Genomic DNA, 54,086 nt, shown 5'->3' with positions numbered 1-54,086 from the left:
TTACAGGGTTTTTGGGTGGGTTTAGTTTCGCTGTTGGAGATGGTGGCGTTATGCGATTTGATTATGGTAGCCATGTTTGGCATGCAGCTATAACTGACTTTGACATTGTTTCTGTTGAATATTTTGTGTAACTTGGAGTCTGCTGGGAAATGTTTTGTGATTAGGTTGAGGAATCGTTTGCCTACATTGGTGGCTACGTTTTTACTGTATGGTGGGTTAAACCAGATGGTGTTTCTATTTCTGTTTTTCTTGTTTTTCTGCGTCGGGGTGCTGGTGTACGTGATGTTCTCTTTGTGGCCGCTGGTTTTTAGTGCATTTTGGTACAGTGGGGCTGCCTGGTTGAAGATGTGTTCGTCGGATGATATGTCGGAAATTCTACGGCCGATGGCTGACGATATGTTCTTGATGATGCTGGGTGGGTGGTTAGACTGCGTGTGTATGTACATGGGGTTGTCGTTGGGTTTCCTGTAAGGGTAATATTTACCGTTGTTGAGGTTGAGCGTTATGTCTAGAAAGTTGACGGTTTTCAGATTGGTGAGTATGGTTATTTTTAACCCCATGGCTTTGAAGGTTTTAGTTATGTCTTTTCTGATACTTTCTGATTTACTTCCGGTGATGTTCTTGAAGGCGGCGAGTCCGTCGTCCCTATATAGACCTATGTTTTCTTTACCGTATTTTTTGGCTAATTTGTGTAGCATGAATATTCCGACCAGTTCGCATATTTCGGCCCCGTCGTTGCTTCCCATTGTGACGTCAAATGATCCATTGCTATTCTTTTTTACCCATGGTTTGGTTTTATCGAAGAGGAGAGATTTCCGCGCGTGCATGATAATTTGTTTGTCTTCGTCTGATATGGTGGTGTATTGGCCGGCAAATTTGAGGGATTCTAATAACACCCCGACGCAGAAAAACAAGAAAAACAGAAATAGAAACACCATCTGGTTTAACCCACCATACAGTAAAAACGTAGCCACCAATGTAGGCAAACGATTCCTCAACCTAATCACAAAACATTTCCCAGCAGACTCCAAGTTACACAAAATATTCAACAGAAACAATGTCAAAGTCAGTTATAGCTGCATGCCAAACATGGCTACCATAATCAAATCGCATAACGCCACCATCTCCAACAGCGAAACTAAACCCACCCAAAAACCCTGTAATTGCAGACAGAAAGACACCTGCCCTCTGAACGGCGAATGCCAAACGGAAAACATCGTATACCAAGCCACCGTCCACGGAAAACAAACAAAAGTATATATCGGTCTAACAGAGAACAACTTCAAACAGAGATACGCCAACCACAAACACTCATTCAAACATGAAAAACACGAAAACAGCACAGAACTATCAAAACACATTTGGAAACTGAAAAGAAACAATGAGCCTTTTTCCGTATCCTGGTCCATCAGCAAGAAAGCCCAAGCATACACCAATAAAACAAAACGATGCAACCTGTGTTTAACCGAAAAACTAACTATTATTAAAGCAGACAAAAGCTCCACACTAAACAAAAGAACTGAGTTGATATCCAAATGCCGACACGAGAATAAGTTTTATTTGTCCAACTTCAATAGAGCATCTATCACCTAAACTAAATCCGTTAACTAACGGAACATCAAAGCCCAACATGTAACAACCCGCCAACACTTACTTGTCCGCACCCAATAACCCACACAATAACAACCAACACCTCCACACATACAACACCTACCCACCGACACAGACAATAGTGATGGTATTTCTATTGTCTACACTCTATATATACAGCACACCCAGAGAGTAGGCCTCAGAGTGTCTGATGATCGCAATATGCGTGAAACTCCGAGTTACACCCAAGAAAGAGTTCCAGTACTACCAAAACTATTACGCTCTGCCACTGCGGTATAGAGCACTGTCTTAGCAGATTGATACTCACCGAGTTATATATATATATATATATATATATATATATATATATATATATATATATATATATATATATATATATATATATAATCTTTATTGTCCATTTGTTAAAAACATATGGAAATTTTCCTTTTGGCATCACAGGTCCTAAAAACACTAGCATCACAAAGACAGATATACTAAGGCATACGTCAATCAAATATCACAACATGTAAAAGCTCTATAAAATACGATTCCAATCACACACAATTAAAACTCTGAATTTAAAATGGCAACAGCTCGTGGTATAAAAGATTTCTTAAAACAGTTTCTACGTGCAAGAGGCACTTCAAGTGTGCGACCTGACGGAAGCAATTTAAACTTTGAGTGAAGTGGATGTGTTTGGTCTGCAAGAATTTGAATCGACTTTCGTCTAAGTGATTTAATATAAAGATCAGGAAGCTGTAACAGATTAGAACCAATGATCTTTACTGACAACTTTACAATACTCGCCAATCTTGTTGTGTCTTTAACAGAAAGATTACCATACCAAGACACAATATTAAATGTTAGAACACTCTCAATTAATGAACGGTACACTGATTCTAAAATATCCTTACTGACATCAAAATCTTTGAGTTTACGAAGTAGATACAAACGTTGCTGTGCTTTCTTAAAAATGTCATCAACATTTTCTGTGAATTTAAGATTCAAATCTAAAAGGGTACCAAGATACTTAAAAATAGACACCTGTCCTACTTGTTGTCCATTTATCACAGCAGGAGGGCCAAAAGTCGCGTCTTGTCGCCGTCCTCTTCCTAAATACATTTCTTTCGTTTTACGAACATTGAGTTCAAGGAAATTATCTGCAAACCATGAGGTTAGATAATCAATGTAATTAAAATACTCCGCGAGGGAGGACTATTCTTTTAGACGGGCGACAAGCGCTATGTCATACGCAAATTTTATAAGGGTTAGAATGACATTGTTACACGTCACCTCATTTGTATAGGCTGAGAAGAGGGTGGGAGACAAGACGCAACCTTGGGGAACACCGGTATTCAGTACCAGTTCCTCAGACAGATGACCTTGAATATTCACACGCTGTGGCCGATCCCTTAGAAATACATTAATCCAACGTATAAGAGTTGTGTTAGTCTGCAAATCAAGTAAACATTGTAATAAAATGTGCGGTTGAATTGTATTGAATGCAGATGAGAAGTCCATGAATAAAATTCGGACAGTGGCACCGCGGGAATCTAGATGTTGTGAGATCAAATTGAACAATGGCATCTTCCACACCCCGTTTAGCTTTGTACGTAAACTGTAACGGGTCCATTCGATCAGCCATGGACGCGGTCAATTTATTGCACAATATCCTTTCCATACATTTACAGAGAATAGATGTCAAGGCTACTGGTCTAAAATCATTACAAAGCTTAGCACTAGCTATTTTGGGGATGGGTATAATGGTCGATGTTTTCCAAATACGAGGAGTAAATTTGTTATCCGGAAATAGTTGGAAAAGCCTAGTAAACAAGTTTCCTAGTTGCAAAGCGCATTCTTTGAGAACTCTACCTTTTAGACAATCTGGCCCGGGAGCCTTACGGGGATTAACCCGTGAGAGAACCTTAGTTACTTCATGACTCTGAATGGTAATCGGTATATTATCTAATTTATCACAAAGTTCATCAAATTCCTTTCTAAAATCTAGGGTGTCAAAACGTGAATAAAATACATTTAGGTCATTCGCAAAAGCAGTGGGATCATTACACTGTATACTTTGTTTTTGTTGTTTTCTACCCATCATCCTATTCAAGCCATTCCATGCTTCCTAAGCATTACCCCCTCTAAACTTCTCTTCAACTTTACTTTTATATTTACGTTTTGCTATCTTAGCCTTACTCCTAAACTCCCTTTGTAACGGTTTAACCTGTTGCGTATCTTTCTCTACAAATGCAATTTTTTTCTGATTTAGACAATGCTTTAAATCTTTGCTTAGCCAGGGTTTGTTGTTAGGAAAAATGCGTATTGTTTTTGTCGGGATAATAGAGTCCACACAGAATTGAATATAAGATGTGATGGTATCAGTCAAATTTTCGATATTCGTGCGACAGCTTTCAAAAAATACATCCCAGTCAGTTGTTTCAAAACAGGCCTGTAGCTGATCGACGCTGTTTGGTGTCCAGGTACTGTACTGATGTGTTCGCGGACCTTCTCGTTTAAGTTTTTGACGGTATGTTGGCAGTAAATGTACAACGTTGTGATCTGATCTACCAAGGGGAGGTCGACACTTAGCTGAAAATGCATTTGAGATGGTACCATAGGCTAGCATTTGTCTAACACCTTATTCAATCGCGTTGGTGAAGACACATATTGGTGTAAATGTGGCAGCTGTTTTGCGATGTCGCAGATGTTAAAATCGCTGAGTAAGAACATGGGTTGGTCCACACACCTGTTGAGCTCTCTACTGTAGCTTTCGGCTATGCGTTCAGCGGCTATTGTGTAGTCAGGGCCTGGTATGTACACGAGTATTATTGTAATCTGTCCATATTCACGTGGAACGTAGAATGGTCTGAATGACACTGTCAAAATTTCAAAGTGCTTTGAGCTGATTTTTTCTCTGACTGTAAAGTTTGTTGCCCAGTTCTTATTAACAAACATACACAAACCACCATCAACTCGTTTTTGAGTGATGTTTTTATCATGTTATATATCCATCCAAATAAACTTCGGGTGTATCTTCTGATAGCCATGTCTCGGTGAAACAAAATAAACTACTTTGCCGAAAATCGCAGTCATATTTTGTGAGAACAGCGAGTTCTTCCATCTTGTTCTGCAGAGAACGTACGTTTGACAAAGTGATAGCTGGAAGGGGAAACCTGTTACCCCTTTTCCTCAACTTGTTTCTTATACCACCCCTGGACCCTCTCTTCTTCTTGTGCTTAGATGTCATTCGTTCAAATTCTTGCCAATTAAGATTATTAGTCAGTGTCGATGCATCGGTATTTCTCAAACTCAGCAGGTACTCACGTGAGTAGGTATACTAGATGGCGAGTGTTCCATTCTGAGCAGCACTTGTTGTCACAAAAACTGTTTTTTGCGGAGTCCCAGACAATGCAAAGGATTAACAAACACCAAAAGTCTAGCAGACATATTCACATGCATGCTTACAAAGTCTTACAAGTCACTCTCCAGACATTACAATGAAAATTTACACAATATACGGAGCCTGTGTGCCAAGGGTCGTCAGACAGTGTCGCGCCCCTACACACACACACACACACACACACACACACACACACACACACACATATATATATATATATATATATATATATATATATATATATATATATATATATATATATATATATATGTTGAGGGTAGAAGAAAATCAAGTCGGGTTTTTCGTCTCTACAAGCCTGTTTCGTGAGTAAATCACTCGTCAGGAGATGTTGATGTACATATGAGCGTACATGTTGATGTATATATATATATATATATATATATATATATATATATATATATATATATATATATATATATATATATATATATATATATATATATATATATATATATATATATATATATATTGCAAATAAAAACAGATGCCGGATCTTCGGATCCGAATGTGGTTGTGAATATTAAAAAAAATCAGTCTTTACCTGACCTGTATCTGTTGTATATTGTTGCTAAGGCTGTTCATCACACTCAGAACAAGTCGATGACGAATTTATATCTGGCATACTACCAATCAAATATGCCGGTCTAAGTTTTTCATGCTTTTAACGATTATGATCATCTACCCTTAGGATATAGAGTCTATTCGAATGAACAAATTTCAGACGGTAGTTCACAGGGGGGCTTCAAGGTGAAATGAATTCTACTATTCTATACGGTGCGCGAAAATTCTTGTGAAATTTCTGGATTGCTTGATAATAGCTGGATTATGCAAATGTACTCTTTCTCTGTCTTCAAATATGTTCCGCGAAGCTTTTTCTACCGTATCTCTCTTTCATTTTGACCTGTACATGCTCGATATTTTGTTTTATTATCATGTACATTTCAGGTAAAATGGTGATAATTCACCTCAGAATCTATTTCCGTGTAACTTTTGGTCAACATTTCTATAAAATCACATTCCATGTCCTTTAAGAGTATAAGTTGAATTTAAACAGGATAAGCTTAGTCTGCGAATAAATAAATAAATAAATAAATAAATAAATAAATAAATAAATAAATAAATAAATAAATAAATAAATAAAATAAAATAAAATTCCAACCTACCTACCCTATTTCTGACGTCATGTTATCCCTTAATGAAATATGCTTACAGTATTATCTACTAACTGTACGGGATGTAGTTATATCTCCTCCAATTACAGAGAGTAAACGCCCATGAATAGAAGAAACAGCGGCGTGGACAACAGGGATACTACAAATGTCGGCCAAAAGAAATTCAGATGAGAAAAACCAGCGAGAGTTGGCAGAGCCACCTGACGGAGGATGGGGATGGGTGGTAATGACTAGCGCGTTTGTCGTCACCTTGATAATGCGCGGGAGTGAAGCAGCGATGGCAGTTGTATACGTCAAATTCCTTGACGTATTTGGGGCCGGTGGTGCAGTAACATCTGGAATTGTTTCTGTATTCACGGCTGCTAATTTTGGTGGAGGTAACTACAATAGGAACCTCTCTGTCTACAACAGTTGCAATTGCCACAAAAAGTTGTTATTTTATCATTTCCTACATACTACCAATATGATAGAGAAATAAATACCTCAACAAAATCGTTTTGGGGTACACACCTTTATTAAAGTTGAACACACAAGGACAAAATAGGCAAACATTTCAAATGGAGAAATTATGTATAGTTACAACAGCAAGTACATGTTTCAGTGCTTTTGCCAACTTTATTCCGAGTTCAGTGTGTTTATAATGACCCTTTTTTTCAAACATGGCCATTATAGAGCATATCTGGTCTGTCTGCATGCGATAACTGTCGGCTACATTGTATTTGACTATAACAACTCTGGCAATTAGATGTTGCAGGTAGAAGGATTTCTATCGTAGATTGAAAAATCAGATAGTAGTAACACTAACAGAGAAAATGAAAACGGGGCAATTAGATTTACATATGGCCACATTATAATAATCAACAATGCTAAACAAAAAAAAACCCAGAAATCTCTTTGTTAAACACTGGAAATATGATTATAGATCAAAGGAGACGAGTAGTCTGATGCATGACCCACTGTGGTTTTAGGCATACTCCCATGTAATGTTACACTATGGTGGCACATCACAAGGAGCCGTCAACTCGAAGGTTTACATGACCTACGACCTCTGATATACAAACCGATAGACAATATCTATGGCAGAAAAAAAGACGTCGTCGGTGTTTGATCTCCATACACCACGACGGTGAAATTTAAATGAACAAGCCTTTACAAGATAGAAATGCAACCAATTGGGCAAACTACTCATCAACATGAACCTCGAAGCATAAATGCATTTCTCAAGATATTATCTAATTACAGGAAATCGTTAATTATGCAAATTATTGTTACAATATATTCCAGGTGCACTTGCTGCAATACTCACCAAGAAATTTGGTTTCCGAAAGGTTGCTATGTTTGGTGGTATGTTATCATTTTTGGCCTTCTTCGCGAGTTCGTTTGCCACTGGCATTGTATATCTGTACATAAGCCTTGGAATTGTTGCAGGTAGGGAATATTATATTTATCAAACAGCTTTTTGTGCCCAAATATAATACCATTCTCAAATGGGAAATTACAACGCCTAAAAATTTTCTACGATAGAAAGTTTTTGATCAAATATCACATAATTTCGGAATATATATTACATATTTAACCATCTTTACATTGTAAAGTGCAGAATGTGCAGTTTCTGTGTGGTTGTATCAGAGCCAGTGAACAGTACCCTGCAAGGCGCAGTATGTAAACTAAGCATTAGATTTATTTTTTGTAAACTGAAAGAAAATAAGTCTAGAGAACAACGATAGATAAATTTTGAGTACCATCCTCTTTGCTAGCAAACAATACAGATTATTTAAAAATTTATCCTTCTAGGAAGCTCCTTCGGTTTGGTTTTTATGCCAACGATGGTTTCATTGGGACGTTATTTCAAAAACCGCTACGTCCTTGCAAGCAGCATATCACTTGGAGGTCTTGGTGCAGGAGCGTTTATAATGCCGCCACTTTGTCAGTTTCTACTTGATCATTATGGTTGGAGAGGTACATTAATGATATTTGCATCCATCTCCGCTAATATGTCTGTGTCTGCAGCGCTGCTCAGACCAATACACTTACAGTCAAGTAGTCCTCGAGAAGGGTCAAAACTTCAAATCGTTAATGATGCTGACGGGGGTGTTGAAACTAATAATGGTATTGAAAACCCAGCATTCGGGGAAACAATGTGCATGGAAGAAAACCAAAAAGAAGGTGGGGAATGTGCTAAAAGAAGCAAACCACGCGGAATGAAAGAGAGTAAAAAGTCAATAAAATCCACACGGAAGAAAAAGGTTACTCTAGGATTGTGCAAAGAAACTCCTTTATTCATAGCCTTGCTCATATATTACGCACTCTACAATCTTGGCACAGCTGTTGTGTATACCCATCTAGTCGATACAGCCATCAGAAAAGGGACAAGTCATGTAGACGCAGCTCTCTTGATGTCAATTATGGGTATTGTAACTTGTATTAGCTCTATAGCTACCGGTCTTCTGTTAGATTGCTGTGGATTGCAAAGCGGAAGAGTCTACACACATTGTTTCGGAGTTGGAATGTTTGCAGCAGCAACGGTCGCCGTGCCAAAAACTAACTCGTATCCCCCATTGATGGCAATTGCGAGCGTCATGGGCGTGAGTCGTGGTATGTTTTCAGCAGTGGACTATCCATGTATTAAGCAGATTGTAGGAGTCGAAAGGTTTGCTGAGGGCGTCGGTGTTGCAATGATTCCTGTTGGTATCGGATTCCTGATTGGCCCACCTCTATCAGGTTCGTAACGCACGTATTAGTCTAAGAGTAGGGAGGCGAAGAACACTAACTTTGTGTACCCTCCGTGTGTGTGGGGTGGGGGTGCGTACGTCCATGCGTACGCACATGTACGTTGTGTGCATGCTGTGTATCCAATGAAACTGCTCAGTGAGTGTGTGTGTGTGTGTGTGTGTGTGTGTGTATGTATGTCAGCATATACATGTGTGTTTCATCACAGATAGTATTTTTTCCGTTCGATGATAAAATTGGAAGTGCATATATAGATTTCAGTACATCATTACTCGTCATCGATGGGATGCAAATCAACTGTTGTTTGTTTATTTATTTATTTATTTATTTATTTATTTATTTATTTATTTATTTATCTGTTTATTTATTTATCCATTTACTAACAATTTTAACATTTTTTAAAGAAACTGATTCGTGTTATTTTCTCAGGTTATTTCTTTGATCAGACTGGGTCATACAATCTGTCTTTTTATTTCGCTGCTGGGATATTGACTGTTGGAGCGTTGGCCATGGTAGTCTCAAAGTGGTGTGCAGATAACAGCAGGAAAGAAAGCCGCGACATAAATGTACCAGAAACTTAAACGTTAAATATGTTAATGCACGAACGGGCAATTATCTTGAGCAGTCAAATGTTAAAAATGTCATTTTCAAAACGTTCGGCCGTATTTGTTTTCACCATAGTACAATTAGACGAACAGGCTCTGTGTGTTTACAAGAAAGTGTTATTTCGAACGACAGGGTTTACTGTGGAAGACGTTTAGTTTGGAACAAATTATCGTCTGCTCGACAAGATTTTTACTAATATTGTACATTTTCTGGCTCGGCAAACATCTTTATGACATTTCTACATCTTGTTATATTGCTCAATAAAAATCTTGATAAACTTCCAACATCTTATCGTTCGTTTGACTCGCGACAAAACAATTATTTTTTGTAGGTCTAAGGTCTCAATCGCACATTAATGTCACACAAGCTCAATAAACGAACTTCGTTCATTTAGGCGACTCGGGCGGCGGTCTCGATCTTGCATCGATGCAAATGTTAAACTTCATTTTCACACTTCTAATCAAATTTCGCAAACTGTCACGCACTCACTGATAACATGTTCTGTATTCACTTCTTGAGATGTTAATATGGTGATAAAAACTAATTCCTAATGTGATATACAGTGTTGAGTTTCCGGTACCGTAGTACTTTAATGTGTTTCATCTTTTCAAAAACTTTACTTATTAGGTAAAACAGAGATTTGGTCGGTAATTTCTTGGGTCTTCCAGGTTACTTTTTTTTTGAAAAGTGGTAAAACTCTTGCAACTTCAAGACAATCGGAGAAACAATCAGTGAAAAAGATAAATTTATAATGTGGCACAAATGGTTTTGGCATGGCATAGCTTAACAATTTGGCGTCAATTTTATCCCAGCCTGTAGCTTCATGTATGTCCAAACTTGCAATCATGTTTTCAACTTACCCCATTGTAATAAGTTTTAAGAAGAAACCGTGCGCGCTGTACGACTTCACCCATTAAATCCCGAAAGTTTACGGATGCCTGTATATCCTTTGCAAGGTTTTCACCAATATCAACAAAGAAATATTAAAATCTTCAACAATATCTGACATCTCTGTGTGAACAAAAGAAATTCCATTACAATCACTTTTCAATGTGCTAGTTATCAACCATTCCTTGTTTCTATGTTTGCCTAGTAGTTCATTTACTACTCCCCATGTTTCCTTCATGTTGTTACTATGTACACTAAACAAGTCAGAATAATACTGTTCCGTAGCTTTCCTCGAAACCTTTGTCAAAAACTTTCTGTAACTTTTGAATTGTGGATGAATAATATCATTGCAATTACTCTGAACACAGACAACTAAGAAGATTTTTAGTTGTCTGTGTTCTGAACCACTCTTTTGAAAAGTATGTGCTTCTTCCTTATTGACTTCTTTATTCATGCATAGAACAGCTTTCTAAGCATTTTTTTTAAAAATTGGTCATTGCCAAATCGACCTCTAGCTCTTTATTAGCCCTCCATGGGCAAAATTCTAGACTAAGTTGTGTTTGTTTGTTTGCTTTGCAGTTTATTCTCTTGAATTCAAATTACCACACACATTATAAACATGATAAACGACAAGTTCTCTAAATTTAAATGTTAACCAAGGATATCATCAAAGCCAGAACATTGTTCTAAAATTACTTCATCACGACCGTGATGGCAGACTATGATTCGTACTATAACCAGGTCCTTGCACTACCATCTTCGAGAATTACCGTGTCCTCGGTGGAATCAAAGGCTTCATTGATGACGAACTTCACTTCTCGCTGTCGTAAGTTTGAATCTCCGGCGTTATGTGAATCCGATGATTTTGTATCCAAATTTTCATCGCCAGCCATGTTATAATTGGAATCGGTTACGACAAGAGATGTTAGCGTATTTTGGCTGGCGTCATTTTGCTTGTGTGTACCGCCACCAACGACAGTTATATCCTCTTCTTCCGTCTCAGGTATGCCGAAACGGGTCTTTTCCTCCCAGTCTTTCGGTCTGTAAAAGATAGAAACATGCACACCGATTAGTTTTCACCATACCGACAAGTTTTTCAATTATCTCCGCCTCAAAAATGTAACATTTTCAAGTTGGCCAACCTGATATCGCGACTACATAGTCCACGTCTTGGATACATCTTAGTCATATTACGGCGCTCAGTGAATTCATTATACACCAACTTTACCTTCGACACGTTGCTAACAAAGCAGGGTCAATATTCTTCGCAAGTTCTCGTTCTTCCTTTGAAAACAGTCGGTTGATCTCGCTGCATAATACGCCAACTATAAGAGTTATGCAACAACTCCAAGTACTGTACCACATGAAGGACAACTAGAAACATTGATGAAGAAGACACAATATTGCGATTATAATGTTTAGCATTCGCAAGACAATGAACCCCACCCTCCCCATTGTTCACTTAAATTTTCATCAAAAACGTATCCCTCGGTGCCTAATCTCGGACACAAAAGTTTATATAATGGTCTGAGGCCTAATACATACGTTGATGGAATAAACCGTTGCACCATTCTGTTTTCACGAAAAATTCGTTTGTTTATTTTATCAAAAACCAACGTGAAATTTTTTTTTTTAAATTTCATTCAAATATACTTACGAGCAGATGGATAAAATGAATAAATTAGGGCAACCTCACCGAGTATATTCTTAGAACTTCGTCAAGTCTGTCTGCATAGATGACGGCGCCAACTACTACCCAACATCCCATTCCAAAACCCGCCAGTATACCTATAAACACACCCCTTTTGACAGAAATAGAGAGAGGATGACGTAACTATGGACAGAGAGACCGTCAGAAAGACGTAGACATGAGAAGTACAGAAGGAAGAGATATGATGGACGAAAAAGTAGGGAAACTCTGTTTGAAAACAAAAAAGAACAGTTAGGGACAAAAACTCGTTGACTACTCAGAGAGAGAGAGAGAGAGAGAGAGAGAGAGAGAGAGAGAGAGAGAGAGAGAGAGAGAGAGAGAGAGAGAGAGAGAGAGAGAGAGAGAGAGAGAGAGAGAGAGAGAGAGAGTGAGTTTCATTCTTCTTTCGCCAAGTAGAGTGCTCAACCAGCTTGGAGAGCATTTCATGCATGCATAAAAATGAAAGAAGACGAGTATGTCAGTATTAAATTATTACACTACGGTCCATTTCACCAAAAGGATCACCAGGTGTATGTATGAGCAGGTGGACTCGCTGACTTTGTGTAATAACATACTCGTCTTCTTTCATTTATTCGTAAATATATATATATATATATATATATATATATATATATATATATATATATATATATATATATATATATATATATATATATATATATATATATATATATAGTTTTGGTAGTACTGGAACTCTTTCTTGGTTGTAACTCGGAGTTTCACGATGACAAGGTTGTCTGATGATCGCACTATGCGTGAAACTCCGAGTTACAACCAAGAAAGAGTTCCAGTACTACCAAAACTATTACGCTCTGCCACTGCGGTATAGAGCACTGTCTTCGCAGATTGATACTCACCGAGTTTTATATATATATATATATATATATATATATATATATATATATATATATATATATATATATATATATATATATATATATATATATATATATATATATATATATATATATATAATTCATAGTATGGTAACATATAATTCATAGTATGGTAACATAGTGTAGTCGAGAAGGGTTAAAGCTGACCAGTGCCGAGGCTCGAACCCATGACCCTCCGACCATTAGACGGATGCACTATCAACCATGCTACCCAGGCCGACATCCACTGACCAGACCACCCTTCTCTTTGTTTTGGTCCTGGATTCGAGTCCAAGCTCCAGCCAGCTTTTCACTTTCTCGACAACAAAGAGTAAGGAATAGTATATTTGTATATGGCTACGAAATGTATAGAATTCTCAAGTAATCACCACATTACCATTTTGTTGATCTTTTATATAACATCCCCATGAGATAAGCGCCTGTAACTGGACCCCCTGCTGTGCCGAAGACAGCGTTGCTAATGGCAACCAAAGATTCCATATTTGTAGAAATATATGACAGGAGGAGAGCGAGTCCACCGTAACCTACAGCTGAAAATAGAATATGGCTCTACTGACTTATTTACTGACATTTCACATGTACGGCATTGATCGATAAGTTATGTAATATATGTATGTATGTAATGCATGTATGTATGTATGTATGTATGTATGTATGTATGTATGTATGTATGTATGAGAACCCAGCCTAAAAGATTAACCATCTTAATCGAGATAAACTAGTAAACATTAAAACTGTTTTAGGGTGTATAGCCTTATATGTAGTCCACTGTCTGGCCATCTGTCTACAGTCAATCCACCCATCCATCAATCTATCTATCAGCTATCCATCTATCCACCCCTCACCCATCCATCCCCATCCATTCATCATCTATCCACCCCTCACCAACCCATCCAGCCATATATCTATCCATCCATCCGGATATCCATCCAACTATCCATCACCTATCCATCCATCCATCCATCCATCCAAACATTCATCAGTGATCCACCTATCCATCCATCAATCAGCTCTGCGCCCCTCACCCATCCACCCATCCATCCATCTATCCATTGTGTCTAAAGACGTGAAGAGGACGAAAATGACAAATAAAATTTTACTTAGAAGTTTTGAAGCCATTGTGTCAACTTTGTCGTTGCTATATACAGATCGCCCAGCTCTGCGTGCCTTCCACCGTCTCCATGGTTTCACGTAGTCTTCAAGCGTAACAGCGACCATGGAATTGAGACATGATGAAACAGTGCTGAAATGTACAATAGTATGCAAATACTAACAGTGACGTATAGTGTTTGAGGTGCCGACACGATCGTTAGATAGACCTAGAAAATGTAAGCAGTGTACTGGGTGGAGTAGTCCCTAATGCGGTGACCCGGGATTGAAATACGGGCCTTTAAAGACTTTGAAAGAAGATACACGTATTACCTATAGTTACATTACATTAGTACAGTAAGTTCTTGGAAATCTACTGTGATGTTCCATGTTTTCGAATTCCTAGAAATATACTATGTGATGTCATGAATTCTTGGATATACACAGTGTTATATTTCACCTGCTTGAATGTTCAACGAAATGTTTGAATTTTTAAAAAATGCGTTTGCATGCATTGTAATGTCTGAATTACAAGAAATATGCAATGAATTCTTGAAAATATGCTACACAAAAAACGTTTCACCTTCGTAAACATGAACAACGGAATTTTTGAATTCTTACAAATATTCATTGTAATGATTTGAATTCCTAGAAATATACATTATGTTTCAACTGTTTCAATTCCTAGAAAAATACATTATGTTTCACCGTTTCAATTCAGAGAAATATACATTGTTTCACCTGTTTGAATTCCTAACGTACAATATGTTGCACCTGTTATAATAAATGTTATGTTTTACCTTAGCGCTCCTGCGAAGATTGCCGCCATGAACAACCCTTGGAACCCTGGGATATGTCCAAATTGTTCACTGACGTAATAGACAAGAATCTAGGAAATAGAAAAATGATATGAAAACGATGATATATGATGTTATAACCATACAATGCAAAATAGAAGAACTCACCAACGGTCTTCCAAATTTAACATCGCTTATGTTCAGTAACGAAAGGTTAAAAATCGACGGCGGCTAAACAAGAATAGATAGATCATCAATGTGTTTCACATCATAACATCTTTGAAAAAAATAGTCATACAAAAAGACGAAAAGGAAACTAGGAAAAATATCTACACTATGCGTAGCACACGGATGAAAAAAAATCCAATTTTTCGATTGTTTAATTCGTTGATCCAAAATATCAACAATTCTCTCATGATCTCATACGCAGATATATTATTCAGTCATAATAATATCAGAACGTATTTACAAATTGTTATTAAGTTATTGTAGAGTTAATTATGTAACAATGAGTTGATATTACTGTTCAGTTCAAGGTGACTGATAACGTTTACTCAACTGGGTTAGTCGTGGGAGAACCTTGTATTCAACAATTTTAGTTTTACCTGGTCTGACTCTGTATAATACGGTGCATACCTCGGGGCATGGTCATCAGGAGGGTAAGTCGATCCTGTAAATAATCACAGGACATGTCATGTTTTATAAGTAACATGTAGTACGTGTTTGAATAGACTGCTATATGATTGTACGGCGTGATTAAACAGAAAATCTTAACCCTCAAAGTCACTGTCACGTTATGTCCTTTACAACCCATTTCACGGTACAATTCACCAAGTCTCTTTGAAACAACCTCTCAGAAACCAATAAGGAACTAGTGTACATCAGACAGTTCTTGTCTAAATGAAATAAACTAAAGTGTAACCAGTGTAGGTCTAAACATTGGCGTCCGCGTGCCTGCGCCTAGTTGCAGTATGTTTGTTTGTTTATTTTTTATTTATTTATTTTAGGTATTAATTTATTCAAGATGCCTACATGTTTACCCAATTACAGACACAAAATGGTTCAACTGGTTCATTGCATTTGGACACGATGTATCAAGAAATTACAATCCTGTTATCTTAATGTAGAATATTTTGGCTTCTGTGTTGTTGTATCAAAGAGAACCAGTGAACGGTAACATGAAACAGACTGTACATTGGTAAAAAAAAATCGCGGGTAACATTATCGTAGATACTAAGTTTGATAGCATTGGGACATACGCTAAGTCGATTCACAAATTGCTATTGGTTCTCAATTATTTTAAGTATTACCTGGAGGGAATGTACTGTTTATCGCTGGATCAAATGGCATCATTTTATCTGTAGAAGGTAAAATTATGGGATGTCAGTACGTACCGAAGTTCAAGTTTGTAGATGATAGTGTAGGTGACATGCACTCATTGAGATTTCATGACTGACCATGCAATCTTTACGAGCGGGAGTCTTTTGATGTGAAATGGCGTGAATTGGTTTTTTTTTTAAACGATATCGTTCAAAACAACCGATCGATGCTAGCTTCAAAATCGCATCGGTTTAGGCTAAGAGGGTGAATCTGTTCGTTTGTGCATACATGGATGGCTTCTAAGATGTACGGTTATTCGCAATATCGCAAAACTTCGAGACCTCTTTGCGGCAACGGTAAAACATATACCTACTATATCGGCGAGAAATTACTCTGTCTCGCGAGAATGGAAATATTTACTGTCGCATTCTTCAATCCTGAGCATATTTATTTTTGATGACAGTGCATTTTGGACAATGCCGTAAAGACGCCAGTGATTGTACAATATATTTTAGACCTAAAATGGTATGTAAAATGCATACTGTTGTAATAGGCATACAAGACGACACCAGTGCTGTAGACGACAGGTTGAAAGACACACTGGAAAGGAAGGTTGTACATCACACCTCTATAAAGAAAGGAAAGAAAAGAACGAAAACCAGATTATTTCTTTTAAGGATTTACAAAATTTATTGAAATCGCATTATTTATATAGGATAATGCACGTGGTGGATTATATTCAACAGTAACTTATTCATCTTTTCAATAAAATAATGTTGTTTCCCATGATGCACCATTCAAAATGGCAGCTTAGCAAGTTCCATCAACATAAATTCCAACTTATAAACCGCTAATTTAAACAAAACAAAAACACGACTAAAATGGAAACAGGTTGGACCTTTTCATCGCGCAATCAGATCATAGTAATTTCGTTGTTAGGAAAATTCATGACAAAGTCGAGTGCAACTAAACAAAATGATTTTGATTGAGGTCAGTAGCCTCGCTTTGACGCTACACACACTTACTTCTTCGCTTCAGTTAATGTTTTACACGACAAGAATCGCTGAATTCCGGTCTGACTGATCAATAAAGCCAGGAAGTTCATTCCACCTCCAATAAAACAGTTCAGAAAGGTAACCCTTTCCGTGATATCGAACGGAAAGCTGTGAAGAAGAGAGAAAAAAGGGGGCAGAAGTATCCCTGATATAAGCTTACTAGGGGCACGCCACTTCAGGAAATAAAGACATTTCCATAAACTATGGGTTCTGGAGAGTCATTTCATGATTTTACATAAGCTAACATCACTTGCTATTTCAGAGAAACATCAAGTTGATCTTGTGCCAGAGTCTATAGAGTATCTTTGCTGTGGGATATGATGGGAGTAAGAAGAAAATAATTATTTTAGTTGAGCAATAAATATCCATGACTCCTAAGTGCTTAGTCCCTTCAGTGTAAAACATCTCATGAAACGACTCTCCAGAACCCATAGTTTATGAAAACGCCTTTAATCAATTCCTGGGATGGCAAGAGTCTGGGGGAACAAGATTAAATATTTGCGGTTATAAATAAGCTCGACAGACTGTTTTTAACATCAGTATATCAATGAAATGATGGCGCCGGATTTCCCATGATGCGCCATTCAGGATGGCATGTATGCAAGTTCCTTGTATTAATGGAAAGAGTTCTGAGTACCGTACCATGCCCTCAGTAGTACATTAATTATACTAACTATCCGACGTTCAATCGCTCTTCCTCGTAGTTGTAGGTCCATACGTAAGATATACCACCACCTTCAACTGTTCCAATAATCAGCACCAATATTAAAGTTGCTAAGATGATTAAGAAGAGGAACACACCAGTCCAAATAACTGCTTTCATCCCTCCCTTGAAATGGATAGAAAATGGACACATTAACTTCTAAACTACCTGGCTTCATACATTACGCCTTTTTCCAACTGGGGGGGGGGGGTTATGGAGGATTCAAGAATCTAATTGGATACTCAGTGAAATACAGTCATTTCAGAACGAAAAGGGTTGCATACGTGGCGTTACATTCGGTCTGCTATGGAGCATTGATGTTATTTGCTGAATTAAGATTTTCTTAGTGACTGTATTTTGTTGTCTGATGACTTACCTGACAGTTCATATATTGTTCATGGTCCCATACGACAGTACAATATAGTTACTTTGGAACGGTAAATTGTGTGTGTGTGTGTGTGTGTGTTTATATTGTATATATAAATTCGTAAACGCGTGACACTCGGAGTTACGACTTTGACCTAATTCCTTGGATTAGGTCTATGATATATGTATATATATATTCAACTTACCAATGCTGTATATAATGTGCAAATGATCCCAGTAAGAAGAACACTCTTCCAGACGTCTACACCCATTACTGAGTGACCAAGGGACATGTAAGGAGGTAAAATAATCGACTCAGATTAACATTGTCGGAAATACTATCCATAGTAGGGGGTCAATTCAGCTTGAACAACATCTCTTGCAGCAACTTTTGTCACGTGACCAGTACATTTTGTGAATGGTTCGGCTGTAAAATTTGTTGTTCAAACATCAGAATTTCTCCTGGACAAAATACCCGTAATTTTTATTCATCGAAACTTCGGTTCTAATTAAGTAATCTGTAAAATCTGTTTTTACAGATGTTGTGTTTGAGGATTGTTTATATGATGACTGTGCGTGCAAGGAAAGTCGTTACTTCTCCTCCTCCTTTTGTTGTTGTTGTTGTTGGTGGTGGTGGTGGTGGTGGTGGTGGTGGTGGTGGTGGTGATTGTGGTGGTGGTGATTGTGGTGGTGGTGGTCATCTTAAACATGCAATCGTTCTAAATGTGTAAAAGTCACTCATGTTGATTGTAATACTGGTTTGTTGCTAACATCATTCATCAACTCTTTTGGAAAATTAAAAAACAAATTTAAAAACAAAACAAAAAAAACATCATTCTATTCTAAATGCAAGACAAATCATCCTAGGTGATAGACTGTCATTATTATTAAATTTTGTTATTCCTAGATCATGTTGCTACGGCAAACATCAGATTGATGGCATACAAAAAGTACTTGCCAAATGTTCAGAGTGTAGAGTTTCATATTACGGTTAGAAAAATAAAGTAAATATAAATGCACGTATTAAGAAATGTGAACTTTTTTGTATGTAAAAATTTCCATTCATAAAAGAGTTGTATTTTTGTAATAAGCCAAATAAAATGCTATTAAATACAAAAAAAAACATCATTCTACATTTCATGCATATTGATTGAACTCGCTCGTTCTCACTATTGATAGGAACAAGATACTAAACTCACCTGCTTCGAACGCTAGTGCTGGACCAATCATGACGATTGCGATATAGAAGGCTGTTAAGATGAAGAATAGAATGGAACAGACCATTCTATTCCAGAAATTATAGCGCCATTCCATATACTGTTAAGACAAATTGTAGCAAATACTAGATGTTGTAATATCAATTCGTAGAATTACGTCATAAACTAACTTTAATGGCATCATTGGTGTGTAAGATAAAGGCATTCCTAAAATGGCTTGACCATCACAACTGTGATGGTGTATGTATGTATGTATGTATGTATGTATGTATGTATGTATGTATGTATGTATGTGTGTGTATTATGTTTGTATGTATGTATGTATGTATGTATGTATGTATGCATGCATGTCTGTGTGTATGTATGTATGTATGTATATATGTATTTATGTGTGTGTGTGTGTGTGTGTGTGTGTACATGCTTGTGTGTGGGGGTGGGTGGATGGATGGATGGACGGGTACATATAGTTATATTTATTTTATTTATTTATTTTCTGCATCCCTTTTATATCAGGGGCTCACTAAAAACATTAGGAGCAGCATTTGCATAGAAGTCAAATACATACAAAATATCATGTTAAAATAGCAACTAATATATAATATAATCCCACGAAATCAATGTTAGTTTTACATCGTAATGCTCCTGGTTTGATTCCGCGGACTAATACAAATTCGAGCTGATATTAGTCCGTGGAATCATACTCAGGCGGCCATTTTTTACGATTTTTTCATGTCCAGAACCATTACTTGGACATGACTAGAACGATTTCTATCAGACTTGGTACAAGGACAACACATTATGGCATACATATGCATGTCAATTTATTTTGCCTTTGAACGTTTTGTTATGATTTTTCCATGTTTGGGACCATTACGCAGACAACCATGAACAATTTCATTAAATCTTTATTTAAAGACAATGTACTGTGATGTATATATGTATGTCAACTTGTGTCACAACATGACCCAACAGGACTGCTAGGCAGCCATTTTGTTATGATTTGTTCATGTCTGGAGCCATTTGGAGTCCAAATAGGGATCAATAGCTCCCAAACAATGGGGCTATGTCATCTACGATGGCTTGTTTATTACGCGATGAAGAATATAGTGCGATGAAACGACGCAGTATTCGTAAAATTCAATTTTTAAATTTTTTTAAAAATACTTAGTTATGTGATAAATTACCGGCAAGAATTTGTAGTCTGCGGAATCATATGAGGAGCATTATGATGTAAAACTAACATTGATTTCATGGGATTATATATAAATATATAATATTAAGATCAATACTAAAGTTAATATTACTATTTCTGTTCTCTATATATGCGTTTCTGGCGTATCAAAGCAAAGATAATTTTCATATTCACTCCAGCTGTAAACGTATATAATCGTCAAAGGTTTCAGTGTGTACAAGTACCGTGCCCTCTAGAGAGGTTTAGATACACGTTAGAACGCGTACGCCTACGGGAGCGTTATCAAGTATTGACGCGTACAAAATTGTGTTTAGTTATGGGTTCCATAATTACAAGTAATGTTATGCAGTGGAATGTGAACGCGCGCGTTGACATCTTCAGTCCAGCCAGACACATGCCTTTGATTTCTAAATTTGTCCGTACTTTAGCAATTTTTCCTGCAACTACCCAAACCAAAAACCAAACAATTAGTTTAAAGTTATGCTTCCGAACTTTGATATAAAAAATACGACATTTAATATAAGAAAATGACAAAAACTCAACACGTATTTACAGTTACGTGTAGACCGCCATTTTGACGTAGCGTCGTTTGATACAGAACGCCTGAGTTGCTTCGAATCACGTGACTATGACGCTACACGTATAGAACACACGTAAATACGCGCATCTAAACCTCTATAGTATCTCACCTGATATGCGCTAGTGAGAGGCAGCCCATAGAACACAGGTACAAAGAGGAACGCACAGACAGGATAAATCCAAAAGAAAGCAAAGAAGTAAGCACCGTAACCAAGACCGTATTCGTAAACTTCGGCCGGATATCCCAGCAGTGTAATGGGTGACATAAAAGATACCAAGAGAGACATGGCCACAGGTAGTGCTGTACTCGATCTAGCAGTCACCAGGAATCTGCAAAGAAAGCGATGTTAAGAAATCTATCATTCCAAACATAAACGCACTTTAGTTAGTTTTACATATGTTTGAAATGGTGGTTGGAAGGCGTTTCCCCTTTAAAAAAAATGTCTCGTCGATTATTGTAAGGTCAATATAGGAGCCATATTATATAAGCAAACGAAATTTGGAATTTCCAGGAATATATAGGAAGAAATTATCAAATGAAATGTGTCTATATTCTATCAGTTTTCTTATGGTTAACAAATGGTGGAATAGTCACTGAATAGACCATGTATGTATTAAATCGGGACTTACTGACTAGTTGTTGACTGGCCACCACCTTTGCAACCATACCAGACTCCTTGAACCGTGACAAACACTAACACCAACAAAAAGAGGACGTAGTCGAAGGCTTGCAGAGGTTGTGGCTCGGACACTGCTCCAGCCGCCATCTTGACCAACTCGCGTAAGTGAACCTCGGAAAGATCTTACTGAGTAGTTCTCTTCGATGATTTTCAACGCTTCTTTGCCAGTGAAATGTATCTATGAACTGTATGATGTTACAACTTAACTGGCGATAGTATGCATTGTAACACTGGAGAAGGAGGAACAGTACATTTGTGTAAGTTTGAGTCCATGGTAAAACATGTTATAGGGGACTCTAATGCAAACATATATTTACGACATACCTATTTTCTCAAAAGTATAATTTCGAGATAAATGAAGAACTCATAATGAAGAGTTCGAAAAGAACGTTTTGACTTTAATACAGCGGATACTTGTTGGGTGAGAAATTTCCATTGCTGTGTAAAATGCTGATGTTTGTTTCAATGATCAACGAAATCTACGGTCGAACATGATCGTAAGAGAAAGGTTGTATTCTACCCTTCCCTCCACTGTGTGTGGTTTGACCAATCAGCATTAGCCTTCTGCAGAACTCTAAATTGTCATAAAAGACACTGCATGCTGAAAGATCTGATATGTTTCTTTCGAGTAACAAGATTACGTCATCGATTCATATATATACATATCAACATAAAGTGATGACAAATAAAGATGTGCTGGTACTAAGGACTGAATCATGGTATAGTTTGGGACCAAACTAGTTTAGCCAAAAGGGGAAGGTCGATAATACGAATTGCATGTAAATATACATAACATAAGAATTAGCCTGAGCAAATAATGATGTTGACTGTATTCTAACACCACCCGTTTTGTACAAATATGTGTATGTCTCTGAACCAGCGATCGGTCGATCACACTGCCATATCCATATGAGGGAAACACTTGGTCTTTTATCATATTATGCAGATAATTTGATCAGAAAACACCGAATAAAAATAAATGATACAATAACTGATTTCAAAGGGCGAAATGCAGCATAACTGTCGTCCTTCACAGCGATTGATCTATTTTACTCTAGCTGTGATGTGACCAGTTTTTTATGATGGTTTTCTCCTTTAAAAGTCAACGTGAGACATTGAGACAACCGTGACATATTTACATGTCTATCCAGCAAGCCCCGTTGCCATGACATGGTAGCTATCATTATAAAAGTTCGATTTATCACTGCACATTGTACTTAAGTCACAGATCGCTATCAAATCGTATCAACAATTACTACTAACCCCATTGTAACTTTTGAGATAACGGCAAGGATTCGTCAGTGTCCATTTGAGGGGGAGGGGACCCAGAGAGTTCAGATCCAGAAGGGGTCAAAGTAAATAAAAGGGTCTGACCTACTCACAGATCTTGCAATCTTCAAGATTTTGTAAAATAGGATGAATTTGGAGAATATAATAACTAGGTAATCTTATATTTAGAGGAGAAATTACAAGTTTTGGTAAGCCATAATGTTACTAAGGGGGTTTAAGGCAACTTGTTGACTTGACCGATAAAGTAATGATTCTTAACTGAAAATCTAGTTATTTCGGTTTTAGTCAATTATAAACGTTATTCAAAACACAAGTTGTGACCCTGCTTCTACTCGCTATAAGCATAGGGGAAGTGTTGTGATGTCACGTTCTATGGTCAGTCACAGAGCAATGCTGCTATATTCAACTTTATGTTGTAATTACAAACTAAAAGTAGTAATTTATGCCACGTGTTCGCCACGGTTCTAGTTTTCTTGCACAAAATATTAAAATGAATGAGTGGTATTATGTATAATATTAGTTGTAGTATTGTTTAGTTTCCGTGTGTTGACATGCGCTGAATCATCCAGAGAGTCTGACCTGGTTTTTTTAAACTGTTTAGGTCAGTTTATCACCCTGTTCATTAGCATACATATACTTTACATTTCCTATCCTTTCCATGTATGTCTGCCTTTTTCCTTTTTTTTCTCGCCGTTTTACTTTGATTCTCCCAACCCACAAAGCCAGGTCACGAGCCGTCCCTCGGACGATTGCCAGCATATATCCCCTTAATGAGTTTGGTGCCGATATCGTTTCCTACCACTACGCACCTGAATGAAGCTACGGGCAGTCAGTGTAAACATGCATTCGTAGATAAACAAAATAAACAGTTGAGATACAAAGTAGAAAAAGAACAAGAGAATTTACATCAACAAAAAAGTAGAATCCATGACAAAGAAGTTTCAATTGATATTCAGAAAATATACGTATTCAGGATTCCAACATTGTACTTACCTCTGTAAAACTGATGTAGTAGTAACTTCAATCGTTCGTCGTCTGAGGCCAGGGACCGTCTATTTATCCTTACAAATGTCAACTCTAAAAGGACACGACGACCGTCCTGATGCTCTGTTGACTGAAGAGAGATCGATTGGTACCCACGTGACATGAGGAATTGTTGTAATCTTTGATCATTGTTTTATCTTTGACGTAGGCGTGTTCTGTTTATCCAAACTTTAGAAATGACAGAAGTTGGACTCATAACGGCAATTTTCTTATCAAATATATGAATGAAACTGTCACTCTGCAGAAAAGTTTCTCAGTGTTGGAACGTGTGATGCCGTCGAGATGTTGATTACATGTACACTTGTAGAACGTTTTGCTTGACGTGTATTCTGAAATAATCGAAGATTTTTTTTATAAATTGGTTTACTACTATAATTTGTAGCTGTTATCAAGAAAATGACATCACGTGACATGACATGACATGACATGACATGAAAAGACATAAGTAGTGCAGTTCGCCGTTGTCACAGCAATTGTCAGCCCCCCCCCCCAGTACATACCACCTTAGGTTTGGTGTTTTAGTTCATAAATTTCAACTTGAAATGTTGATACAGCCTTGTTAACATTGATAATAAGTTTATTTCTTGAAATGTCTGTTTTGATTATTACTCTGGGGACTATTTTTTACAAATCAGTCTTAAATTGCATGAAAAAAATATCGTCAATATATTTCGTATATATTTAGTAGTCAGGAATCTTTCTCGAATACTATATCATTGCTATCGGTTGTCTGAAGCCAGACTAATAACACTAATGCAGGTCTAAGTAATACATAATAATGACTGTCGACGTGCCGATGAAACACGACGGTGAAACCCGATGGCTGCCGACGTGCCAATGAAACACGATGGTGAAACCCGATGGCTGCCGACGTGCCGGTGAAGCTCGATGGTGAAACCCGACGATGACACTTGGAATATGTAGACAGCTTTGTGTAAATATTGCCATATATACTGGTATGAATATCGTGACGTCAGCGGTTTATCATTATTAATTCCATCTGTTTGTGGAAAGATCTATGATACCGTATCTCTGATGAGAAGCCAGTTGTATCCTGAGATGACCTTTTTGTTACAAAATATATCTTTTGGCAATTTGCTATCTCAACGATAACGATAACGGTACTGATCACCGATAGTCTAGATTGATATTCACTCAAATTGGCATTGGTCCCAATACGATAATCAGGATTTCATCACATTTCATCATGCGTTCGAGTTCTCAACTAGGGATTGATACATTCTAGCTACTTATCCTCGCTTAAATTCCCCAACACGTACCTGAGTGGCATCCACTGTTATCTTTTATCGAATAGTGCCGTAAACCTCCGAAGGGATCAAAACAAATAGTCCTACGATAAGTACATATAACCAATGTGTTCTTTTTATCAAGGTTCTTTCCATCATATTTTTTTCACACATATTTGCACTAATTCGGCATATTTTCAAAATGAAACATTGCCAATCTACACGATATTATTTGAGCATCGTCATCTGTACTTGACTCTGGATGGCTGTCACCTCAGACCACGAAATGTGTGGTCTTAAGTGTCACCAACCATGCTAAGCCTAAAGCCTATAGAAAATGGCATTTAATACCTGTATCTCATCAGTCTTAAAATCAAATAGAACCAATTGCGGAACTGATACTGCAATAGTCACTTTGAATTTGATATTAGTCTATTTTTAATAGGCTTTCATACGTTTACTTTGAAGTATTTCCAATTCATTCATCCGTGCGTACATATGTACATACGCGTGTATGTGTGTGTGTGTGTGTGCACGCACACACACACACACACACATACACACACACACACACACACACACACACACACACACACACACACATTCATGTTCAAGGTAAACCCTATCACAATGTCTTTATTCAGTTTAATTCTCATAATTGATACCAATGTTAAGTTATCAGGATTGAAAGTATGGTCAAAGGTACGACACTTTGTTATGTACCTTCATAATACCGTCTACGTTGTACAACCGCAGCTATCCATGGGGCCAGCATTAATAGTAATACACTGCAAGCCATCTCACTATAAACATAGTTTGTACCATGCAGGTTATAGGTTAATGGGATGATTGTCCCCATGGTTGCTATTGCTTCTTTTATCCTATAATATGAATACTATCTGACACCCCAGATGAATGGGCGATATGGAGCGCCACCTATCATCTTTCATATACCAATCAGCTATGTAATGCTCTGATTAAACATAAACTTTAAACTTTAGTACGGTGTACCGAATCTTTCATTTCATTTCGGTTTGTTTCTCTAAATACAACCACCCTCACTATATATCCAACCTCAGGCTTTGCACTTTGCACATATTTGAAATTAACAACGACATTATGATACAGGTCCACAACGTTTACTTTAGTCGAACAGCTGAATTGTTTGAGAAGGTCCCAAATATACAAATTCATATCCGTGCAGCTTCAACCAGAACGTTGAATAATACTTATGACTTCAAGGTTTTTGAAAGCAGAAAACAAAGTTTACTGACCTGTATACTGACCTGTATGCAAACCGATATATAGTAAAGACTAATCTCCTGTCTATGAATGTATAGTCTGTATACAACCCGATATATAATAAAAACTAATACTTCGCTGTCTATAAATATATAATCTGTATACAACCCGATATATAATAAAAACTATACTTCGCTGTCTATAGATTTATAATCTGTATACAACCCGATATATAATAAAAACTATACTTCTCCGTCTATAAATGTATAGTCTGAATACAACCCGATATAAAAACTATACTTCTCCGTCTATAAATGTATAGTCTGAATACAACCCGATATATAATAAAAACTATACTTCTCCGTCTATAAATGTATAGTCTGATATATAATAAAAACTATACTTCTCCGTCTATGAACGTATAATCTGTATACACCCTGATATATAATAAAAAATATACTTCTCCGTCTATATATAATATTTATATATTCCGATATATAATATACTTCTCCGTCTATATATAATATTTATATATTCCGATATATAATAAAAGCTATACTTCTCCGTCCATGAATGTATAATCTGTATACAGCCCGGTATATAATAAAAACTAATACTTCTCCGTCTATGTATAATCTGTATACACTCCGATATATAATAAAAACTATATTTCTCCGTCAATGTATAATCTGTATAAAATCCGATGTATTATAAAAACTATACTTGTGTCCATGAATGTATAATCTGTATACAACCCGATATATGATAAAAAACTATACTTTTCTGATAAAGTAAAACTATACTTCTGTCTATGAATATATAATCTATACACAACACGCTACTCTACTTCTCTGTCTATGTATTTATAACTCATGGAATTGAACTGAGAAGTAAACACGTACGTATTTACATCGTCCCGATTTCCTTTTTATTTCTTTACGTTACGATTAGTCTCTATTAGGTCTGGGATACACGTATCATCATCTGATAAAAACCAGTGACCCCATTGCTTTGCACGTTCTTCCTTTTTATCGTTTCCAGTGATGTAATTATTCAGAATTACTACAGGGTGAGTTTGGTTCTGAACAGCTGTATCCTTGTACCAAACCCCGCTAACGTAATGTTCGATTGGTAACCATTGCACGTGTACTGGGTGTTTGGTTCAATATTCTTTTCTCCAACGTATTCGACGTAATTAGCCAGTGCTTCTTCGAGTGTTTTCGTCAGTTCATTCCAAACAACCTTTGTCTCTGATGTTGCATTCAGGTAAAGAAAGCCCCCGTTTAATAGTTTCGAAGGTTTCATGTTGGAACACTTATCATGCATCACGATCAAGTCGGTATTACTGTAACGCTGAAAATAGTCGACGGGGTTGCCAAACCATACAGCATCAGCCTCGGTCTTAAAAACCGACATTCCACTTTTCAGGAGTTCATTGACAACTTTAGCTCGGAACAATCCATGTCTGTAGTATTGGGCTTGTCCATGCTTCATAGAATCAGCCGTACCGAACGATTCAAGAACTATGTTTAGTTGTGGATACCAACTTGTTAGTTGCTGATGAGTTTCAATATCATTTACTATGAACAGAGTCGATGAAAGTATTCCAAGACGCTCAACATTACATATCCAACTCTTTGTTATATTGAGAAATCCTAGATTAAGGAATTGAATGTTTACGAACCCATGTCGGTTGTAGATTGATTTAGCTTTCGTAGTTACATTGGTGTAGTTACCAGTATTAACAGTAACTTGTGACGTCACATTCGAGGTGTACATCTTTTTCACATCATCAGCTATCTGTGGTAGTTTACTTGTACGATTTTTCGAGGTCAACTCATGATGAACATCTATCTGTGTCATTTCACTTGCACGGCCAAAAGAAGTCAATTCGTGACTGAACATGACAAATCCACACCCACCCAATAATAAAATAGATATTCCTAATAGTTTATATTTGTAGCTTCTCATTGTGTCCAATTGCAAATGGCGCACGGTTTTTCACAATCTTTGTTATCGTCCAAAAAGGAACTCCTTGTACTACCAGTAACCAACCTAGAAATGAAAGAAATAAAAGACTACACATTTATGTGTGGCAGTCCAGAAGTTAACATATATTTTCTATTTAAGTCACCCTACAAACAACCAATAATCAACGAAAAAATAAATAAATAAGCATAAACGCAAACACAAACACACACACACACACACACACACACACACACATAAACAAACAAACAAACAAACAAACAAACAAACATAAACACACGCATAAGCACAAAAAAATCATAAACACAAACTAAAACTAAAAAAAACACGTTATTTACAAGGGACACCTATCATATCATACTATTGTTCAATATAATCCCACGAAATCAATGTTAGTTTTACGTCATGTATGATTACGCGGACTAATAAAATTCGAGCCGGTAGGCGAGAATTTGTAGTCAATGGAATCATACGAGGAGTATTATGACATAAAACTAACATTGATTTCGTGGAATTATATATTTATCACATAATTAAGTATTTCCACATATTTTCTCTACAATTTTGAATCGAATTTTACGAATACTGCATCGTTTCATCGCACTTTATTCTTCATCGCGTATTAAAAAATGGTGTCCGACGTCTACGCAAATACGTAATCGCGTGACCCTGTTGCGAGGTCAAGCTCACATACACACAGCGTGCTGTGGTTTCTCAACCATAATTATCGATTGTAACCTTGCGATATACATGTAATATCAAATTTAGTTTGTAGAAACCTTTGTCTGAATGCGATTTTTGTTTAGTCATTTTAATCATATTTGATCGGGATGTGTAAGGGAGTGTACGTTTTTAACTTCCGCCCCCCCCCCCCCGAGGAATTTCGGGGGGGGGGGGGGGGGGCATAAATTTTTCTCAGGAAAAAAAGGGGGGCGCTAAACAAAAATTTCACAATTTTTTAGGGGAGGGGGGGGGGGGTCATGGAAAAACCCCACGATTATTTAATGCAACATAAAGCGACCTGCGATTCTGCCACTTCTCAAAGTGACTTGTCCACGAGGATGTGCAATACTTGTTTCATCACAATGAATCAGTACATGAATTTTCTGAGCTATCAGTATCATAATTGTCTCCATCACTGCCTAGAACACGAATTACAGAAGAGTCACTTTCAGTCTCAGAGTCACTACTATATGTTTCACTCATACCCATGATATTAGCTTTAATTCCATTTGCAGTCAGTTTTCTAGATCTAAATTCTGGTGTTCATACTATATGAGTGGGTATTATGTCTAATTTTTCTCTTTTTAATTTTCTCTGTTTTGGTAATTTATGCTCATCGAGATATTTATCCAACTCTTTCACTTTTGCTGTTGTTTTGTTTCATAGATTTTATGAGCAATCAAAACAATGTACACACATACTACTCACAACTCAAGCACTTTTACATATTTACAGCAACTGCTGACCGACATAATTTGCTGCTAGCTATAGTACCCTGATTCACAATCCAGTATGTAAACATCTATTAAGATTTGTATGAGTCAATCACAGGAGTGAGCTTTTTGCCAATATCAAGATTAAAGTCAGTATTATAATAGTGTACATGTACTGAATTGATGCCATTCAGTCAGTTTTTTGCATTCAGTCTGTGATGATATTGTCATTTTTACAAATCAATTATTGTTTACATGTATACATAGTGTTGTGTTATACCTAATTTGTCAGTTGGAGTTTGTTGAAATTTCAGTTGTTGCTTTTTTTTTAAATATATGTACTGTTTCATTAACCTTTGCATTGACCTTTACTCATGAAACTATTGTGGTGTCAACACAGGAATTTAGGACTACTGAGGTGTCAGATGGGGAGCCACTATGTTAAATACATTGTATGTTGCCATTATTACCGCATATATTGTTATTTACAGCTGTATTATGTGATTCATCAGTATGGGGGGGGGGGCATGCAAAAAATACAAGAAATCTTCGGGGGGAGGGGGGAGGTAATTTATATATTTTTTAGTAGAAGGGCCACCCAAAAATACATTTGTTAAAACTGTTAAGTTAAAAATGTACACTCCCTAAGTTCGGAGCTCTGAGCTCGACGGAAAATCGGAAGTAAGCTTTTGCCGTCTGCTACATCGGTAATCTACATGATTTTTATATAGAATAAAAGTTATTAAATAAAAATAAAAGTACCTCTACGTATCAGACTCATGCCACCCAAGGATATATGTAACATAATGAGTGCATTTACATTTTGAAATCACCTAAATTACAATAATTTGATCGTAGCGTATGATGAGCAGGGACACTCAAACAGTTGAAAGAAAAAATAGCTCTGTTCGTAACAGGGGTGATATGACATGGTCTGTTAACCCTCCCCCATGATTCTCCTTTTGTCCCATTTTGTACAACATGACTCTCCCCATGACAATTGCATATACTGAACATTAATCAATATTCCCATTATATGTATACATACAAATTAAATGATTTTGACTGTATTAGAAAGCAATATTTGTACATATAAAGTGACAAATAGTAATATAGAGTTATGACAGTATGAGATTCATATTATGTTGCAGAAATAATTTATATTTATTGTTCTATTTAATGATATTTATTTGTTTATTGTTGATGCAGAGTTTAATTTTGCAACGAAGATGGAGAATGTCAATGTGCAGTACAGATTTGAAAGCTTATACATGTGTTTCTTCAATAAAAGAGTGATAAACTTGGCACCGGTTACTATAGCTGTTAATGATATGTAGGGATTTTAACAACAACATTCGCGAACAGGTTGAGTGATAATGTGAGCTGGTACGCTCAATAAATGCATCGTTTTATTAAACAATTTTCTTACAATATATGTATTTGTACTTTGGCATGTAAAGTAATCGTAAAAATAAATGTTGAGTAATCATCTCACTTTTACATCTCAAAACACCCAAAACAAATTGACAATCATTGAATCTTCAATTTGGTCAAAAACTACAAATTAAATGTGACCCTCCCCCCCCCCAAACATTATAATGCAAAATATGACCCTTCCCCAAGAACAGATTTGCAAAAATGTGACCCCCGACCCCTGATCCCTCCCCTGTAAATACTGAAGGCTCCCTAAGTTGTACACGTTGGCACATTTTCGAACTTTGCTATTTTAAAATACATATATAATAATGTGAACGTTTTCAATTCAGACTTTCAGTAATTGTTTTTCTTTTTATTTAACATTGCAGTAACTAAGGGAGAGATCAGTTTTTACGGCCGGGGGTGGGCCGGTGACTTCTTGTTCGGTTTGTACTTAAAAATAGTGACCCCCTCCCTGCGATTCATCCACAAAACAATCCAATCCCCCATCTGACAAATAAACAAACACGCTGACCCCTCCCCCCCCCCCTTCGACATTTGTTGACAAGAAACATTCCTCTTGTTCATGCAAAAGACACTCTAGATTCTTAAAGCACAATACAGCACACTGCATAGTTAATTTTCCTTGTTACATTTACAGTAATTTTAAGTGTATCTGGTAAATTGCTATCCCAAATCCATTGCTTCACTTGTATAAAGCTCGAACCCTATGAGAAGTATGATTATCTGTTCATGGACATGCAAAATATTCATTGTTTAGTAACCGAATGTTCTAGGATATCTCTTAGATTGGGTGAACTATTACCAGTATAGATTAATTCAGCTAATTATAAAGTACAGTTACTGTATTAGAAATGGAGTTAATATAATTGCAAAACTAGGGCTTTCAGTAAGTTTCAAAGTAGGGAGAGAACTGGAAAAAGTATGGGAGAAGTATTTTTTGAATGCCCCCCCCCCCTACAAGATTTAGCTTAATTACTGAAGATCATTAACTATGCAAATTTCTTGTTAAAACTAAATGCTACATCAACAACCTTCATAGAACAAGTGTGCATTGTTATGGTTGATGTACGTACCAAATTATATTAAATTTGAAGCTTCCATTCTTAATATATCACCTAGTAATCAAACATCGTCATTCATGCAAATTACTCATTAAAACAAACAATTATACCAGCAGGCTTTATTGGATATGTGTGCTTATTATGGTTGATGTATGCACCAAATTTTATGGAATTTGAAGTATGTATTCTTTATATATGGCTTAATTACTGCAAATCATTAATATGCTAATTAATTACTCATTAAAGTAAAAACTATGCCAACTGGCTTTATGAGACATGCATGCTTTGTAATGGTAGGTGTTGTTGCGAAAAGTGTGTATTCTTTAGATACAGTTTAATTACTGAAAGTCATTAATTATGCAAATTACTCATTACAACTATAAGCTACAACAACACACTTTATAGGACATATGCGGTTTGTTATGGTTAATGCCTACCAAATTAACCTATAGCCTATTTACTAAAAACAAACAATTATGCAAATGACTAATTAATTTACCATAATCTAATCACTTCTTTCCATTGCCATATGGAAGGTGTGTAGCAAGTTTCATTAGAATCGGTGCACACACACACACACACACACACACACACACACACACACACACACACACACACACACACACACACACACACACACACATATATACACGGTTAACAGCGTAAATGTGTTCCTTTATCGCGCTCACATTGTAAGCCTCGCTTACTAACATACCATAAACCCATTACAACATGCTCAAAATACAGCCTCGTCAAGGATAATCACTGGTACCGAGAAGTTTGAACACATTTCTCCAGTTCTTATATATCAGTCTAAATTGGTTACCAGTTACTTTAAGGATTCGTTGCAGAATTTTACTGTTGACGTATAAAGCTCTACATGACTTAACTCCGTTATGCATTTTTTTATCTTTTCAAGCCATGCATAGATAGGGTCGCACTCTGCGTTCTGCAAACAAGAATCTGCAGCAACAGCGAGTTACAGACAAATCACCAATGGAGGTCGCTCACTCTAATATGTCACTATGCAACTCTTTGCCGATTGACATTCACCAAGCCTCCAGCCTTCAAAACAAAACTGAAGACTTATTTGTTCACGGTGTGTTTTGGCCATTCAGCGCTAATGACCACAATATTGCTCTAAAGATCGGCTGTAGAAATTGATTGATTGATTGATTGATTGATTGATTGATTGATTGATTGATTGATTGATTGATTGATTGATTGATTGATTGATTGATTGATTGATTGATTGATTGATTGATTGATTGATTCATTGATTCATTGATTGATTGAAGCATTGATTGATCGATCGATCGATCGATGTGTATGTATGTATGTGTGTATGTATGTATGTATGTATGTATGTATGCATGTGTGTGTCTGTCTGTCTCTCGCTGTATGCGTGTGTGTGTGTTTTCTAGTGTAAATAAGCATCAAGGTGTGTACAAACGTAATGGCGAACTAAACCGCGATGTAATAAATTATGATAAGATTTAAATTATATTAAGTAATCGACGACATTCCTGAGTAGCATACACTAACTGTGGTACATAGAAGACCTCAGCCAACAATTATAAAATTATGTATGTATGCTTATTACTTTATTGATCTATTCAAACACAAATTAACATTGACCACAATTGCAGGATTTCGCACGTATACACAGGCAGCTGTCTATAATCACGTGACAGTAATATCAACAGTTGTGTTAACTACAGTCGGGAGTGTCTTTTTGAGGGAAGGTGGAGATGCCAGAAGTAAAAAAAGAAAGAAGACACTTCATACGTGAACCACACAATGCATGCTTTACACGCTATTTTTTATCAAACTTTTCAAGAAATTATTTCTACCGGACCGAATGATATTATAATTTTTTGCATTATTATTTGATTGGTCAGATGAAATAGGTACAAATGAAAATATTACCATTAATTGGTCAGTTGAATTTCGTATTTACATATTATAAATAACAAACCGGTTGAATGTCTATCTGGACGTCTTTTAAACTTTCAATTCAAAAGACTGCAATTGACATTGGAAATAGCATAATGTCATATTAAATCTACAAATTCAAACTCATCGTCACACAGGGTATCAGACATCGAACAAAGAAAACATGAAAATTTGCAATTATAACTTCCATTTAGTCCCTTCATTAATTTGTTCGAATAGTTTAGTTTACTACTATTTAGAATTCTTAACAAAAGTTAATTTCATCAATCAACAGTGCACTAAAATAATAGAGATTTCCAATATTTCGACGACTGACAGCGATCTTTGTGTCACCTTATTAGAAGCCATCGTTTGTTGTTACCTTATTAGGAGCCATTTTTTGTTGTTACCTTATTCGGAGCCATTTTTTGTTGTCTCCTTATTAGGAGCCATCTTTTGTTGTTACCTTATTAGGAGCCATTTTTTGTTGTCTCCTTATTAGGAGCCATCTTTGTTGTTACCGTAATAGGAGTCATCTTTATTACCTTATTAGGTAAGTGTTTAGTACACCGTCACTTGAGGAAAAAAACAACTAATCGTCCTTATCTGTATAGTTTTCGTGTAATTGTGGCTTAATATCAGACACAATTGATAACACATATTCTAGAACCCGGTCTCTATTTTGTCTGTAAGTCTGGTTGATATGTTTGAGCGTTTCTCGTGTTTTCATTTCGATTTCTATGGCATTGACATCTTCATAAGCCATGCACTCATGTTCTAAAGTCTCAAATCTTCCCTTTCTTTCTTTTGAGTACGCAATCACTTCGTCTTTGGCCAGTTTCGGGGCCGATTTCATGTAGGATGACTTGAGCTTTCTAGCTTCGGCGATGGTGTGCTTCGACTTTTCCACGGCTTCTTCCAGCAATTTATCGACTTCGTACTCAGATACAACAACCTTCACTTCGACCAAGTCTTCAGATTTTCTGGATTTGGAATAATAAAGAAAATAGAGATTTAAGTATAGCTGCACCATGATGTGCTAAAAGCAACAGTAGACGAAAAATGTTAAGGCCAATGTTCTGCCCATTTATGCTGGAAGCTAGTACGTTTACCGTTCGTATTACTATATTCTTTATACTGTCTACAGTCTTGGTATAGTATATGCTATATTTATCTAATACCCTGTGGTCGAACTACAAACACTGCTTACACGCTGGCAATGCATCATGATAAAATATATATGAACACATGCTACCTTGAGCCTAGAATAAGATTTTAAAATTGTAATATATAGATTATTCAAGATCCATGGTGTTTTGGGCGTCGATCCCAGCTCATTTATTTCCTGATGGCCTGGTGTGAAAACGTATGCATGTATATTGTGAAGAATTTAGCTCAGATTGACAAAGTGTTTAAACCTGCACTAGATGAAACTGGGGTATTTTCCTTCTTCAAATGACAAAAGATATATTCACTAAAATTGGTCTGTTATTCATGAAAAGACATTGTATCTGTTAAATAGTGGTCAATATTTATGTGTAAGTAGTGTAGTGGCAAGTTAAAATCTTGGGCGAAAGTTTAGTTTTGAATCTGTCACCATGTTCAATCTATCTGTACTAGTTATATATATATATATATATATTCATCGGAAATTGTGGTCGACATTATCCATAAGCTCTGCAGAAGCCGGTTTAAATCGTGATCGCCGTTGAGGGCGCAGACTTTTTGGGTGCGGACCCAACATTCAATTTGATTTTATTCATATATACAGCTACAAAAATACGTTTACCTAAAGGCAATGCAATAATGTTCACGGTGTACGATATTGCGAGTAAGTTATTGTACTTAACAAAACACATTTCTTTAAACGTTCCAGTTACAGCTTTGAGCCTGAAATGTCAGGTTTAAAAATTCTAATATGTCCTCGTTTATAAACAGTTTCAAATCCCTATCTAAAACTCAAAGTTGTAAATATACGAGGTTATCCACACACAGAGATCTTAATTATCAATGAGAAGTAAATTTCAAGAATGAATGACGATGGAGGATTGAACTGTAAGATTAGAGTTTTATGGTTAAATTTTCCTGAGGAGAGGAATCTTATAGCTGCAAATCCCAAGCCTATGAAAATCTTTGTTTCACTTTTCTCGTATTCTTACAAACCCTCCCCATCGAAAATGCTGTCGCTTCTTAAATGCTTTCTGAAGCTCTTGGTGGATTGTATTGATATGAATTTCGTGTGCTTCGTAGATCACAGATTTTCGCTCTCTTATACACATTACATTTGCAAAGTTTTCACCTCTGCCTTCAAAAGGTACATGTAGCTACGTTGACGGTGCCATTGGGGTTTTATTGATTGCTGATTTTCACTAGATTACACGGAAACTTAATGTTTACCTTAAACATATCGCTAGAACCTGCTGATCGAGTTCTGCTGAGAGTTCCTGTTGTTTCGTGGAGCAGCATCGATGAATCACACTGCAGATGATACCCACGATCAGAGTTATACAGAATGTCCACACACCGTACCACATGAATGACATCTGAAATAATACAATGGTTGCAGAATTTGAATGATTTGGAATTTAAGAATTAAAATAAACTCATTCTATTATATGACTATTTACATTTGCTCTTTTGAAGAGCCTTTACCCACAACTGTGCTCACAAGATTTTTAGTAACATTTCTTGATTTTGTTGTATTTGTATTGCTTCTCACTTCATCTGTACTGTCCTTGTATTATAAGCACTTTCCATTATTGAATTATGTGTATAATAATTTTTTTATGTGTATATATTGCTGTGTGTATGTTTATGCGATTGAGTACATTTTTTTTTCAATTTTGAACACTTTACATTATTGAGTTATATATATAGAGGTTTGCATATTTGTGTGTGTGTGTGTGTGTGTGTGAGAGAGAGAGAGAGAGAGAGAGAGAGAGAGAGAGAGAGAGAGAGAGAGAGAGAGAGAGAGAGAGAGAGAGAGAGAGAGAGAGAGAGAGAGAGTGTGTGTGTGTGTGCGTGCCGTGTGTACTTTTGATTCACTTTTCTTCAGCGTACCATTATCGATTTGAAATGTAGAAAAATGTACGGGCCATGGACAAGACTAGTTCCGCTGAACTATTTCCACGGTCCACATTAGATAACAATTGTCTCTTTCTTTTGTATTCATTTCGTATATTTGTATCATATGTTTCTTTGAAAGTGTAGCTTATTTTTGCTATCTGGTAAAATAATTTTCATTCATACTGACCAAATTGTATTATTAGGTATTACTGTTATATTACTGTATTTATATGTATTCTATTGTAGATTCTATATTTAGTCAGTTTGATATTAAAGTAACGGTCGATAGACAATTCTGTACCAATTGTAATGATAGTGTAAGAAGTTATCACTTGCTTACATGAAGAATTATCGTTGGTCAGTGAACCCTATGGTGAGACAATTAATTTTATCACAGAGTAAGGTTCATGTGAGAATGGTATTTTATTACCAAACGTAGTTTTCTCCTACTCTCCACTCCACCCTTCCCCTCCCCGTTTAGAAGTACAGTAGGAAAACCAGTCTGTACTATCAGACAACAACACGTAAAATTGTATATTACACTAGATAGGAAAAGTCTAGATTTTTTTACTGTGAGAGCTTTACGTTTACCTAACTCCTAGATTTCGATTCTTTTGTTCGTTATTGCCATTTCATCATTTTTACTCCTTCTCTACTGATACTATTTTAAAAGACTGGAATGACTTCTTATAAAACTTTACCATGACAGGGAATATAGTTTGCTAAGTGTAGATTTGACAATTTAGAGTACACTTTACCATGGAAGGCTGATAGGCCACAAAGTTCTCCTTATCATATTCACAACCACATAAAGGTGGCTAAAGGATGGCATGTTCTCATCTGAATGCTTCATTCATTGGAAGGCCTTTTATCATAGGAATGCCTCTTTTCATAGGTCTCTTTCATAGACAGGCCTCCTTTCATGAGAATGCCTTTCTTTAAAGGAATACATGTTTTCATCTATATAGCAAGATATCTTTTCGTAAGAAAGCCTTTCTTCGTAGTAATGCCTTTTCAAACATACAGCTTGTAGATACTCTTTCGTATACACACGATAACCACTTTGTATATGCACTATCGTTGATATGAATTTTACATACCGAGTAGATAATTAAACCTTCGTCAAGACGGCCAGCATACCACTGAGCACCAAATGCTACCCAGAGTCCCATACCGAGTCCGACGAATACACCACATAGAACTCCTCTGTGAAATGAAATAGATACCGATTTTAATCGTACGACTGTAACTCGTGTTTGTATAAAGACATTTTAATACCACAATCCGGTGTAAATACCAGATTCTTTGTAAATTCGTTACTACTTTAAAGTATAAATGTTAAAATACTGATATGGTTCACTTGAAAATGTATGTTGTATCGGAACTTTAGATGACCAGTAGATTCAGGTGAAGAACTTTGGCCAAAAATATCACGGTGTCTAGGAATAAACAAACCAGATAGTAAAGAACGTTGAATAAACAGAAAGAAACTTGAAAAGAAAACTGCAAGGTTACGATGACGTTCGAAGTACACAACAGTGACTTGAAAAGAAGACAGTGTGAAGTGGAAAATACAAACAAAAAGAAGGAAGGGAGAGAGGAAGGAAGGAAGGACGGACGGACGGACGGACGGAGAGAGGGAAATAAATCAAGCGACTTACCCTTGAGTGGCTTTACTGCACAACATGCCCATGGTGATGGCTGCCAGCAATGGTCCACCAAACACTCCAAGGATAATATTACTGCTTTCTAGCATCGACTCCATACTTCCCATGGCGAAAGCAAATCCAATGGCGACAAAGCCAAAACCGATCACTGCAAAGTATACAAAAATCACAGTCAGTCAGTGAGTTACTCAGTCAGTCAGTAGCACGCATTTGATTTTATCTTGTATTCTTGACTTTCAAAAAAACATTATCACGTGCATCAGATCAAACAAACAAACTCTTCTTTTTGATAAAATGCATTAAAGTTTCATTGGACCGTAGGCGTGAATAAACGATTGTATTCGTCAACATCTGTGAAGTCTTTCTATTTCCAGCTGTGTAAGTTGCACGTTCTTGGTGATGGGTAGATTTGTAAAACCCTGGTATTATACATACCACGAAGCTGATTTTCCAAAATGTCAGCAATAAGTGACTCAAAATACGTCTGTAACAACCTATATGTAAATGGTGATGATTTACCTTCGCTTCGCATCTCCCCCCCCCCTCCCCTTAGTGTGGAGACAAAACTAACCGTGATATTGCTATGTTTAAATCCAATACCAAAACTCTTTCAATAAAGTGTAGTATGAAATGAATGGAATTTGTGTTGACGCTTATCAATTTGTGTACGTAATGACGTTACTCAACAAATTGTATACGTTCTCACCAAATTTGTGTACGTAATCATAATGACGTTCTCACCAAATTTGTGTACGTAATCATAATGACGTACTCACCAAATTTGTGCACGTAATCATAAAATGACATACTCACCAAATATTTGAGACAGTAAGTAATCTACTAAATCATTATGACGAGTTTCACGCCCTCTTCTCCTCCATTCTCTGAAAGGTCTGACGTAATCTTCAAGACAAATGGCTGCCATGGCGTTCAGAGCCGATGACACCAAACTACGGGGTTAAAATAGAAGGGAGGTGTGAGGTGGGAGTAATATTCTATCGCTTTGGGTGTTGTCACTGGCGGAGCTGAACATGCATAGTGTAAATCGCTACCACTAGTAATATATCAGGCCACTATGACAGCACAAGTTCACTAATAGTGGTCTATATAAAAGTAATCCCGGAGATATTTCGGTTTGAAAAGCTGTGGATTCCGATTCGAAGTTCTCTTATCTCTTGGGATGACGATACATGTAGTTTGAATTTCATCACAACTGATCAGAAAAGACCTCAATCAATAGAAGGGTGATATTACTGTGGACATTTGCGTTCTGTAGTTTTATAACTTGCCCTATGAAAATGGCAGAAAACTATACTTTGCAATGAAGACAAATCTAGTATTTATAAATCCCATGAAATATTTTTACCTCATTGTTCCTGCTAATACTGCTGAGAAGAAGAGGCCTTGAAAGCCTGGCATGTAACTGAAATTATCTCGAATGAAATAGATCAACACCTGGAAGAAACGTACAACAGATATCAATTGTTATTATGACAAAGTGTTTAATATGTTAGTGAAAATACAAAGTCGTCTTAAAAGGGAACAAGGGAGAGGCTAATTTATATTAGATACGTTTCTTTTTTCCCTGGGTACTTAGAAAAATCATTTCATTAAATCTGCATCGTGCGACCTCTCTATAATAGAGTTATAGAAATTGACATAGCTGGCTTAGAAGATGCCTGCTGTTGGATATTCTGGGAAATAACCACTGTTAGGAGCTTCTTTTGTTCTCACCGCTGGCCTTGGCATTATTGTTCGGCCATTGTTGCAAGAATGATAAATAACATTGGTTTCATTTCACCATTTTCATGAACGTGTCTAAATCATTCTTATGATACCATGCGATCGTGACATCGAACAGGTAATCATACCTCATCAGATGATAGGTAGTCTGGCCCTTGACGTGGAGTAGGAGCAATGGTACTTGCTGGTGTTGCATGTGTCGTCTTGTCAGTGTTTGATAGTGATGATGGCTCAGGATTCACCAATGATTCGGCCGGAGTAATGACCACCTCAGCAATCCTATAAACGTCTTCGCCTTTATTGTTAAGTAAGATACACTTTTAATATATATTATTTAGTAAATGTATTTTAAGTGACCACAATTTTTTTTTAAATTTCATTTTAGCATCCAAGGTAAAATATAAAGTAAGTAAATATTTGTAGAAGATTCTGAAATAATTCAAGCGAACTGACTTTCTAACACCATTGTTGTGGTCAACTTAATCACAGGGGAGGGTCTGGCGTTTTTCAAAAGTCCATACAGTGCGTGAGAAAAATTATATATTTTGACCTGGCACAATAATTACTTGCCCTATCCCTCCTCTTTCATTGGAAAATCTGTGAACAAAAATATAGTTTCACAACAAATACTGACCCTCCACAAACACTTGCATGAAAAATTGTGACTTCCAAAATGACCCACTGAAAGAAAGCCCCCCCCCCCCCACCTGTAATTGGTGTCGTCCGCCGGCCTAAGCGCATGACGACACACTAGCGAACGACATTGTGCTTGATGTCCAAATCTCTGGATTATGGTCAAATATCAATGACCAATATACGATACGCTACCAATTGTACACAAGTTTATCCTGAAGTTGCTAAAACCCAACAAAATTCCAATATTTCTTACCATGATAATAAGCAAAGAGAACTGCTCCAAGCGAATAAAGAATGGGCTGCACAATACACTGGAGAGGAAGATTTAACCAAACAGCTCTGTAATAAGATAAGGGGTAGATTTCAAAAGTATAAGTTCTGGATGCTGGACTTTGAAGTAATGGCCCCATACATTAAATTTCAAATTAATGTGACCAGACATGTATAAAACAATGAATAATATCACCTGGTACCAGCTACAGTGGTTTGATCAGAGATCACGTGTATTTCTAAGTCTGTCATTTTGACAGTGGAAGTCAGATAAACAATCTCATCATCTCTGGCTGAATACCCATAGTTCATTGTCTTTTCACATTAGATTACTGAATTGTGAGTGACTACCGATTCAGATTCGAAAAATCTGCAATTTGAGCAAAGTTCCTTGGCAATGAAATTAAACTATTTAGAAAGAATAGAATTCGATATCGTCACTTTCATATAATGTTACTTCTTAACCCACCTCACTCATGTGCATTGTCAACGAGCGACAATATTCAGTTTTGACGTGTGTGTTTTTTTTTTCAGATACAGCGTTAGGTCGGGGAGAATCGCCATAATCGTGGTTTGATAAATGTGTGCACTCCTGTTAAATACATATAACTAATAAAACAGCCATATTAACGCAACTCACGTTTTGGTTTCCCTGGTGGATCTAGTTGACAGGACTCTCTGTAGCATGATCTGGGTGACAAGGAGTGAGAGAAAATTCAGACCACCGCCGAAGAAAGAGTTCAAGAAGGTAACCCTTTCTGATGGATCCATAGGGGTACTGTAATGAAAATTTATAGAATATTTATCAACACAAACTGTTTTGACCCTTTTTTTGCTATAGCGTAATTAGTTAGAGGTAAAACAAAATTTTTAAGAAGACAATCTTAGAATGACTATCGAAACTCTATTGAATTCGAAACAAAAAACCTGCAAATTTGTCCACACCCACTTAATTAACACCATTTACAGGAGCTGAAGAAGTTATACATAAATATGTCGTTGACTTTGATTATCTTAATTAACATCATAGTCGAAGGAAACTCTTATTGAAACTGTTACCACAATGTAAATTATGACCACTGAAAACTTTAGCACTAATTCAGTGTTTCAAAATCAATCTGAACGGTAACAAAGAGGTACAGAAAATATCATTTTTTCAATGATTTTTATGCGAAAAATCTTGGCACTGGATTTGTTTAGATGTGACTTACTGCATGACATCGAGTCTGTCTGCAACATCGTTTATTTCCCATACATAGGCTGATCCACCGGCTTTGATAGTTCCAATGATAACGACGATCAAAAGCGTTGCTAAGATGACGAAAAAGAAGACAAAATCTGTCCATACCAACGTTACTATACCACCCTAGTAAGAAGAAAAAAGGTGCGACATAATATTATGGTTTGCTACAAAATGTTTACAAATGTGACATTGGATTTCAAAATAAATGATATGGCATTCTGGGTTGCAATATCTGTTTTTAAAAAATCTCATAATTAACACATCAAACATTGAAACTAACACTTTCAAAATTTATTGTTTTTCATAGCAGTAAGAGTTTATAAGAACATCAAAGTGTTCGTTCGTAGAAATTTAAGACATTGTGTAGGGGCCATGGATGTGACGATTTCGCTGAACTAATTCCATGGTCCTCACCAGAGAACTGGTGAAATAAATCAATTTCATTCAGTGTGTACAGGAAATATGTACTGTCACCGTCCCTTCATAGCAAGTAACTCATTGACGTTCTCGTGATAACCTACGTGATTCTACGTGACTTCACTTACCAACGAAGTATAGAACATGCAAACAATTCCTACGGTAAACACATACTGCCACGCTTCTTGACCGTAGACTACGATGGGAGAAAGAAAACACGAGAATACATTTGAAAGGTGGTCACACATAATACATACTAGTAAACAGAAACACACCAGGATACAACCGAAAACATTGTTCAAAAAAAATATATACCAGAGTTTGTGTTTTTGTTCCTTTCTCATAATGAACCAAACTATGAATGTTGCTTGTTCAAACTTGGTAATTGCAATATGACAAAAGATTATTTTAGAAGAGAGATAATATGCGGACATGTTTAAGGATTAGTTTTAACATGTCAGAACACGTGAATCACAGAAATAACTTATCCATGATTCACACTTTTAAAACAAAAATGGCAATTCGAACACAAACTACACGTAATATATAACACTTTATAGATGTTTTGAAATCTATGCAATAAAAAAATACATCTAGAGTTATCAAAATCAAAAATAAACCCTCAAACGAAGCATTTGCCTTTGTTTTTTAATTCTTCATGTCATAGTGAGTATTTAATTTTTATCATTCAGTCAATTCGTACTACATAATCATACCTGCTTCAAAAGCTTTAGCTGGTCCCATCATTGCCACGCCAATGTACGATAAACTTAAGATGAAAAATAGAATGGAGAATATCACCCGACTCTTGCTGGTAAATCTCAGACCCATGTACTGTAAATAACGATAGCAAACAAGATGTTACATACGTTTCACCATTGATGAGCTCGAGGTCATTGGTGGTCAATCCGACTAAAAAAATGTTGTTAGTAAATACAGCTCGATTTCTTTAGTTACCTCTATTTCCTTCGTTTATTGTCATTTCTTTTCGATTTTGTTGTTCAAGGAGTGAAAAGAATGTGCTCACTTCAAAAAAGGCAAAATGAAAAACAAACGACACTAAACGAAGGAAATAGAGGTAAATGAAGAAATCGAGCCATATTCACCACATTAGATTTTAATCAGATTGGGTTATTGTATAGAAGCTCAGCCCACATGTGTTATTGATGTAAGGAGAACGTCCTCCTAGAGGAGCTGCTGGGGGTGAAATATCAATTGAAGGGGGTAAGAAAAATTGTTTATACACCAACAAAATCTTGACAAACGTAAACTATGAAGGGGCAGTGGATCCCTCTGGTGGAAAGTTACTAGGGGCGAAAAATCTACATCCAAAAAATAACCTTTAACTTTCAGCATGACGACACATATTGGTAACATCTGCACTTAGTCCACGACATGACTTTAAACTCTGGTACTTAATCATTATATATAATTACCTCTCAGACAGTATGAGAAATCAAAACTTGTTGTACAGTTTGAATATTCAAAAAGCCAAACAAATGAAATACAACATAACAAAAGTCAAATATATCATATTTCCGTTGAAGATATTAGTTTCAAACTTGATATTTATTCTTCTGGCTTTCCGTCGTTCAGATTTGTTGTTGTATATGTGAGTAACTGTCGCATGATTGGATACACCCTTTCATTGTTGATAGACAAAAATTGAAGTTAATCCAGTACAAGTCTGTCAGATTACCTTTGGCGTGGCGTGGTTTTAGATATTAAGTAAATTGTTTAGAATTTTAACCTGTCTATGCTTACCTTATAAGTGCTGGTAATTCGGAGCCCTCGATAGACTGGAGCGAACAGGCACGCCGCAGCCGGATACACCCAGAACATGGACAAGAAAAAGGCCGCAAATCCCATGCCATATTCGTAGACTTCCCCGGGATATCCCAGAATTACAATGGCTGATGTACATGATACAAACAGGGAAAGGGCAACTGGCATCGGCCTTAGTGATCTATTCCCAAGGAAATATCTGTTGGGAAAAATACAGAAAATTGTGTTTAGAAGAAAACAAATACGAATACGTATTGCTACGATAATCAGACGAAAGAAAATGTAAATATATATATAAACCTTGTTTTTTATTTAACAAATAAAAGACAAATGACATAACCCCCACCCCCACCCCGTTATCTAAATGGTACGGTGATGCTAGATAGAGTCAATGCTAACATGGTCAATCTCAATTTTCGGTATGTGGGTTCTAAAGGGGTATATAATTCAATCACTATATCGTCTTTGTCTTATCGGTAAGTAACAGTTGATTTCTTTGTAGTTAAGTATTTTATCCTCTGTTCATCGGTCAGTTTATATTACAAAGTTGTGATCTAGTATTGTCATGGCATTGTTTATATTACAAAGTTGTCATCTAGTATTGTCATGGCATTGTTTATATTACAAGTTGTCATCTAGTATTGTCATGGCACTGTTTATATTACAAAGTTGTCATCTAGTATTGTCATGGCATTGTTTATATTACAAAGTTGTCATCTAGTATTGTCATGGCATTGTTTATATTACAAAGTTGGGATCTAGTATTGTCATGGCATTGTTTATATTACAAAGTTGTCATCTAGTATTATCATGGCATTGCTTTTAAATAAGTAGAATGTTTGGATAAATCGAACAACGTTTGGTGTCTGATGACACCATTAGTAACAACGGGAAGATGATAATAATAATCACCATCACCATCACCACTATCATCATCATCACCATCACCACCACTACTATCACCACCATCACCACTACCACCACTATCATCATCACCACCACTACTACTATCACCAATACTACTACTACTACCACCACCACCATCATCATCATCACCACCACTGCTACCACCACCATCATCACCACCATCATCATCATCATCATCGTCATCACTACCACCACTAACACCCTTACCGTCACCACCACTACCATATGAAGGGGGTGCAACACATTTCACTTACTGCAGGGGTGTTTTCTGTCTTTTTCGTATGAAGGCATGAAAAATACTATGAAAAGCAACAAATAGTAGAACTAAAATAAATACGGTGTAGTCGACGAAATTCATGATTATTGTTCTTCTCTTAACATCTTCACACTTGAAACAAACAGGGATTCAGGTTCTTCCTGAAATGAAAAAGAAAAGAAAAGAAAATACAGTCAAACAAGTTATGACAGCTTTGGAAATCACACTAGAAAACCCTTCACATTAGGCAGACGTGGATAGAAACAACTGAACTAGATTAGACTGTAAGAGACATTGCAATGCAGATTACATGATGACATAAGTATGATTTTGTGTTTATGTTCCTTCTTCAGAACGCAGTGACAGCAGTAGTAAACCCCCACCCCCACCTCACTGTATTTCTGCGCACATGTTTATTAGATATCTGTTGGTGATTTCGGCCCGCATATTCATTCACCCCAAGTGTCTACGTACAGCAAATTTAATTTTTACAGTGATTGGTGATACAGTTTTTGAGTAATGTATGCTCCCCTGGAGGTCGAGGAAGACTAAAGGGCCGTTGTGCCATTCTGATCCGAGCCAGGGGTAATAATTGTAAAGCGCTTTGAGCACGGAGTGGGAAAGCGCTATATAAGAAACCAACATTATTATAACATTATTAACAAAACGGTGGCGTTGTTCACATTATTCAGACTATCGCATCACCCAGGTGATAGGTCAACAACTTGTTGATTTGAAGGTTACTGTCAACCCAAAATAAAACATACATTTGGAAAACCACGTGGTAACATTCTAATTAGATATGACGTCAGCATAATTACTAGTCGCGATAAGTAATCATTACAGCAAAACTCGCAGACTGGTTTGTTTTCTCAATCCCCGCTATTGACAATGTTTTCATGGTTTCGTATATCCACAACTCACAAGCCATTCTCTCAAACCAGAGCTGATATATTTCTTCAGCGACATCTTGTCTAGCGTCTTGAACAGTGCCGTAATGGAGGCTGTGGTTTACGCCAATGACAACAAGCATGTCTAGGTTTTGTCGAAAACTAGCTTACCAAGGGAATTACAAATAAGTGATTGGCTTGGCTCAGGAAATAGAAATATGGGGTCGTGAACGTTTAGAATCACCTTTTAATTTCGTTACCCAAGTTTGTTAAACTCCTAGTCAAGATTTATTATAAATGTTAACCCGAAAGATTAGTTAACGACAATTCTACTGAATAATATTTGTAAACATGTACAGGGAGTCCATTCCTCGTTGACTCTTGCGGTCACAGACTATACAGCTTTAGTAGTTTATGTACGTACGCCGGATAACTTGCTATCTCCCTGGCGTGTCCCTTCACACAGTAACCTTCGGTACGTATAGGTGTCCCCGCAACATAGAAATGCCTCGTTTGTTCACTGATAAGGGTGGATATAGTAGAATAATCAATAAATTTGTTGAACCTCGAGTGATTAGTGCTGGTGGTGGTGTACGCCTACTCAGGTAACTTAGTGTAAACGTGTGATAAAATCACCTGATTTACAAGGTCTAAGAGGTTTTATTATATTTTCTTCCTTTTGCCCATTTATTGAAACTCTCCCAACCCGCCCACCCACCCACCCGCCCATCTTCACACCATGCTATTGGTGAAGGCAACGGGCAAATTTGTAGTTTTCATTAATTATAAAATTTATTTATTTTATAGATAGAATTGCCCCAAAAATAATTGTGGAGAGAGTGTTTAATTTTATCTGTTCTTATGTGCCTTACCACTGGTGGTAAAGGATAGCCAGCCTCCCTCCCTCCCACTGTACTGGTTTTCAACCTGCCCGTCAGTCCACCCAATATTGTGAATATTGTGATTTCCCCACTTCCCACGTTTGTGCTTTCCACTATCAACATTCCTTTTGACGTACAGAATGTGCGCACTCCGTCCTCCCCCCCCCACACACACACACACAATTCCATTTTCCCCTCCCACTATATCAAAATCAGGACTTCCCTGTCGCAATTCTTCCTCGTTTGCTTCCCTCCCGCTACCAATCGAAAAATAAATTGCCCGCCCACTGAAAATTTGCATGAGAACAGTTTTTTGCAAGAACAGCTTCGTTGAGTGCACCTGATGTTATTCTATACATATATCTTAACGCGGTTAGATTCTCGTGTATGCTCTCCATGACGAATGACTAACAAATGGTGGGATGGTGATGATGATGATGATGATGATGATGATGATGATGGTGATGGTGGTGGTGGTGGTGGTGGTGGTGGTGGTGGTGGTGGTGGTGGCGGTGATGGTGGCGGTGATGATGATGATGAGGAGGAGGAGGAGGAGGAGGAGGAGGAGGAGGAGGTGGTGGTGGTGGTGGTGGTGGTTTTAAAATGCTAATACGACCATTCTCATAAAAATTAAAAATTATTTTAGCATATAAGCTTATAATTGGACGATTTACATACGTGAGAAAAATCTACAAAAGAGATGTGCGAGTGCTATGAAAAATGTCACAAATTAGTAGTTTACATGTATTACATATGCAGGAATTACAGCTGTACTTATCGGCAAAAAATGTGTGTACTTTCGATATCAATCTCCAGTCGCATGGAATTAGCTGAACTGCCATGGTGTGTAACGCGACTCCACTATTCAAACTTACGGAAATATCTTACTCCTATACTCTTTGAACTCACGTGAGCAGAGATCTAGAAGTTTGGAGAATACTAGGAAGTCCTCATTCCACACGTCACCAATCAATAATGGTCTGTAACATAGTGTTTGCAACACAGACACGCCGAAAAACTTCCTAAATCAGTTTTGCTTGAAGGTATTTGAAGACGACAAAACAGCGACAACATTAACGAATTATTGGAGTTGGTGACGCTCTCCTAGCAGTAGGTCTTCGTAATACACTTCTTGGGACCGCCACTGATGTGCCACGTGAATAGTCTGTCTCATTCATTATGTTATTAATTCTACTATCATGTGATCAAAATATAAATTGGCATTGACGTAATTCAGTCGATTGATACTTCTGTCTCGATATCGACCCCCCCCCAAAAAAAAAAACAAAAAAAACAAAAAAAAAAAAAAAACTAAAACTGCAAATTAGCATAATACTGTAGCGAGAATGAGTATCGCTTCTTTCGGTAAAGTCTGAAAGAAATGAATATCTTTTGATTTGAATTACCGGTCTCCGCAGATCATTATTTGTATTTTTATCATTGTACAAGGGAGTTAGTTGCGCAACGATCACTGAGAACAGTGCAATAATCATGGAAATTTCCTCTCTGTATGGGTTAGTCGTCTCGGGGCGCCATTGAGCGTCATGGCAACGTAAAGCCCAATCTTGCAGTGCACCTTGAACAGGTATTTTGAGATGACACTACAAAAATCGCGATCTGTCTGTCTGGAAGATTTAAATATTATGTTTTAATTTTAAAGGAAAGTGTGAATTCCGGTGCGTGTACAATAAACCCATTTGAATTGACCACTGATCGAAGAGTGTTCTAGGGTCACACAACATGTAATTATGGAAACATGAAAATACTCTATGACACTTTGAGTATGTATATAGTGCTTGTACAAGGTATTTATAGATAAGATTTGGTGATACATGTGACAATTATAGCAACTGTAACTAAATGTCACTGTAGGTAGGAGGTTAGGCTATCTTCACCGTGTCACTTTGACACACGTGGACACTCATCATGTCACGGCTGACGTGATTGTCAAAGTTTGTTGTTAAGGGCGTTAGATAATAATATGGCGGTCTACCTCATTTTCCAAAAATATTTCCCGATTTGTAAGTTGTCTGGTAGTGATGATGGTGGGCCCTGATGATGGTGGGGGGGGGGGGGGGTTCATGACAAGAAGTGCCATCGAAATATACCAACAGCCAATACTGGGTGGGTGTCCAGTGTCAGATGATTACGTATCGGTAAGTAGAAACTAATCCCAATCTTATCAATGTACAGTGTCAACCGAATTCCTTGATCCCAAATCTATGTGATAACTTAATATATTTCCGATTTAGTATACTTTAATTTCAAATATGAATTATATTTGATTACACGGTTAGCTTACAAACTTACCACCGCTGGGCATCGCCAAAAGGTTAATAAATTGTCGGTCTGATTTACATCACTATAGAAATATGTTCAACTACTGAAATGAAGATAAAATATTCCTTTTTTGAACTTACGATGCGTTAAACTATCCCAACCAACCACGCATACTTGTTAACTGTTAATTATTTATGATTTATTGGTATGGTAATTAACCCTGTAAAGTGGAGATATTTGCATATTAAACTGAAATAAATGAAATGAAATATATCAATATATATGTATGTATATGAATATGCAATAAAGTAAAATAATATCAAATAACGTGAACATCACGTGAAATGAATTTATTAATAAGTTTAAAAATTGGAAATAAGGAATTAAATGAATCCACTCAGCTATAGACAAAAAAGACGAAACTTTAGAAATCTACATCTCTAGGGCTCCGATATCGATCATTTGGTCCACCCCTTTTTTATTATCAGTTTTTGTTTTTTTTTGTTTTTTTGTTTGTTTGTTTGTCAAGTAATCTTGTGACGTCATGATATGTTATATCAGATACAAAATGGCCAACACCTATCATTGACACGTGTCCCCCCCCCCCACGATAGTCTGGCGAGGTGTCTATTTCTGCCATCAGTTAGTATTAACTTATGCATGATTTAAATTTGGAACACCTGCGATAAACTGACTTTACATTGCTTGATATTGGTAACGACAACGGAAAAATGTCCCTACTTGTCACGGTACGGTAACCGTATTTTGACTGGATTGAAGATCACCCAATTTGATGTCGCTGTTGATCGCTTCAATTTACCCCATGTCTGTTTACCATGATACATTAAAAGGTAGCTATTTGGAGCAGCATGAACGCAAAGCCATTCAACGCAACTTACGACACACAAATGTGTCTTTATGATATGATTCAAAATAGCAAAGACGAATAACTTTGATTATTCTTGACTTCAAGTCAGTCAGAGCGTTTTAGTATGATACTCCAGAAGAAAAAAAATTGTAAAGCAAACGTCACGGTTATGACTGGATTATTAAAATGCTAGATTTTGTATATTCATATGACGAATCTTTATGTTAACTTACGTAATGATTGACTAACAAAAACTAGCATAGGACATGAAGTTGAAACTTCTTGCTTTACATCCTCACTTCTTCTGGACGTCCATGTGTACGTACGTACATCCATCCGTCTATATCAGTACAGGCAAAATATCGTCAATTTTTTTACTGTAAATCATGACAAACTTGCAATCTATCTCCGGTCCACTTTTGCTGCCAAACATTTTGTCATACTTTGTATTTTGTGTGGCCATTGTATTGTCGACGATTGATTGGGTTTAGTTTCCATGCCATAATTTAAATGTAAAAAAACTTACCACAAATTGGACTATCTGGATGCGAGAGCTCAACCCAAACGATAATTCGACACGTGATTGGCTGAAACCGTATCTGGATCTAATCCCTGTCCTTTAAGACAACTATTACTTTCCCGGTTAGATGCCAGTACTCCCAGGACTTCCATGCAGTGACTGTACCACAGGCGATGGTCAGTTAAAAAGAATAGATTATCAATAACCCTTCTGGTCATCAAACGTCCCTTTGTCGTAATAAATGAGTCTAATTATTTTTTACTAGGTTAAGATGGGTAATTTCGTATGAATTTTTTATCATTGAAATCAGTTAATGAAGCTAAGAATAGGCGAAATACGTCAATCGCGTATCATGCGCAACCACAACACGCAGGTACAGAAATAGTAACTGTGGACAAAGTTGGTAAAAGGGGATTCGGAATTTCGTGAGAATTCTGTTTTGACGTGCAACAGAAGTGTGACAATGTAAATCTTTCTGAGTATGAACTGTGACGAGTGAAATAATATAGTTGAGAGTTGATTCGCGGTTTGATTTAAAGTTTGTAGCCCTTGAAATTTACGTGCGTAAGAGTGGGTTTCTTTGTATTTACCCTGAGTTTATGATAGGCGGATGTGTTTTCAAATTTGATTTCCAGACAGTTTACTTTTTGTTTCAGACAGAGTGTTGCCAATATACCATCAAATATAGTACAGTCATAGCAGGGAAGGATGTCTTTGGTCCGTGCATTCGCGTCCTGGATCAAGGCATGACTACCAACCAAAGACGTGGGGGTTGGGGGATTGGGATCTATGTATTAAGCTCGTTCTACCATGAACTACCACACACATATCGACACTCTGTTGGCCAACCTCGGCGTCACATAAAAATGACAAAGTTTAATGAGCTTTTTGAAACGACTTTTAGTGACAGTAATATTGTCATATTAACTCATGCCATAGTTACCTTTGACATAGATAGAGAACGGACACATTGTATATTTACATTGGTATGAACGCTGTAAACACCATACCCGACAAAATATTTGTGACGCTGTCGCCAAGAAAGACAATTGATAAAACTTACAGTTAAAATGGAACAGAAGATTGACAATAGGTTATACTTCCATGGATAGAGGTAGTCTGTTATCATGGGCATGCGCATTACATATCAACAAACAACAACATGGCTTCTTCAATAATAAGCAGCAGCAGTACTTGTCAGAAAATGCGTCACATGATGCAACACTGCAGAGTTGTAACTCTACTAGGTAATCACACCCTAAGAATAGGGTGTCAGCGTAATATAGCTGAGGACAGGTACCATCGTAGGCTGGATGAGTATGAAGCCTACCTAGATAAAATCCACCAATGGGGTCTAGCATCTCCCTCCATGGTTGTCTTACTAAAGTGTAAGACTGAACTAACAGTCAAACATATGCAGAAAGCACTGGATATGGTAAGACAACTCCACCCTTCTTTGAGTGCTCGCATTACAAAAGTGTCACATGGTGCTGGGTTCAAGAGATATTTCCAAGACATGCCCAATGAAGGTACTGCAGATTTATACATGGTGTCTGAGAGTGTGGATGATTGGGGAGCTGTGATTTCACGTGAGTTGGGGATACCTGTTGACTCGGCTCGTGGACCATTATGGAGGTGTAGGTTGTTACAGGGATACTGGTCTGATTTGGGCACCGAAGATTGTGAAACTAGAGTTTACAAGACAGGCTTTGTCTTCACATCTCATCACTCAATTCTAGATGGTATATCTATGTGGCAAGTGGGTCAACAAGTGGTCAAAAACCTTAACCTGATAGCCATGGGAGAAAACCATAGTGTGATTAAAAGTCAGCAATTCCCTCCATCATGTAAAGAGTTAATTTCAGAGCAAAACAAGGATGCAATGAGTGTAGTTCCTTCTGCAGTCCAAGACACAGAAAAAGCAACAACACATTT

At 36.9% G+C, this 54,086-nt stretch overlaps 3 protein-coding genes across 3 annotated transcripts; 1 reads left to right on the top strand and 2 right to left on the bottom strand.

The window, feature by feature from the left end:
• The first annotated feature begins 6,334 nt into the window (after positions 1-6,334).
• LOC144443636 (monocarboxylate transporter 13-like) lies at positions 6,335-9,500 on the top strand. Its single transcript, XM_078133182.1, has 4 exons — positions 6,335-6,566; positions 7,474-7,617; positions 7,984-8,910; positions 9,349-9,500. The coding sequence occupies exons 1-4, from the start codon at positions 6,335-6,337 to the stop codon at positions 9,498-9,500; spliced, it is 1,455 nt and encodes a 484-aa protein (XP_077989308.1).
• A 1,644-nt stretch (positions 9,501-11,144) lies between these two features.
• On the bottom strand, positions 11,145-22,105 carry LOC144443625 (sodium-coupled monocarboxylate transporter 1-like). Its single transcript, XM_078133172.1, has 15 exons — positions 21,969-22,105; positions 21,449-21,668; positions 19,550-19,667; positions 18,557-18,624; positions 17,956-18,110; positions 17,252-17,389; positions 16,769-16,854; positions 16,217-16,264; positions 15,512-15,576; positions 14,910-14,998; positions 14,121-14,263; positions 13,397-13,550; positions 12,110-12,215; positions 11,642-11,787; positions 11,145-11,454 (listed from the first exon to the last, which is right to left on the bottom strand). Exons 1-15 carry the CDS (start codon positions 22,103-22,105, stop codon positions 11,145-11,147), a joined length of 1,983 nt encoding a protein of 660 aa, XP_077989298.1.
• A 13,189-nt stretch (positions 22,106-35,294) lies between these two features.
• LOC144443615 (putative sodium-dependent multivitamin transporter) lies at positions 35,295-46,814 on the bottom strand. The gene is made up of 14 exons (XM_078133161.1): positions 46,711-46,814; positions 45,509-45,728; positions 44,461-44,578; positions 43,873-43,940; positions 43,296-43,450; positions 42,725-42,862; positions 42,068-42,153; positions 41,307-41,473; positions 40,802-40,890; positions 40,249-40,385; positions 39,430-39,583; positions 38,869-38,974; positions 37,100-37,245; positions 35,295-35,685 (listed from the first exon to the last, which is right to left on the bottom strand). The coding sequence occupies exons 1-14, from the start codon at positions 46,812-46,814 to the stop codon at positions 35,295-35,297; spliced, it is 2,079 nt and encodes a 692-aa protein (XP_077989287.1).
• Between the last annotated feature and the right edge of the window lie 7,272 nt (positions 46,815-54,086).

Source organism: Glandiceps talaboti, chromosome 2, assembly GCF_964340395.1.
Source record: "Glandiceps talaboti chromosome 2, keGlaTala1.1, whole genome shotgun sequence".
Lineage (NCBI taxonomy): Eukaryota > Metazoa > Hemichordata > Enteropneusta > Spengelidae > Glandiceps > Glandiceps talaboti.
This window is presented reverse-complemented; position numbering and strand designations above follow the sequence as displayed.

Bases quoted from the DNA above. Each gene is read 5' to 3' on its own strand.
- LOC144443625 (XM_078133172.1), bottom strand. From the start codon at position 22,105: ATGGCGGCTGGAGCAGTGTCCGAGCCACAACCTCTGCAAGCCTTCGAC. The intron at 17,390-17,955 runs GTTAGTATAATT...TCTTCTTCACAG, and splicing joins GAGCGATTGAACGTCGGATA to CTTTCCGTTCGATATCACGG. The intron at 13,551-14,120 runs GTAAAATTTTAT...TTCTATTTTCAG, and splicing joins AATGGCTTCAAAACTTCTAA to CTGTAGGTTACGGTGGACTC.
- LOC144443615 (XM_078133161.1), bottom strand. From the start codon at position 46,814: ATGAATTTCGTCGACTACACCGTATTTATTTTAGTTCTACTATTTGTT. The intron at 44,579-45,508 runs GTAAGCATAGAC...CGTTATTTACAG, and splicing joins GAATTACCAGCACTTATAAG to TACATGGGTCTGAGATTTAC. The intron at 41,474-42,067 runs GTAAGAAATATT...TTAACAATAAAG, and splicing joins TCTCTTTGCTTATTATCATG to GCGAAGACGTTTATAGGATT.
- LOC144443636 (XM_078133182.1), top strand. From the start codon at position 6,335: ATGTCGGCCAAAAGAAATTCAGATGAGAAAAACCAGCGAGAGTTGGCA. The intron at 6,567-7,473 runs GTAACTACAATA...AATATATTCCAG, and splicing joins GGCTGCTAATTTTGGTGGAG to GTGCACTTGCTGCAATACTC. The intron at 8,911-9,348 runs GTTCGTAACGCA...TTATTTTCTCAG, and splicing joins GATTGGCCCACCTCTATCAG to GTTATTTCTTTGATCAGACT.